The sequence below is a fragment of the Rhinopithecus roxellana genome, chromosome 15 (assembly GCF_007565055.1).
Source record: "Rhinopithecus roxellana isolate Shanxi Qingling chromosome 15, ASM756505v1, whole genome shotgun sequence".
NCBI classification, from domain to species: domain Eukaryota; kingdom Metazoa; phylum Chordata; class Mammalia; order Primates; family Cercopithecidae; genus Rhinopithecus; species Rhinopithecus roxellana.
Window position 1 is genome coordinate 759,597 of NC_044563.1, and position 65,250 is coordinate 824,846.

The 65,250-nt window shown below is 57.2% G+C and overlaps 1 protein-coding gene across 1 annotated transcript; it reads left to right on the forward strand.

The window, feature by feature from the left end:
* The first annotated feature begins 1,785 nt into the window (after positions 1–1,785).
* Positions 1,786–45,592, forward strand: MUC5AC (mucin 5AC, oligomeric mucus/gel-forming). Its single transcript, XM_030917734.1, is given in 64 exon segments — positions 1,786–1,858; positions 3,911–3,988; positions 4,843–4,902; positions 5,262–5,523; positions 5,898–6,012; positions 6,324–6,414; positions 7,248–7,357; positions 7,471–7,684; positions 7,771–7,896; positions 8,213–8,330; positions 8,531–8,669; positions 9,519–9,629; positions 10,127–10,196; positions 10,285–10,422; positions 10,505–10,669; positions 13,225–13,319; positions 17,447–17,573; positions 17,850–18,105; positions 18,185–18,237; positions 20,184–20,284; positions 20,537–20,608; positions 20,610–20,689; positions 20,952–21,090; positions 21,255–21,368; positions 21,478–21,657; positions 22,442–22,681; positions 23,065–23,221; positions 23,974–24,102; positions 24,309–24,471; positions 25,094–25,137; positions 25,226–25,414; positions 26,075–26,557; positions 26,724–28,013; positions 29,127–29,297; positions 29,734–29,810; positions 30,022–30,419; positions 30,676–30,760; positions 30,895–31,121; positions 31,255–31,363; positions 31,714–32,069; positions 32,278–32,362; positions 32,587–32,795; positions 32,892–33,059; positions 33,265–33,328; positions 33,625–33,860; positions 33,996–34,367; positions 36,601–36,701; positions 37,284–37,322; positions 37,585–37,784; positions 38,302–38,476; positions 38,919–39,169; positions 39,300–39,483; positions 39,846–40,083; positions 40,736–40,914; positions 41,252–41,339; positions 41,482–41,585; positions 42,742–42,843; positions 43,115–43,152; positions 43,706–43,828; positions 43,919–44,017; positions 44,213–44,332; positions 44,536–44,611; positions 44,694–44,823; positions 45,328–45,592. Coding segments are annotated over 64 exon segments (10,851 nt in total).
* The last annotated feature ends 19,658 nt before the right edge of the window (positions 45,593–65,250 follow it).

Genomic DNA, 65,250 nt, shown 5'->3' on the forward strand with positions numbered 1-65,250 from the left:
TCACTCACTCATTGACTCAATCACTCGTTCATTCACACATTCACTCACCCATATACTCACTCATTGACTCATTCACTCACTCATTCACTCACTCATTCACTCACGCATCCACTCATTCACTCATTCACTCACTCATTCCCTCATTCACTTACTCACTCATTTACTCATTCATTCACCCATTCACTCACTCATTCACTCACTCACTGACTCATTGACTCATTCACTCACTCATTCCCTCATTCACTTACTCACTCATTTACTCATTCATTCACCCATTCACTCACTCATTCACTCATTCATTCATTCACTCACTAACTTATTCATTCACTCACTCAATCATTTTCCCTTTCCTCACACTCCTGCCACATACGAAGTGCTCTTTTTCCAGGAACCTGGGCTAAGACAGGACCTGGGGAAGGAAAGGCACAGAAATGGAGATGTAGGTGATCATAAGGAGCTTGGGATGGGTCCTTGGAGAGCTGGAAGCGAGTGCTCAGAACAGCCTGGAGGCACCTCTTTGATCCTAATCCCTCTGCAGGAGGGCAGAGGGCCCAGCCCAGCCTCTCCCTTTCCTGCCATTCCTCCCATGGGAGACCTCCTGGTTGGACCCTCCATGTGGGCAGTGGAGCTACTGACCTTGGCTGGGGAGTGTGTGGCTGCCTGCAAGGGAGAGTCCAACCCCACTGTCCAACCACACACCTGTGATCTGGGCAAGTGTTCATCACATAACAGCACCTTTTCAGCCAGAGCCCTTCAGGCCAAAGACTCACTGGGACCTTTCTGTGCTGGGACTGCTGGGACCAGTCAACAGCTTCCTGTCCAGAGGGTACTGAGCATTTCTGGATCTGGGTGGCCCGAGACCATCATGTGAATGGAACTGGCCCTGCCCGCCTGGGACCAGGAGACTGAAGCACAGGTGGACTCCTGGGCAATGCTGGGAGGGGCTGCATGGTGAGGGAGGGGTTCTGTCACTTGCCTGGAGGCTGCTGCCAGGAGCCTCTCTCTAGGGAGGGTGAGGCTGGCTGGCACCACTTCAGTGGCAGCATGTGGCTGGCTTCAGGGACGCCTTGGCTCACTCACTCAATCACTCATTCACTCATTCATTCACTCACTCAATCATTTACCCTTTCCCCACACTCCTGTCGCATATGAAGTGCTCTCTCTCCAGGCACCTGGGCTAAGGCAGACATGGGGAGGAAAAGGCACAGAAATGGAGACGTAGGTGACCATAAAGAGCTTGGGACAGGGCTGGGGCTGGCCTTTCCCTCCCAGGCAGCCACACATTCCCCAGCCAAGGTCGGCAGCTCCACTGCCCACACAGAGGGTCCAACCAGGAGGTCTGCCATAGGAGGAATGGCAGGAAAGGGAAAAGCCTGGGCTGGGCCCCCCGTCCTGCTGCAGAGGGTTTTAGTGTCAAAGAGGTGCCTTAAGGCTGTTCTGAGCACTCACTTCTGGGCACCAGGATCTCACAGGTTACCGGGCATGGCACGGTGCCCAGAGAGAGTCTAGGGTGGGGTATGTGGGGAGAACCCCTGCAGGCCAGGGCTTGGGGGAGCCCTTGGAAACTGGCAGACACACCCATCTCTGCCTGCCACCGGCCACTGGCCAGCCCGCAGTGAGCATCCACTGTTTACTCAGGTGAGGGGGAACCACAGGCCCTGCCCCGCCCACCCACGTGAAGCACGGGGCTGGAGCTAGCTCTGGGGCTACAAAAGGCTCCTGCAACCTTGGCTCCCTCCTCAGAGGCTGCCGAGGGACAGGGAACTCTTCCCTGCCGTCTACACGATGGGTGTCGGCCAGAGGAAGCTGGCCCCACTCTGGACCCTGGCTCTTGCTCTGGCCTGCACCCAGCACACAGGTACGGCTCAGTCCCTGGCTGCTCTACTAGTCCTGGGTGGTGCGGTACTGAGTGGGCCTCGGGCAGCTCAGTCTTTGCCCTGGGTTCCGGGCATGTGCCATGAACGGCTCCCAGCAGCAGAGCCCCTGCCTGTGGCCCTGGCCACCAACGAGCAGTTTCCACCTCGTGGGGTTGGGAAGGGATCTCTGGGCTTCAGAGACCTCTGAGGCTGGGCCATTCCCTGAGGCAGGGAAGCAGGAGCTCAGGTATCAGTCTTCCCCTCCCCGCCTGGATCCCTGCACTTACCCCCGGCAGCCGACAGTGCCTGGCCCACAGTATCTCCAGCAGCTCATGGCCTCTGTTGGGCCTGGTCAGGGCATTAGCCCCAGGCACCTGCCCTTGCACACCCCACACGTGCCCAGTTTACCAGCTCATGTTCCCTGTCTGGGCCTCGATGGGGGTCTCCCGGGGGGGGGGGGTCTCAGCCTCTGAGCGAGGATGTAGTGGTGAGGTCCACAGGGGAACCGTTTTACCCCCGGCCTAAGGCTAAGAGGGTGATGGGGGAGGCTCCAGACCCTGTGATCTGAACGGCCCCTCGCTGGGCCAGTAAGTCCCTGCCTCTGCTTCTGGGGGACACCTAGGCCTGGGTCTGCTGGTGACCATGTGCCCCCATCAGGGGAATGCCTGGGGCTGGGTTGGGGGAGCGGATGCTCCTGGGCTCCTGGAACAGCAGGGCAGGGACCTCAGCACTGCTGAGACAGCCACATGGCCCACCCAGGTCCCTCGCCCAGCCCTGTCCCCAGCCTCTGGCCCTCTGCCAGGCAGTCCCAGAGCAAGAACCGTCTCCCGGTGTCTCCGTGCTGCCCTCGGCTGTGGCCCAGCCGGACTCTGCTTCCCATCCCTCATCTGTACCACTCTCATCTCAGAAGCAGGAATTCTCTCCCAGGGCTGCTCCCAGGAGAGGGGCGGGGCTGGGGCTGGGCCTGCGGGGCTCAGAAGGTGGGGGCAGGCCTGGGCCAGGACTGGGTAAGTGAGGCCCAGGCCACTGTCTCTGTCTCCCCAATGGGGCTTGCAGATGCTAAGGCCCCCTCCGCTCCCTGACTTATTTGATGCGCTGAGCCCCACTGGGGGCAGAGGGTGTGGGGGTGAGGGGGGTCTCCCAGCCTGGCCTGAGGACCCCTACATCAGGCACGGGAACTGGGAAGCTGGGGCTGGGATGCAGGCGAATCACAGCTTTTCCCAAGACCCCCTCTCTGCAGGGTCCTGGGCTGGGCCGGGCGCCCCTCCCACCATGCTGGCGCTGTGTGGGGCTGTGCGAGGCTGGGGTCTGGTCCCACCATGTTGGTTCTGTGCAGGGCTGTGCGGGCCTGGGGTCTGGTCACCAAGGTGGTTCTGTGCAGGGCTGTGCAGGGCTGTGTGGGGCTGGGGTCTGGTCCCACCAAGCTGGTTCTGTGCAGGGCTCTGTGGGGCTGGGGTCTGGTCACCAAGCTGGTTCTGTGCAGGGCTGTGCAGGGCTGTGTGGGGCTGGGGTCTGGTCACCATGCTGGCTCTGTGCAGGGCTGTGCGGCGCTGGGCCAGGCTGGGATCTGGTGACATTCTGCACAGTCTCCATGGACCCTGGAGATCAACCTCCTGCAAGGTCTGGTGCTTGTAGGGAGGCAAGGTCCTCCAGGCGGTCTTGGGGCCGACCCCTCCCATGCCTTTGACTGCTCCAGCCCCTCAGTGGGATCACTGTAGTGGGCGGGGGTCCCGAGTGTGGAGGCCAGGGCCTGGCATGCTCAGTGAGTGGGAATGAATAGATGGGGATGCCAGATTGGGGCAAAGGGTCCTGACACCACCTGCTCCATGGGGCCAGGTTGAGGGGATGCTCCTGGAGGGTCTGGGCTCAGACTTCCAACTCACGTGGACAGAGGCCCCCTAGGACCTCCAACCCGGCACAGAGAGATCCCTCGCCACAGGCCACCTGCACACACCATGGCCCCCTGATCCTCTGGTGTCTGCGCTGCATCTGTCGCAGCCTGAGCCCCCTCAACCACCCTGCATCTGGGCTCAGCCCCCCTCCTCTTTCTGCAGGCCATGCCCAGGATGGCTCTTCTGAATCCAGCTACGGGCACCACCCTGCCCTCTCTCCCATCGCCCGGGGGCCTAGTGGTGAGTCTGAGCGTCCAGCCCCCACCCTAAGCCTGTCAGATTCCACCCTCCACTGTGTGGCACGGCTCCCAGGGGCACTGGTTTTAGGGAGGCTCCCCAGCTGGCCACCGCTGAGGACCAAACCTGTGGGGCAGGAGGACACCCCACATCCATGACCCTGGTCGGTCACACTACCTGCCTGTCCTTGGGCCAGCCCCCTGCAGCGCTCAGGCTCTGAAGGAGTTGCAGGGTGAGACAGGCAGGCTGTGCCCATGTCCTGTGGGTGCCGGCCACCCTCCAAGGATCTGGAGCTGGGTACTGCCTCAGTGTCCCCCCGTTCACCTCCTGGCACTTCAGCAACACATGTATCTCCCTTGGCGCCGGCCGTCCCCGTGTGGATTGTGCTAGCGGGAGCCCGTGGGGGCCCAGCAGCCCTGGCAGAGGCAGGGCAGGCGAGGGCAGCCAGAGTGGGGGGCTTCTGGCAAACTCTCAGAATGCATTTCTCCAAATCGGGCCAGATGTGCCTAATCTCAGCACCCAAGAGACTGTCTTGAGCCACTGATGCAGACTCAGGTTCTGAGGCCCATGGATGTGAGAGAGCTGGCAACCCTGAGGGCTTCTTCCTGGTGACAGCCGGGAGGAAGTAGAAAGTCACACTGAACTCAGGGTGTGCGGCTCAGGGTGTGCGGCCGCAAACACACAAGATGCAGATGGTAGGTGGGGGTGGGGGGGGAGTGGGGGCAACAAGTGGCAGAATCCAGAGTTGGCTTCAGATCCAGGAGCCGGGACCCACTGACACTGGAACATCTCTGGCTGCAGAAGCCCCGCCCCACCTGGGGGCTGTGTGTGCATCCTACCAGTCCCTGTCTCCGCAGGGGTCCCGCTCCATGGGGTGACTCTCTTCCCGCCTCTGAGGACCATCCCCGTGGTACGAGGTGAGTGGAGCCCTGAGGCCTGGGTGGGGAAGGGGCATAGCTTTGTTGAGCTCCCCGCTCAGGCCTGGAGGTGCCGGGTGGAGAGGGGGCCCAGCTTTCCAGGTGGCCACTGGGTAGGTATTGGAGCCACTGGGTAGGTATTGGAACCAGAGGGCCTAGCACCTCCCTGCACATGTTTCTGGGACTTCTCAGACACAGGAAGGACCCCTGGGTGCCCCGTCCAGGGCAGCAGCACCTCCTGCAGGACGCTGGGGTGGGGCAGGAAGTGCAGGGCAGGGGCAGGGGGTGCAGGGCAGGGGCAGGGGTGCAGGGTGAGGGTGAGGGCGACGCTCCCAAACACCATGCTGCTTCCACCGTAGCCTCCAACCCGGCGCACAACGGGCGGGTGTGCAGCACCTGGGGCAACTTCCACTACAAGACCTTCGACGGCGACGTCTTCCGCTTCCCCGGCCTCTGCAACTACGTGTTCTCCGAGCACTGCGGCGCTGCCTACGAGGACTTCAATGTCCAGCTGCGCCGCAGCCAGGAGTCAGCAGCCCCCACGCTGAGCAGGGTCCTCATGAAGGTGGATGGCGTGGTCATCCAGCTGACCAAGGGCTCTGTCCTGGTCAACGGCCGCCCGTGAGTCTGGGCTCTCGGATGGTGGGGGCCACACGGTGTGTGGGGACGGTATTTCTGGAGGGGTCACAGGGGCATGGCAGTCCTGGGAAGGACGTGTACTTCTTCGCAAGCCCCCGAGAGCGGAGCTGGACATGGGTCTTCCCTGGTCCCCCGAGCTGGCCCACCGAGCTGGATCCCCTCCTGGGATCCCCAGCTCTTATTCTGCCCCTTCCTAGCTTCTTGTGACCCCAGAGCTCCAGAAGTCACTGTCCTCAGTCCCAGACGTGACTTCATGGTCACAATGACCGTGTCACATTTGCGACCACAGGCATCTGCCCTGCCTGGGATCTCTCCTCACCGTGCTCCCAGCCCCTCAGCCCTGCCTCCCTCCGCAGGGTCCTGTTGCCCTTCAGCCAGGCTGGGGTCTTCATTCAGCAGAGCAGCAGCTACACCAAGGTGGAGGCCAGACTGGGCCTTGTCCTCATGTGGAACCACGATGACAGCCTGCTGGTGAGGCTGGGGGGTGGGGGTGTCCCGGTGTGCACCTCCAGCCCTCGAGGGCTGGCCCACTCCCACAGCCTCTCCAGAGAGGGTAAAAGGTGCCCTGGGCCCAGTCAGGGTCAGACCCCACCCCACACAGCAGGCAAGAACAGGTGCCCAGACACCAGTGCTGTCCCAGGATCCGTGCCCCCAGGATGGAGACTGCTTTTGGGGGTGTCTCCTCCGTGGGCCTCGGCCCCTCCTTGGAAATCTCAGGCTTGAGCCTCACCTGTCCATCCGCCCTTGGTGGGGACGGGTGTCTGATGTCTCCTCCATTGCAGCTGGAGTTGGACGCCAAATATGCCAACAAGACCTGTGGGCTCTGTGGAGACTTCAACGGGATGCCCGTGGTCAGCGAGCTCCTCTCCCACAGTAAGCCCCATGGCGCCATCAGCCCCTTCCTCAGTGTCCCCGGGGGGCTCAGTGTTGTGTGCACACCCCCTCCGACACTCCGGGCACACACATGCACAGATGCATGGAGGCAGCTGCCCTCCCTCCCAGCACAGCACACACGTGTACACACGTGATCCCGAAATGCCGGCCTGTCTCAGGGGTGCAGGCTGGGAGCAAATCGCCCGTGGGGCCCCTTGCTCTGTGTGGCTGTTCTGGGTGGCGACCCGTGACTGCACGCCCTCTCCTGAAATGACAGACCCGCCTCCTTCTTGGTCTTTGAGTCTTTGCCGCCAGGCTGTGGCCTTGCAAATGTGACCTGCACCAGCCAAGGCCCCACCCCCCGCCTCCCCCTGCCAGGCCTGTGAAGCCCCATACAAGCCCTGGGCACACGGTGTCCCTCTGCAGGGAACTCAGTCTGCCTGGGTGTCCAGCAGCCCTTGGCAAGGCAGGCCCAGCGCTGGGTTGGCTGGGTTCTGTGGACTGGGAGGTGCTCAGGCTCCCACCAGCCTGGCAGGAGGAGACCAGGGTCCTGGGTCAGTTGAGGACTCAGCCGGCAGCCCCCTGTGACTTGGACACCAACCTCCTGGGCTGTTTCTCTCCATCATTCCAGACCCCCTGAGCGTCCCACAGCATGCGTGGGGTGGCCAAGCAGGTGCAGCCAGGACAACTCAGGCATCCAGAGGGGACAGGAGCCACCAATGGCCCTTCTAACCCCACCCCAGGGACCTGGCCCTGGGGGCTCTGCTGCTTGGGTGCTGGGCTGACAGGGTACTGGGACCTGCAGGCAGAGCCCACCTCTGTGCTTCCCGCAGACATCAAGCTGACTCCTATGGAGTTTGGGAACCTGCAGAAGATGGACGACCCCACGGAGCAGTGTGAGGACCCTGTCCCTGAACCCCCGAGGAACTGCTCCACTGGCTTTGTAAGCCTTGGAGGGAACAGGGGCCCGGCAGGGTGAGGAGGAGGGGTTGTGAGCCCGGGAACTGGGCCAGATTCCCCACTGAGGACTCAGACGGGCTGTGGCCTTTGTCCTAGGGCATCTGCGAGGAGCTCCTGAATGGTCAGCTGTTCTCCAGCTGTGTGGCCCTGGTGGACGTCAGCAGCTACCTGGAGGCCTGCAGGCAAGACCTCTGCTTCTGCGGAGGCACCGACCTGCTCAGCTGCGTCTGCCACACCCTCGCAGAGTACTCCCGGCAGTGCGCCCACGCCGGGGGGCTGCCCCAGGACTGGCGGGGCCCTGACCTCTGCCGTGAGTGTCCTGGCCCCTGTCCCCCAACCCCTCTGGCAGGAAGGGCAGGGGTGGGCAGACGTGAGCCGTCTCTCTGCCTCCCGCAGCCCAGACGTGCCCCAGCAACATGCAGTACCACGAATGCCGCTCCCCCTGCACAGACACCTGCTCCAACCAGGAGCACTCCCGGGCCTGCGAGGACCACTGTGTGGCCGGCTGCTTTTGCCCTGAGGGTGAGGCTCCCCCGCCCCTGGGAAACACAGATGCACCCTGGGAACTAGGGGGTTGTGCTCCCATGGCCAAGCCTCAAAAGAAGGATCCCAGTCCTAGTGTCCCGGGCCCCTGAGGCTGGCTGAGGCCCCTGTCCCGGGCCCCTGAGGCTGGCTGAGGCCCCTGTCCATGTCCCCTGAGGCTGGCTGAGGCCCCTATCCCGGACCCCTGAGGCTGGCTGAGGCCTTAGCTTGCTGTGGGGCAGCCATGTTGTTCCCCTGCAACACCCACCGCGTGGAGACAGCAGGAGCCCATCATAGGCCTGCCTGACCCATGCAGGGACGGTGCTCGATGACGTTGGCCAGACCGGCTGTGTCCCTGCGTCACAGTGTGCCTGCGTCTACAACGGGGCCGCCTATGCCTCGGGGGCCACCTACTCCACAGACTGCACCAACTGGTAGGTCCCAGCCCCCTCCAGGCCCCCAGGATGTGCTATGGGACGGACCCGCTGGGGGCTGTGACCCAGGCCGGCAGGCGTCCCTCATCTGGGCTGTGATGTAGGCAGGCCTGGGTGAGACCCGGTCAACCCCCCGACATGGAGGCTGGAGGCTGGTCTCCTGGGGCTGGGAACCACATGGCACCATCTCTTGCTCTCAGCACCTGCTCTGGAGGCCGGTGGAGCTGCCAGGAGGTTCCATGCCCTGGTACCTGCTCCGTGCTTGGAGGTGCCCACTTCTCGACGTTTGACGAGAGGCACTACACGGTGCACGGGGACTGCAGCTATGTGTTGACCAAGGTAGGCACTGGCTGCCTGGGGTGCTCGCTGGACAGAGGGGGCCCACGGCCAGCCTCCCACAGGCTCCTGCAGCTTGGCTGCATGTCACTGCTGCCCCTGGGGTGACCCTTGGGGGTCCCTGATGGTGAGACCTCAAGGAAGCACCCCAGCTCCCCAGCACTGGTCCCCACAGGGGCACGAAGGCTGCAGCCCAGAGCCTCCAGCCCCACCCAGCATTGGGCCCTCCGCACCTTGGGCTATTTATTTAAGACTTTACTGTTGAGAATGGTTTCAGGTCTACAAAGAAATTGAGCCCAAAGTACTCCCGTTCCAACACAAAGTTTCCCCAGGTGATACCCAGCACCCAGTACACAGTCTCCCCAAGATGAGACCCTGCCTTGGGGTAGAGCCTGCACTGGCACCCTCACCTCCCAGGTCACGGTTGACATCGGGGCCCCTCGTGGTGGTGAAATTCCACAGCTTCGGACAGACGTGCAGTGTCCTGTTCCTGCCAGGCAGTTTCACGCAGTCGGCTCCACTGCCCTCAAACCCCTTGGAGCTCGGCCTCCTCACCCCTCCCTCACCCAGCCCCTGCCATCCACTGGCATTTGTGCCTTCTGAGAGCTGTCCTTCCCGGAGGGTCCTGTAGTTGGCGTCGCAGAGTGTGGTCTCCCCAGGGCGCACACGGATTTCTCTGTGTGCCTCGGTGTCCACACCTGGCGGCCTCCTAGCACACCTCCCTCTCGGGGGCTGGGATGTTGGAGTGGGGGTTTCTAGTGAGGGAGAGGAGCACAGCCGGGGGGAGGGGCAGGGCCAGGCGGGCTGGGCGTTGGGTGGAGCGTGAGGACCCCGGTGTGTCCGGTTCTGCAGCCCTGTGACAGCAGTGCCTTCACTGTACTGGCTGAGCTGCGCAGGTGTGGGCTGACGGACAGCGAGACCTGCCTGAAGAGTGTGACACTGAGCCTGGACGGGGCGCAGACGGTGAGTGGAGCCTGGCAGGGCAAACCCTGGGAAGGGGGGAAGGGGCCTGTCTCTTCTACAAGTCACCTCTGCCCAAGCCCTTCATTCTCGGCGTGAACAGCGAGAGGCGGGGATCCTCCGGCAACACTGGCTGCATCCATTACTTACGGGTCCACGTGACTGTCCCTAAAGGGAGCAGCTCAGGGCTGGGCCACCCGGGCCGCCATACCCGACCCGAGAGGCCCCGGGAAGGAGGGACTGGGTACATCTGCGGCCAGCTTGCCTTCTCTGCTGAAGTCAATTTACGTTTAGTGAATAACTTTGGTTTTTACTGAAAAATAAAAAGCATGGTCCTCACAGAAAACTCAGAAAATCGGGGTGAGCACAAAACCACCTTGTAGGACCCACAGCCACAGGCAAAGGCCTCCCAGGCACCTGCAGGCACATTTCACAGCCTACGCGGGGCTGAGGTGCGGCGAGCCTGCCCCGCGCTCACACGTCTGTCTGGCCGCCCTCAGGTGGTGGTGATCAAGGCCAGCGGGGAAGTGTTCCTGAACCAGATCTACACCCAGCTGCCCATCTCTGCAGGTGAGGGCGGCGGCCTCCTCCCCACCCCGGGGCTGCCTGGGGGCCCGCCCCACACCCCCAGCAAAACCCTTGTCCTTTGTGTCCCCAGCCAACGTCACCATCTTCAGACCTTCGACCTTCTTCATCATCGCCCAGACCAGCCTGGGCCTGCAGCTGGACCTGCAGCTGGTGCCCACCATGCAGCTGTTCGTGCGGCTGGCGCCCAAGCTCCGCGGGCAGACCTGCGGTAAGAGGGCCGCCTTCGGGGCCTGGAGCCCACCCACTCTGGCCGAGGCACAAGGTCCTCAACCTGCCTAACCCGTCCCCAGGTCTCTGTGGGAACTTCAACAGCATCCAGGCCGATGACTTCCGGACCCTCAGTGGGGTGGTGGAGGCCACAGCCGCGGCCTTCTTCAACACCTTCAAGACCCAGGCCGCCTGTCCCAACATCAGGAACAGCTTCGAAGACCCCTGCTCCCTGAGCGTGGAGAATGGTACGTGTGTCCGTTCAGCTCGCCTTTGTGCTGGCCGCCTGGCCGTGGTTCACCCGCTTCCATTTGGCACTGCAGGCAGTGTGGAGGCCGGCCCTACGTGTGCCTGTGAGCCAGGTGGGGTGGCTCACGAACGGGCCCAAGGACAGGCTCATGGTGGGCGCCTCGCCCAGCTTATAGGGAGCTTCAGGAATGTGGGGCACCTGCTTCAGGGTCAAAGAAAGGGTGCAAGTCTCTGTTGGTCGACATCGGCCCCGACCGCCGACACGGGGTGGGGTGGTGGGGACGTGGGGAATGGATTCACCTACTCACCCACCCATTCACCCATTCACCCACTCACCCATTCGCCCACTCACTCACCCACTCACTCATTCACCCACTCACCCATTCACCCACTCACTCACCCACTCACTGCACCCACGCACCAACCACCAGGCATCACCCACCCAGGCACCCACGTCACCACCGAACCACCCAATTCACCCACGCACCATGGCCACCGACGCACGCACCCCGCACGCACGCACCACGCACCCACGCACGCAGACCCACGCACACGCACGCACCCACGCACGAGGCACACGCACCCACCACCCGCACCGACGCACGCACCCACGCACGGGGCATTCACACCCACACGCACCACGCACCCACTCACTCACCCACCCATTCACCCACTCACTCATTCACCCACTCACCTAGTCACTCACCCACTCACTCATTAACCCACTCACCCACTCACCCACTCACCTACTCACTCACCCACTCACTCACCCACTCACTCATTCACCCACTCACCCACTCACCCACTCACCTACTCACTCACTCACCCACCCATTCACCCACTCACCCATTCACCCACCCATTCACCCACTCACCCACTCACCTACTCACTCACTCACCCACTCATTCACCTACTCACTCATTCACCCACTCACCCACTCACCCACTCACCTACTTACTCACCCACTCACTCATTCACCCACTCACCCACTCACCCACTCACCTACTCACTCACCCACTCACTCACCCACTCACTCATTCACCCACTCACCCACGCACCCACTCACCTACTCACTCACTCACCCACTCATTCACCCACTCACTCATTCACCCACTCACCCACTCACCCACTCACCTACTCACTCACCCACTCACTCATTCACCCACTCACCCATTCACCCACCCATTCACCCACTCACCCACTCACCCACTCACCTACTCACTCACCCACTCACTCATTCACCCACTCACCCATTCATCCACTCACCCACTCACCTAGTCACTCACCCACTCACTCATTCACCCACTCACCCACTCACCCACTCACCTACTCACTCACCCACTCACTCACCCACTCACTCATTCACCCACTCAACCACTCACCCACTCACCTACTCACTCACTCACCCACTCATTCACCCACTCAATCATTCACCCACTCACCCACTCACCCACTCACCCACTCACTCACCCACTCACTCATTCACCCACTCACCCACTCACCTACTCACTCACTCACCCACTCATTCACCCACTCACTCATTCACCCACTCACCCACTCACCTACTCACTCACCCACTCACTCATTCACCCACTCACCCATTCACCCACTCACTCATTCACTCACCCATTCACCCAGTCACACACTCACTCACCCACTCACCCATTCACCCACTCAACCATTCACTCACTCACACATTCACCCACTCACCCACTCACCCAGTCACCCACTCACTCACCCACTCACTCATTCACCCACTCACACATTCACCCACTCACTCATTCACTCACCCATTCACCCATTCACCCAGTCACACACTCACTCACCCACTCACCCATTCACCCACTCAACCATTCACTCACTCACCCATTCACCCACTCACTCACCCACTCACTCATTCACCCACTCACCCACTCACCTACTCACTCACTCACCCACTCATTCATCTACTCACCCACCAACCATTCACTCATTCACTCACCCATTCACCCAGTCACCCACTCACTCACCCACTCACCCACTCAACCATTCACTCACTCACCCATTCACCCACTCACCTACTCACTCATCCACTCACTCACCCGCTCACTTACTGGCTCACTCACTCACTCAGTCATTCACTCCGCCTTCGGAGCTCGGGCGCCAGCCGTGGGGAGGTGACATCCTATCTCGCTGGTTCTGGCCTGCTTCCTGCAGCTTGGGAAGCCTGGGTCCAGTGAGCCCAGTGGAGGGGCCAGAGGGGCCTGTTTGTCCGTCCAGAGTGGTGGTCACTAGCATCCCTGGAAGGCGGCACTGTGAGAGGCTGTGAGGGGCTGGGTGGGACATGCAGGAAACGAGAGAAGCCTCGGCTCTGGGCGTTGTCCCCTGCACTTGGGGGAGCTTTCCCTCGGGGAGGGCGCCACACCACCTGGGTTGAGTGTGTAGCAGGATGAAGGGCCCAACGTCAGACTGCTCAGGGAAGCTGGCGCCCCAAACCCCACACCAGGGGCCAAGCTGGGTGGGATGAGTGTGCTGCCTGATCCTAATCCTAACCCTAACCCTCCTCTGTCCACAGAGAAGTATGCCCAGCACTGGTGCTCGCAGCTGACCGATGCCAACGGCCCCTTCAGCCGGTGCCACGCTGCCGTGAAGCCGGACACCTACTACTCGGTAGCATCTGTCACCTCTTGGTCCAGTGGGGCTCCGGCCACTGAGCCTCACAACTGCCTCCAGGAGGGCTGGGAGGGCACTGGGGGGGCTCCACAGTCAGGACCAACCTTTCTAGGCTGTGATGGGCACCGGGGGCTGGGACCCAGCCTGTCTGTCCAGCTCCATTCCCCACGTCCCCACTCCCCCATTCACTCATTCACACATTCACCACTCACCCACTCACCCACCCATTCACCCACTCACTCACCCGTTCACCCGTTCAGCCACCCACTCACTCACCCATTCATCCATTTACCCACTCACCCCTTCACTCACTAACCCACTCACCCATGCACTCACTCACCCACTCACCCATTCACTCACTCACCCACTCACCCATTCACTCACTCACCCACTCACCCATTCACTCACCCACTCACCCCTTCACTCACCCACTCGCCCCTTCACTCACTCACCCACTCACCCATTCACTCACTCACCCACTCACCCATTCACTCACCTACTCACCCACTCACTCACCCACTCACCCCTTCACTCACTCACCCACTCACCCATTCACTCACTCACCCACTCACCCATTCACTCACTCACCCACTCACCCATTCACTCACCCACTCACTCACCCACTCACTCATTCACTTACTCACTCTTTCACTCACTCACCCACTCACCCATTCACTCACTCACCCACTCACCCATTCACTCACTCATTCACTCACTCTTTCACTCACCCACTCACCCATTCACTCACTCACCCACTCACCCATTCACTCACTCACTCACTCACCCACTCACTCACTCACACCACTCACCCATTCACTCACTCACCCACTCACCCATTCACTCACTCATTCACTTACTCACTCTTTCACTCACTCACCCTCTCACCCATTCACTCACTCACCCACTCACCCATTCACTCACTCATTCACTCACTCTTTCACTCACCCACTCACCCATTCACTCACTCACCCACTCACCCATTCACTCACTCACCCACTCACCCATTCACTCATTCATCTACTCACCCATTCACTCACTCATTCACTTACTCACTCTTTCACTCACTCACCCACTCACCCATTCACTCACTCACCCACTCACCCATTCACTCACTCACCCACTCACCCATTCACTCACTCACCCACTCACCCATTTACTCACTCACCCACTCACCCATTCACTCACTCACTCACTCACCCATTCACTCACTCACCCACTCACCCATTCACTCACTCACTCACCCACTCACTCACCCACTCACCCATTCACTCATTCATCCACTCACCCATTCACTCACTTATTCACTTACTCACTCTTTCACTCACTCACCCACTCACCCATTCACTCACTCACCCACTCACCCATTCACTCACTCACCCACTCACCCATTCACTCACTCACCCACTCACCCATTCACTCACTCACTCACCCACTCACTCACCCACTCACCCCTTCACTCACCCACTCACCCTTCACTCACTCACCCACTCACCATTCACTCACTCACCCCCCTCACCCATTCACTCACTCACCCACTCACCCATTCACTCACTCACTTCACGTTCACTCTCACTCTTTCACTCACTCACCACTCACCCATTCACTCACTCACCCCCACCCATTCACTCACTCACCACTCACCCATTCACCTCACTCACCCACTCACCCATTCACTCACTCACCCACTCACCCATTCACTCATTCATCCACTCACCCATTCACTCACTCATTCACTCACCCACTCACCCATCCTCACTCACCCACTCACCCATTCACTCACTCACCCACTCACCCATTCACTCACTCACCCACTCACCCATTCACTCACTCACTCACTCACCCACTCACTCACCCACTCACCCATTCACTCACCCACTCACTCCATACTCACTCCACTCACTCACTCACCCCCTCACTCACCCACTCACCATTCACTCACCCACCTCGCCCATTCACTCACTCCCCACCGCCCATTCACTCACTCCACCCACATCGCCCATTCACTCACTCCTTCACTTACTCACTCTTTCACTCACTCACCCACTCACCCTTCACCCTCACACCACTCACCCATTCACTCACTCATTCACTTACTCACTCTTTCACTCACTCACCCCTCACCCATTCACTCACTACTCACCCACTCACCCATTCACTCACTCACCCACTCACCCATTCACTCACTCACCCACTCACCCATTCACTCATCCTTCATCCACTCACCCTTCACTCACTCATTCACTCACTCTTTCACTCACCCACTCACCCATTCACTCACTCACCCACTCACCCATTCACTCACTCACCCACTCACCCATTCACTCACTCACCCACTCACCCATTCACTCACTCACTCACTCACCCACTCACTCACCCACTCACCCATTCACTCACTCACCCACTCGCCCATTCACTCACTCACCCACTCACCCATTCACTCACTCACCCACTCACCCATTCACTCATTCATCCACTCACCCAGGCACTCACGCAGGCACGTACTCATCGGTCAACGCAGCACCACGCACCATCACTCACGCATCCCACTCTCCCATTTACTCACTCACCCACTCACCCTGCACTCACTCACGCACTCACCCAGTCACTCACGCAACCCACTCACCCAGTCCGCACTCACTCAGCACCCACTCCCGCACCCAAGCACCCATCACGCATGTCACTCACGCACTCACCCATCAACCACCCACTCACCATTCACTCATTCTCCACCTATTATTCACTCCTCAACTCTTTCACTCACTCACCCACGCACCCATCACTCACTCACCCACTCACCCATTCACTCACTCACCACTCACCCATTCACTCACTCACCCACGCCCCATACACTCACTACCCACTCACCCAGCCTCACTCACTCACCTCACCCACTCACCACCCACTCACCCATTCACTCACCCACTCACCCATTCACTCACTCACCCACTCACCCATTCACTCACTCACCCACTCACCCATTCACTCACTCACTCACTCACCCATTCACTCATTCATCCACTCACCCATTCACTCACTCATTCACTTACTCACTCTTTCACTCACTCATTCATTCGTTTCTTCACTGACTCATTCACTCATTTACCCACTCACTAATTCCTTCACCTACTCATCTACTTACTCATTCACTCAGCCGCTCACTCATTTACTCACTCATTCACGAATTTCTTCACTCACTCATTCACTCATTCATTCCTTCACTCACTCATTCACTCATTTACTCACTGATTCCTTCGCCTACTCATTCATTCATTTACTCATCCACTCACTCACTCATTCACTCACTCACTCACCCACTCATCTACTCAGTCATCCACTCACTCATACACTCATTCACTCATCCACTCACTCATCCGCTCACTCACTCATCCACTCACTCACTCATCTACTCACTCACTCATTCACTCACTCACCCACTCAGTCATTCTCTCACTCATCCACTCACTCACTCATCCACTCACTCACTCATCCATTCACTCATCCACTCACTCATTCACTCACTCACTCATCCACTCACTCATCCACTCACTCATTCATTCACTCACTCACTCATTCACTCACTCATCCACTCACTCATCCACTCACTCATCCACTCACTCCCTCATCCACTCACTCACTCATTCACTCACTTATTCACTCTCTCATCTACTCACTTACTTATTCCTTCATTCACCCCTTCACTCACTCATTCATTAACCACATTTATGGTGTTTTTCTTGCACCTCCAGCCCTACACTAGGCACAGGGGCTAAACTTCAGGGGTTTGTTGCCCCCCTGGCCCCAGGGGCCAAATGGAAATTAGGCCAAGGCTGAGCTGATGCACTATGTCTGAGGCAAATTGGGCATGGCTGGACCTGTTGGGTCACAAGAGATGAAGGACCTGGTCCTCCCAACAACCCCTGCTGTGCACAGTGGTTCTGCTGCATGACATGCCAAGCGGTTCTGCTGAGGGGGTGGGATGCCTGTGAGGACTCAGGGAGGGGTCCTGAGGCAGGAAGACCTGGGACGGGAGGACCCTGGCTGTTGGACGTGTGGCCTGCAGGGCGTGGGGGGCCACCAGATGTGGGCTGGGGTCTCTGATGCCCTGATGCCCCCCTTCCCCACAGAACTGCATGTTTGACACCTGCAACTGTGAGCGGAGTGAGGACTGCCTGTGCGCCGTGCTGTCCTCCTATGTGCATGTCTGTGCCGCCAAGGGTGTGCAGCTCAGTGGCTGGAGGAACGGCGTCTGCAGTGAGTGCCTGCCAAGCCCAGCCCCTTTCCCACATTGGGTGGCCACGGATATTGGGGTGCCCCCGGGTCTTGGGGTGCCCCCAGTGTGCATGGGTGCTCTAAGGGCCCCTGTCCTCTATGCTGGGCTCGAGGGCAAGGAGCGCCCAGGGCAGTGTGGCCTTGGACCCGGCCGAGGAGGGGAGGGGAGGGTAGCTGAGAGGGCTGGGGTCACTCGCTGCTGGCTGCCCACCACTGGGCTTTGTGTCCTGAGAATTCCCTCTTCCTGGCATCCTGCAGCGAAGCCCATGACCACTTGCCCCAAGTCGATGACCTACCACTACCATGTCAGCACCTGCCAGCCCACCTGCCGCTCTCTGAGTGAGGGGGACATCACCTGCAGTGTTGGCTTTATCCCCGTGGATGGCTGCATCTGTCCCGAGGGCACCTTCCTGGATGACACGGGCAAATGTGTGCAGGCCAGCAACTGTCCCTGCTATCACAGGGGCTCCGTGATCCCCAATGGGGAGTCGGTGCACGACAGTGGGGCTGTCTGGTAAGAGCTCCCGCTGTGGACTGGGGGTCCCTGGCACCTTCTGGCCCAGGGTGAGGCTCTGACCACCGTCTCCTCACAGCACCTGCATGCATGGGAAGCTGAGCTGCATCGGAGGCCAAGCCCCCACCCCAGGTGAGTGTCAGAAAGGAGGCACTGGGGACCCCAGCCTCATCATCTCCATAAGAAATCCTGAAAAATGGCTTCAGGCAGGGTTAGTCCCACCGCAAGTCAATGGGGCTGGTGGTTGTCGATCAGCTGCTCGGTGTCAGGCATGGTTTGTGCCCTCTGGGCAGCAAGTGGGAAGAACGGAGGGTGTGGGCGTACACATGACACAACCACTCACGCCCACTCATGCACATACTCACACATCCACTCAAGCACACGCACTCACACCAACTCATTCACACGCACTCACACCCACTCATGCACATTCATACCCATTCATGCACACACACACTCATGCACACACACACTCATGCACATGTTCACACACCCAATCATGCACACCCCCTCACACCCTCATGCACATGCACACCCACTTATGCAACACTCACACCCACTCACACACACACTCGCACCAACTCATGCACACACCCAATCATGCACACACACCCATTCATGCACACACACACTCATGCATATGTTCACACACCCAATCACGCACACCCCCTCACACCCTCATGCGCATGCACACCCACTTATGCAACACTCACACACTCACTCACACACTCGCATCCACTCATGCACACACCCACTCATGCACATGCACTCACACCCACTCATGCACACTCATACCCAGTCATGCACACACACACCCATTCATGCACACACACTCATGCACATGTTCACACACCCATGCATATGTTCACACACCCAATCATGCACACCCCCTCACACCCTCATGCACATGGACACACACTTATGCAACACTCACACCCACTCACACACACTCGCACCCACTCATGCACACACCGACTCATGCACATGCACTCACACCCACTTATGCACACACACCTTCATGCACACACATATGCACATGCTCACACACCCACTCATGCACACACACCCACTCATGCACACACACCCACTCATGCACATGCACTCACAGCCACTTATGCAATGCTCACACACCCACTCATGGACATGCTTACCCACTCATGCATATGCACTCACACCCACTCATGCACACTCACACCCACTCATACACATTCACTCACACCCACTCATGCATCCGCACCCACTCATGCACATGCACCCACTCATGAATACGCACTCACATCCACTCATGCACACTCACACTCACTCATGCACATGCACTCACACCCTATCATGCACGCACTCACTCATGCACACACCCACTCATGCACACACATTCATGCACACACACTCATACTCATGCACACGCTGTCACACCCACTCATGCACACACTCACACCCACTCATGCACACGCACCCACTCAATACGCAGTCACCCCCACTCATGCACACACACACCCTCTCATGCATCCACTCACACCCACTCATGCACACACCCATTTATGCACACACACTCATACTCATGCACATGCTCTCACACCCACTCATGCACACGCACTCATACCCACACATGCACACACATACCCACTTATGCAATGCTCACACACCCACTCATGGATACGCTGACACACCCACCCATGGACACGCTCACACACCCACTCTTGCATATGCACTCACACCCACTCATGCTCACACTCACACCCACTCATGCACAAGCACTTACACCCACTCATGAACACGCACCCACTCATGGACAAGCACACCCACTTATGCAATGCTCATACACCCACTCATGGACATGCTCACCCACTCATGTATACACACTCACATCCACTCATGCACACACACCCACTCATGCACATGCACTTAGTCCCACTCATGCACACGCACCCACTCACGGACAAGCACTCACACCCACTTACGCAACGCTAACACACCCACTCATGCACACGCACACGGCACAGACACGTCCTCCCTGAACACATAGTTGAGGCACTGCAACAGCCTGTGGCTGGGCCCCCTGACGGCCCTTCCCTCCCCAGTGTGTGCTTCACCCATGGTGTTCTTTGACTGCCGCAATGCCACGCCCGGGGACACAGGGGCCGGCTGTCAGAAGAGCTGCCACACCCTGGACATGACCTGTGTAAGCCCCTGAGGACTCCCCAATGACAGACCCTCCATCTGCCCCTGCCTGCTAAGGGTGCCTGCCCCCAGGGTGAGCCTCTGACACATAAGGCCATGGGCTGCCCCACATCCCAGAGGACCCTGACCCATGGGCTCCCGGACTCTCTGGTCCTGTGGCCCCTCCACTGTGGCACGGGTGAGCTGTCCCTGGGAGGACCTGGCAGGTCCCGTGCCCTGCCCCATCACTCAGCGGTGTCTGCTGGCCCTGCAGTACAGTCCCCAGTGTGTGCCTGGCTGCGTGTGCCCCGATGGGCTGGTGGCAGATGGCGAGGGAGGCTGCATCACAGGTGGAGGACTGCCCCTGCGTGCACAACGAGGCCAGTTACCGGGCCGGCCAGACCATCCGGGTGGGCTGCAACACCTGGTATGCGGGGGGCTCAAAGCCCATGGGGCATGTCAGGTTCAGAGTACCAGAGGCCCTCCTTAGAGACAAGCGAACCCCCAGCTCAGGGGTCCCGGGAAAACGCAGGGCACAGACTCAGGGCTGGATGTTCCCAGCAGCCCCAGCCAGGGAGGCCCAGTGGGCGCGTGTCTATGGTGCTAGGTTCCCCTGGGGGTAGGAAGGCTGCACCCAGCCAGGCAGGCACCCTGTGGGTGCCCTAGCCTGACCCCCAGATGTCCCCCAGCACTTGTGACAGCAGGATGTGGCGGTGCACAGATAACCCCTGCCTGGCCACCTGTGCTGTGTACGGGGATGGTCACTACCTCACCTTCGACGGGCAGAGCTACAGCTTCAATGGAGACTGCGAGTACATGCTGGTGCAGGTGAGCCGGCGCGTTTGGGGTCTTCACGGTGGTCCCCGAGACCCACAGCTGCTCACTGCCTGTCTGCGGTTGCCCCAGGGTGCACACAGGTTGTCCCTGCCCCATCCTCCTTGTGGAAAGGAGGGTAGGGCCAGCCTGGTCCTTGATGGCCTCTGCTTCCCCAGAACCACTGTGGTGGGAAAGGCAGCGCACAGGACTCCTTCCGTGTTGTCACTGAGAACATCCCCTGCGGCACCACGGGGACCACCTGCTCCAAGGCCATCAAGATCTTCCTGGGGGTGAGTGAGGCTGGGTGGTTGCATGCCCTCCGGGAGGCTCCCCTGGCAGCGTCTGGCCAGGTGGGCTGGGGTTCTCGCTGGGGGCCCTGAGCGACCCCTTGTCACGCAGGGCTCCGAGCTGAAGCTGAGCCACGGGAAGGTGGAGGTGATTGGGACGGACGAGAGCCAGGAGGTGCCATACACCATCCGGCAGATGGGCATCTACCTGGTGGTGGACACCGACATCGGCCTGGTTCTGCTGTGGGACAAGAAGACCAGCATCTTCATCAACCTCAGCCCCGAGTTCAAGGTGAGACTACCCCCCTCATCCAGGCCAGGGCCAGCTGGAAACCTGGAGGTGGAAACCTGGAGGTGGGGTGCATGGAACAGGTGGGCAGAGACGAGAGGCACAGAGACACAGAAACACAGAGATGGAAGGGGGGTGGGAAGTTGGGGGGACGGAGCCTTGGCAAGGGCAGCAGGTCAGGAGATTCCTTGGCTGGGTGTCTGTGTTCTAGGGCCAGAGCAAAGGCCCGCACCCTGGCGGATTTGCCTGCAGCCTGGACACTGGAAGCCCAGCAGGGCATCCACTGGGCTGAGTTTTTTCAGAAGGCTCTGGGGGGCTCCTTTTGGCCCCTTGCATCTGCTGGGGACCCCAGCACTCCTCGACTGTGGCCACACCTGCTCGGATCACCGCCCCTGTCTTCATGCAGCCTCCTTCCTGTGACTGGGTCTAAGTTTTCCGTTTATAAGGACACCAGGCATTGGATTCAGGACTCAGTCATTACTTCAACCTGCAAGATCCCATCTCCCAGTGAGGTGCCACGCACAGGCACTGGGATCAGGACTTAGGCAGGTCCTTCGAGGCCACATCAGCTCCTTTTTCTCCAGGAGGGGCTTGTGGCTGGCCCCGGCCCTCGGTGCTCAGCTGCACTGCCCGGGGCCTCCCCAGGTGTAGCTGGAGGTGGGAAAGAGGAAGCAGTGCCTGTGGTCGCTGTCAGCCGCCTGGGTGGGAGGTGGCAGCTGCAGGGCACGGGGGCCCTGGCCTTCTGGGTTTGCTGCACCCACCTCCACCTCTCCCGGTGCCTCTGCAGAGCAGGGTCTGTGGCCTGTGCGGGAACTTCGATGACATTGCTGTCAACGACTTTGCCACACGGAGCCAGTCTGTGGTGGGGGATGAGCTGGAGTTCGGGAACAGTTGGAAGCTCTCCCCGTCCTGCCCGGATGCCCTGGCAGCCAAGGACCCCTGCACGGCCAACCCCTTCCGCAAGTCCTGGGCCCAGAAGCAGTGCAGCATCCTCCACGGCCCCACCTTCGCCGCCTGCCACGCACACGTATGCTGGCTGGGGGGCGTTTCTCTGGGCCCAGGGGGGTCATGGAGACCCAAGGAGGCCCCAGAAGGGCGAAGGGAATGGGGGCTGGGGGACAGCTGCCAACCAAGGGTGTGGACTCGCCTAGAGGGGCTGGGCGTCCAGCTCTGACACCTGTCAGCTATGGTTTCGGGGCCCTGGGGGGTGTTAACACCGAGGGCTGCCAAGGAAGCCCTGGGCCCTATGGATATCCAGATGGGCCCAGCTGGCCACTTGGGGATGGACATTCGCCCTCCCTGAGCTCCACTGGAACTCGGTCCCAGTCAATATGCCAGTGTGGGCCCGGTCCCCAAGAGCCTGCGGGGTGGGTCCGGGGTCCCTGGAACCTGAAGCCCCGTCTCCCTCAGGTGGAGCCAGCCAGGTACTATGAGGCCTGTGTGAATGACGCATGTGCCTGCGACTCAGGGGGTGACTGCGAGTGTTTCTGCACGGCTGTGGCCGCCTACGCCCAGGCCTGCCATGAAGTGGGCCTGTGTGTGTCCTGGCGGACCCCGAGCATCTGCCGTGAGTGCGAGCGGGCGCCCGGGGCAGAACAGGAAGTGCCAGCAGGGTGTGCCCCACCACCCTCACCACTGATAGGTTGGGGGGCCGGGGAAGGTTTCCAAAGAAACAGAAACACCTGGGCCCAGAGAGGAGGGCGTGGCTGACGGAGGGATCGCTGGCGGGGTAGAACGTTCAGAGAGGAGGGTGTGGCTGACGGAGGGATCGCTGGCGGGGTAGAAAGTTCAGAGAGGAGGGCGTGGCTGACGGAGGGATCGCTGGCGGGGTAGAAAGTTCAGAGAGGAGGGCGTGGCTGACGGAGGGATCGCTGGCGGGGTAGAACGTTCAGAGAGGAGGGTGTGGCTGAAGGAGGGGCCGCTGGTGTGATTGAATGTTCAGAGGGACAGCGTGACTGACAGAGGGCTGGCGGACGTGGTAGAATGTTCCGAGAGGAGAGCGTGGCTGACGAGGGGTCGCTGGTGTGGTAGAACATTCTGGGCAGAGGGATCAGCAGAGCTGCCCAGCTCTAGCCCACACGGAGCCTTGCCAGGAACAGGCACTGCTGGAGCTGCTCCGGCTGGAGACCCCCACTCTGCTGGCAGCCTCCGTGGCACCCTGATAACTGGGGGGTGCCGATCTGGCCCACTCTCCCCGTCCCCATCTTGCGATAGCCGGGAGGCGCAAGGGAGGGAAGCGGCTTTAGAGCAGCCTCGGGATGCGGGGCCTCCCCGAGTGAGCGCCTGGGACCCCACCGAGCCCTTCCTTCCTCCCTACAGCTCTGTTCTGTGACTACTACAACCCGGAAGGCCAGTGCGAGTGGCACTACCAGCCCTGTGGGGCGCCCTGCCTGCGGACCTGCCGGAACCCGCGCGGAGACTGCCTGCAGGACATCCGGGGCCTGGAAGGTGGGCTGAGGCTGGCTGGGAGGGGCTGGCCTGCGCTCCGCCGCCTGTGGCCTTCTCCTGGTCCCTTGAGGAGCCTCTGTGGCCCCAGCTTCCAGCACATTCTGGTGCTCTCTGCGAGGCCCACTGCTTGGGAGCTGGGCAGAGCCCTCCAGGGCGAGGCGCAGGACGCTGGGTCTGGTTGTGACTCTGGCCTCTCTGGCCCACAGGCTGCTACCCCAAGTGCCCAACAGAGGCTCCCATCTTTGATGAGGACAAGATGCAGTGTGTGGCCACCTGCCCGACCCCACCTCTGCCACTACCGTGCCACGTCCATGGGAAGTCCTACCGGCCAGGCGCAGTGGTGCCCTCAGACAAGAACTGCCACTCCTGGTGAGTCCTTTGGCGGGAGGAATGTGGAGCCTGCAGCATGCAGGGGAATTTGGCCACGGCCTGGGCTTTGGGTGCAGCTGGGAGCAGCAGGGCTGGGGACTTTTCCGTTACTGGAGTTGAAGCTGTGGGTCCCATCCTGGCCCAGGCGACTGTGACATAAGCTTCTCAGGGGCCAGCACCCCCGTGTCCTGAGTCCCAGAGGCAGGGCTGGGTGTAGGGCTCCTTTGGCGGAAAACCAGCACAACCTCTGGGGAGCAGGCTCGAGGGGCTCAGGGGGCGGCAGCGGGAAGCTGGGCCGAGATGGAGCCCAGGGTCCCCACGGGAAGGACGCCCATTAAAATCACCCCTGAGGAGTAATGGCTCCACTCTAGCACCCACCTCCCCTGGCCCCTGACTGGAGGGGCCCCACGAGGGAGGGACCTTGGGCTGACCCTGGAGGGACAACTGCTGGGACGTGGGTGGGGTTGGCCTCCCTGTTTCCCAGTCCGGGGGTGCAATGCGGTGCCCAGGGACCTCCATCCCTGTCGGAGCTGCTCCCTGCCCACCCTTGGTAGCATGGGATGCCCGTGGAAGGCATACAGCCGCCCCCATGCACCAGCCTGCCCTTCTTCCTTGTCTCCAGCCTCTGCACCGAGCGCGGCGTGAAGTGCAGCTACGAAGCTGAGGGTGAGCAGCCTGCAGCCCCTGGGGCTGGGATCCGGGGGTCTCTGCCTGCGCCCAGCCTCTGACGGGCCCGGCCCCTCTGTTCCCACAGCCTGTGTCTGTACCTACGACGGACAGCGCTTCCACCCAGGGGACGTCATCTACCACACGACGGACGGCACGGGTGGCTGCATCTCTGCCCGCTGCGGGGCCAACGGCACCATTGAGAGGAGGGTCTACCCCTGCAGCCCCACCACCCCCGTCCCCGCAACCACCTTCTCCTTCTCCACGCCCCCGCTCGGTAAGGCAAATGCGGCCGAGGAGCCCCAGGGTGAGCCCCTCCCACAGCCCGGCACAGCTGCCCTTGCTGGACGCTGAGGTCACAGCAGCTCTGGGCATGGGTGGCAGGCCCTGAGGATCAGGAAGGGACCGAGGAGCAGGGCGTTGGGCTCGGGGATGACCTGCTGTTTTCCCGCCAGCCACCTGCAGTGGGGAGGGCTCAGCCTCCAAGTCACCCCGGCAGGCCTGGCGTCCAAGTCCTGCCCTCAGCAGCCCCCAGGCCTGGACTCATGGGGCTGTCCGGGGTCTGGCAGCCCAGCCTGGCCCTGGGGATGCACAGCTGTCAGTTGCCTCACACTGCTCAGGGTTCGGGCATCCCCGTGTCCTCGCCCTCTCCTGGGGGATGTCCCAGGGCCCCAAGGCATCATCTGAGCTTCTCTGAGAGTAGAAAGCTCTGGAACTCTGGCGTTCTGGGGCACAGATGTGTGGACGCTGCTCAGGGCATGGCCTGGGAGCCACTTCCCTAAAACTCAGTCAGTTTGCTTGGCTCTTCAGCAGCTGTGCCACTCATGTGGGTTCTGAGCAGGGACCGTGGGTGGGGACAGGCAGACAGGCCTGCTGGTGCAGCCTCAGACCTGCTGACAGGGCCGCAGGGAGGGGTGGGGGCAGCCCCCAGTGCCAGCCCCTCATGCTCAGCTGCCTTATCTTCTGCCCACAGTCGTGAGCTCCACGCACACCCCCAGCCCTGTCCCGAGCAGCGCGCACACAGGCCCTCCAAGCAGCGCCTGGCCCACCACAGCAGGCACTTCTCCCAGGACGAGGCCGCCCACAGCCTCTGCCTTGCTGCCACCGGTCTGTGGGGAAGAGTGCCTGTGGTCACCTTGGATGGACATTAGCCGCCCTGGACGGGGCATGGACAGCGGTGACTTTGACACACTGGAGAACCTCCGCACCCATGGGTACCTGGTGTGCGAATCACCCAGGTCGGTGGAGTGCCGAGCTGAGGACGCCCCCAGAGTGCCACTCCGAGCCCTGGGGCAGCATGTGCAGTGCAGCCTGGACATGGGGCTGACCTGTCGTAACAGGGAGCAGGCATCGGGGCTCTGCTACAACTACCAGATCAGGGTCATGTGTTGCACGCCCCTAGCCTGCTCCACCTCTAGCAGTTCAACCCAGACCACTCCTCCAACAACCTCCAAGACCACTGAAACCCGGGCCTCAGCCTCCTCAGTCCCCAGCAGCACACCTGGCCCCGTGTCTCTCTCTACATCCAGGACAACACCTGCCCCAGGTACCGCTACATCTGTCAAAAAAACTTTCTCAACTCCCAGCCCTCCAGTGCCGGCAACATCAACATCATCCACTGTCGACCACGGCCCCGGGGACCTCTGTGGTCTCCAGCAAGCCCACCCACACGGAGTCCACCACACCCTCCTGTGTACACGAGCTTTGCACCTGGACCGAGTGGATCGACGGCAGCTACCCTGATCCTGGAATAAACGGCGGAGATTTTGACACATTTCAAAATTTGAGAGACGAAGGATACAAATTCTGTGAAAATCCTCAAAGCGTGGAGTGCCGGGCACAGGGCTTCCCCAACACGCCACTGGCAGACCTGGGGCAGGACGTCATCTGTAGCCGCACGGAGGGGCTGATTTGCCTGAACAAGAATCAGCTCCCACCCATCTGCTACAACTACGAGATCCGCATCCAGTGTTGCAAGACGGTGAACAAGTGCAGAGACGGCACCAGAACGCTGAAGACCGTCACAACTACACGGCCGACTCCACACCCAGCTGGAGCTCAGACCCAGACCACCTTCACCACACATATGCCGTCAGCCTCCACGGAGCAACCCACAGCCACCTCCAGGGGTGAGTCCACAGCAACCAGCATCACACAGGGCACCCACAGCAGATCGGTCACCAGAGACTGTCATCCCCAGTGCACTTGGACCAAGTGGTTCGATGTGGACTTCCCGTCCCCTGGACCCCACGGCGGAGATGAGGAAACCTACAACAACATCATCAGGAGTGGGGAAAAAATCTGCCGCCAACCTGAGGAGATCACCGGGCTCCAGTGCCGAGCCAAGAGCCACCCGGAGGTGAGCATCAAACACTTGGGCCAGGTGGTGCAGTGCAGCCGCGAAGAGGGCCTGGTGTGCCGGAACCAGGACCAGCAGGGACCCTTCAAGATGTGCTTCAACTATGAGGTGCGCGTGCTTTGCTGTGAGACCCCCAAAGGCTGCCCTGTGACGTCCACACCTGTCACAGCTCCTAGCACCCCAAGTGGGAGAGCCACCAGTCCAACTCAGAGCACCTCCTCTTGGCAGAAACCCAGGACAACCACATTGGTGACAATTAGCACAACCTCCACTCCACAGACCAGTACAATCTCTACCCCTACAACCAGCATGACCTCTGCTCCTACACCCAGAACAACCTATGCTCCGACAACCAGCACAACCTCAGCTCCTACAACTAACACATCCTCGGCTCCTACAACCAGCACAACCTCTGCTCCGACAAAAAGCACAACCTGCACTCGAAAGACCAGCACAACCTCTGCCCCTACAACCAGCACGACCTCTGCTCCTACAACTAGCATGACCTCTGCTCCTACACCCAGAACAACCTCTGCTCCGACAAAAAGCACAACCTGTACTCGAAAGACCAGCACAACCTCTGCCCCTACAACCAGCACAACCTCTGCTCCTACAACCAGCACGACCTCTGCTCCTACACCCAGAACAACCTCTGCTCCTACAAAAAGCACAACCTGCACTCAAAAGACCAGCACAACCTCTACCCCTACAACCAGCAAGACCTCTGCCTCTATAACCAGCACGACCTCTGCTCCTACACCCAGAGCAACCTCTGCTCCTACAAAAAGCACAACCTGCACTCGAAAGACCAGCACAACCTCTATCCCTAAAACCAGCACGACCTCTGCTCCTACAACCAGCACGACCTCTGCTCCTACACCCAGAACATCTGCTCCTACAAAAAGCACAACGTGCACTCGAAAGACCAGCACAACCTCTACCCCTAAAACCAGCATGACCTCTGCTTCTACACCCAGAACATCTGCTCCCACAAAAAGCACAACCTGCACTCGAAAGACCAGCACAACCTCTACCCCTAAAACCAGCACGACCTCTGCTCCTACACCCAGAACATCTGCTCCTACGAAAAGCACAACGTGCACTCGAAAGACCAGCACAACCTCTACCCCTACAACCAGCACGACCTCTGCTCCTACACCCAGAACATCTGCTCCTACAAAAAGCACAACCTGCACTCGAAAGACCAGCACAACCTCTACCCCTAAAACCAGCACGACCTCTGCTCCTACAACCAGCACGACCTCTGCTCCTACACACAGAACATCTGCTCCTACAAAAAGCACAACGTGCACTCGAAAGACCAGCACAACCTCTGCCCCTATAACCAGCACGACTTCTGCTCCTACAACCAGCACGACCTCTGCTTCTCTACCCACAACAACCTCTGCTCCTACAAAAAGCACAACCTGCACTCGAAGGACTACAACAACCTCTGCTCCTACAACTAGCACAACCTCTGCCCCTACAACCAGCACAATCTCAGCTCCTACAACCAGCACAACTTCTGCCTCTACAACCAGCACAACCTCTGGTCCTACAACCAGCAAAACTTCTGCTTCTACAACCAGCACAACCTCTAGTCCTGAAACTACTCCCAGCCCAGTTCCTGCCACCAGCACAACCTCTGCTCCTACAACCAGCACCAACTCTGCTCCTACAACCAGCACCAGTTCTGCTCCTACAACCAGCACAACCTCTATTCCTGGAACTACTCCCAGCCCTGTTCCCACCACCAGTACAACTTCTGCTCCTACAACCAGCACAACCTCTGCCGCTACAAGTAGCACAACCTCTGCCGCTATAACCAGCACAACCTCAGGTCCTGAAACTACTCACAGCCCTGTTCCTACCACCAGCACAACCTCTGCTTCTACTACCAGCACAACCTCTGGTCCTGGAACTACTCCTAGCCCAGTTCCTACCACCAACACAACCTCTGCTCCTACAACCAGCACCACTTCTGCTACTACAACCAGCAAAACCTCTGCTTCTACAACCAGCACAACCTCTAGTCCTGGAACTACTCCCAGCCCTGTTCCCACCACCAGCACAACCTCTGCTTCTACAACCAGAACAACCTCTGCCCCTACAAGCAGCACAACCTCTGCTCCTACAACCAGGACAACTTCTAGTCCTGGAACTACTCCCAGCCCCATTCCCACCACCAGCACAACCTCTGCTCCTACAACCAGCAAAACCTCTGCTTCTACAACCAGCACAACCTTTGGTCCTGGAACTACTCCCAGTCCAGTTCCTACCACCAGCACAACCTCTGCTCCTACAACTAGCACCAGTTCTGCTCCTACAACCAGCACAACCTCTATTCCTGGAACTACTCCCAGCCCTGTTCCCACCATCAGCACAACCTCTGCTCCTACAATCAGAACAAACTCTGCCCCTACAAGCAGCACAACCTCTGCCGCTATAACCAGCACAACCTCTGCTTCTACAACCAGCACAACCTCTGGTCCTGAAACTACTCCCAGCCCTGTTCCCACCACCAGCACAACCGCTGCTTCTACAACCAGAACAACCTCTGGTCCTGGAACTACTCCCAGCCCAGTTCCTACCACCAGCACAACCTCTGCTCCTACAACCAGCACCAGCTCTGCTCCTACAACCAGCACCAGTTCTGCTCCTACAACCAGCACAACCTCTATTCCTGGAACTACTCCCAGCCCTGTTCCCACCATCAGCACAACCTCTGCTCCTACAAGCAGCACAACCTCTGCTGCTATAACCAGCACAACCTCTGCTTCTACAACCAGCACAACGTCTGGTCCGGGAACTACTCCCAGCCCTGTTCCTACCACCAGTATAACCTTTGCTCCTACAACCAGCACCACCAGCTCTGCTCCTACAACCAGTACCAGTTCTGCTCCTACAACCAGCACAACTTCTAGTCCTGGAACTACTCCCAGCACTGTTCCCACCACCAACACAACCTCTGCCCCTACAACCAGAACAACCCCTACCCCTACAAGCAGCACAACCTCTGCTGCTATAACCAGCACAACCTCTCGTCCTGAAACTACTCCCAGCCCTGTTCCTACCACCAACATAACCTCTGCTTCTACAACCAGCACAACCTCTGGTCCTGGAACTACTCACAGCCCTGTTCCTACCACCCACACCATCAGCTCTGTTCCTACAACCAGCACCACCAGCTCTGCTCCTACAACCAGCACCAGCTCTGCTCCTACAACCAGCAGAAGCTCTAGTCCTGGAACTACTCCCAGCCATGTTCCCACCACCAGCACAACCTCTGCTTCTACAACCAGTACAACCTCTGCCCCTACAAGCAGCACAACCTCTGCTCCTACAACCAGCACAACCTCTAGTCCTGGAACTACTCCCAGCCCTGTTCCTACCACCAGCACAACCTCTGCTCCTACAACCAGCACCAGCTCTGCTCCTACAATCAGCACCAGTTCTGCTCCTACAACCAGCACAACCTCTGGTCCTGGAACTACTCCCAGCCCAGTTCCTACCACCAACACAACCTCTGCTCCAACAACCAGAACAACCTCTGCCCCTACAAGCAGCACAACCTCTGCCGCTATAACCAGCACAACCTCTGCTTCTACAACCAGCACAACCTCTAGTCCTGGAACTACTCCCAGCCCTGTTCCCACCACCAGCACAACCTCTGCTCCTACAACCAGCAAAACCTCTGCTTCTACAACCAGCACAACCTCTGGTCCTGGAACGACTCCCAGCCCTGTTCCTACCACCAGTACAACCTTTACTCCTACAACCAGCACCACCAGCTCTGCTCCTACAACCAGTACCAGTTCTGCTCCTACAACCAGCACAACCTCTAGTCCTGGAACTACTCCCAGCCCTGTTCCTACCACCAACACAACCTCTGCTTCTACAACCAGCACAACCTCTGGTCCTGGAACTACTCCCAGCCCAGTTCCTACCACCAGCACAACCTCTGCTCCTACAACCAACACCAGCTCTGCTCCTACAACCAGCACCAGTTCTGCTCCTACAACCAGCACAACCTCTATTCCTGGAACTACTCCCAGCCCTGTTGCCACCATCAGCACAACCTCTGCTCCTACAACCAGAGCAACCTCTGCCCCTACAAGCAGCACAACCTCTGCTACTATAACCAGCACACCCTCTGCTTCTACAACCAGCACAACCTCTAGTCCTGGAACTACTCCCAGCCCTGTTCCCACCACCAGCACAACCTCTGCTTCTACAACCAGCACAACCTCTGGTCCTGGAACGACTCCCAGCCCTGTTCCTACCACCAGTACAACCTTTGCTCCTACAACCAGCACCATCAGCTCTGCTCCTACAACCAGTACCAGTTCTGCTCCTACAACCAGCACAACCTCTATTCCTGGAACTACTCCCAGCCCTGTTCCTACCACCAACACAACCTCTGCTTCTACAACCAGCACAACCTCTGGTCCTGGAACTACTCCCAGCCCCGTTCCTACCACCCACACCATCAGCTCTGTTCCTACAACCAGCACCACCAGCTCTGCTCCTACAACCAGTACCAGTTCTGCTCCTACAACCAGCACAACCTCTAGTCCTGGAACTACTCCCAGCCCTGTTCCCACCACCAGCACAACCTCTGCCCCTACAACCAGAACAACCTCTACCCCTACAAGCAGCACAACCTCTGGTCCTGAAACTACTCCCAGCCCTGTTCCTACCACCAGTACAACCTCTGCTTCTACAACCAGCACAACCTCTGCTCCTGGAACTACTCCCAGCCCTGTTCCTACCACCGGCAGCATCAGCTCTGCTCCTACAATCAGCACCACCAGCTCTGCTCCTACAACCAGCACAACCTCTAGTCCTGGAACTACTCCCAGCCCTGTTCCCACCACCAGCACAACCTCTGCTCCTACGACCAGAACAACCTCTGCCCCTACAAGTAGCACAACATCTGCCATTACAACCAGCACAACCTCTGGTCCTGAAACGACTCCCAGCCCTGTTCTTACCTCCAGCACAACCTCTGCTTCTACAACTAGCACAACCTCGGGTCCTGGGAATACTCCCAGCCCAGTTCCTACCACCAGAACAACTTCTGCTCCTAGAACCAGCACCAGCTCTCCTCCTACAACCAGCACCAGTTCTGCTCCTACAACCAGCACCAGTTCTGCTCCTACAACCAGCATAACCTCTATTCCTGGAAGTACTCCCAGCCCTGTTCCCACCACCAGCACAACCTCTGCTCCTACAACCAGAGCAACCTCTGCCCCTACAAGCATCACAACATCTGCCACTACAACCAGCACAACCTCTGGTCCTGAAACGACTCCCAGCCCTGTTCCTACCATCAGCAAAACCTCTGCTTCTACAACCAGCACAACCTCTGGTCCTGAAACTACTCCCAGCCCAGTTCCTACCACCAGCACAACCTCTGCTCCTACAACCAGCACCAGCTCTGCTCCTACGACCAGCACAACCTCCAGTCCTGGAACTTTTCCCAGCCCTGTTCCCACCACCAGCACAACCTCTGCTCCCACCACCAGCACAACCTCTGCTTCTACAACCAGCACAACCTCTGGTCCTGGAACTACCTCCAGCCCTGTTCCTACCACCACCAAAACCTCTGCTCCTCCAATCAGCAAAACCTCTGCTCCACCAACCAGCACAACCTCTGCTACTACAACCAGCACAATCTCTGTCCTTAGAGCCAGAACAACCTCACCTACTACAACCAGCACAACTTCCGGTCCTGGAACTACCCAAAGCCCTGTTCCCACCACCAGCACAGTCTCTGCCCCTACAACCAGAAAAACCTCTGCCCCTACAAGCAGCACAACCTCAGCCGCTGTAACCAGCACAACCTCTGGTCCTGAAACTACTCCCAGCCCTGTTCCTACCACCAGCACAACCTCTGCTCCTACAACCAGCACAACCTCTGCCTCTACTACAAGCACAACTTCTGGTCCTGGAACTACTCCCAGCCCTGTGCCTACCAGCAGCACAACCTCTGCTTCTACTACCAGCACAACCTCTGGTCCTGAAACTACTCCCAGCCCTCTTCCTACTACCAGCACAACTTCTGCTTCTACCAGCAGCACAACCTCTGGTCCTGGAACGACTCCTAGCCCTGTTCCCACCACCAGCACAAACTCTGCTCCTACAACCAGCACAACCTCTGCCTCTACAACCAGCACAACCTCTGGTCCTGGAATGACTCCCAGCCCTGTTCCCACCACCAGCACGACCTCTGCTCCTACTACCAGCACAACCTCTGCTATTACAACCAGCCCAACCTCTGCCCCTACAAGCAGTACAACCTCCACTCCACAGACCAGCATAACCTCTGTTCCTACAACCAGCACAACTTCTGGTCCTGGAAGTACCCAAAGCTCTGTTTTCACCATTAGCACAACCTCTGCCCCTACAACCAGAACAACCCCTGCCCCTACAAGCAGCAAAACCTCTGCTGCTACAACCAGCACAACCTCTGGTCCTGAAACTACTCCCAGCCCAGTTCCTACCACCAGCACAACCTCTGCTTCTACAACCAGCACCAGCTCTGCTCCTACGACCAGCACAACCTCCAGTCCTGGAACTATTCCCAGCCTTGTTCCCACCACCAGCACAACTTCTGCTCCTACAACCAGCAAAACCTCTGCTTCAACAACCAGCACAACCTCTGTTGCTGGAACTACTCCCAGCCCTGTTCCTACCACCAGCACAACCTCAGCTCCTACCACCAGCCCCAGCTCTGCTCCGACAAGCAGCACAACCTCTGGTCCTGGAACTACTCCCAGCCCTGTTCCCACTACCAGCATAACTTCTGCTCCTACAACCAGAACAACCTCTGCACCTACAAGCAGCACAACCTCTGCTTCTACTACCAGCACAACCTCTCGTCCTGGAACTACTCCCAGCCCTGTTCCTACCACCAGCACAACCTCTGCTCCTACAACCAGCACCAGCTCTGTTCCTACAACCAGCACAACCTCCAGTCCTGGAACTTTTCCCAGCCCTGCTCCCACCACCAGCACAACCTCTGCTTCTACAACCAGCACAACCTCTGGTCCTGGAACTACCTCCAGCCCTGTTCCTACCACCACCAAAACCTCTGCTCCTCCAACCAGCAATACCTCTGCTCCACCAACCAGCACAACCTCTGCTACTACAACCAGCACAATCTCTGTCCTTAGAGCCAGAACAACCTCACCTACTACAACCAGCACAACTTCCGGTCCTGGAACTACCCAAAGCCCTGTTCCCACCACCAGCACAGTCTCTGGCCCTACAACCAGAGAAACCTCTGCCCCTACAAGCAGCACAACCTCAGCCGCTGTAACCAGCACAACCTCTGGTCCTGAAACTACTCCCAGCCCTGTTCCTACCACCAGCACAACCTCTGCTCCTACAACCAGCACAACCTCTGCCTCTACTACAAGCACAACTTCTGGTCCTGGAACTACTCCCAGCCCTGTGCCTACCACCAGCACAACCTCTGCTTCTACTGCCAGCACAACCTCTGGTCCTGGAACGACTCCCAGCCCTGTTCCTACCACCAGCACGACCTCTGCTCCTACTACCAGCACAACCTCTGCTATTACAACCAGCCCAACCTCTGCCCCTATAAGCAGCACAACCTCCACTCCACAGACCAGCATAACCTCTGTTCCTACAACCAGCACAACTTCTGGTCCTGGAAGTACCCAAAGCTCTGTTCTCACCATTAGCACAACCTCTGGCCCTACAACCAGAACAACCCCTGCCCCTACAAGCAGCAAAACCTCTGCTGCTACAACCAGCACAACCTCTGGTCCTGAAACTACTCCCAGCCCTGTTCCTACTACCAGTACAACCTCTGCTTCTACAACCAGCACAACCTCTGGTCCTGGAACTACTCCCAGCCCTGTTCCTACCACCAGCACTATCTCTGCTCCTACAACCGGCACAACCTCAGCTCCTACAATGAGCACATCCTCAGCTCCTACAACCAGCGCAACTTCTTCCCCTACAACCAGCACAACCTCCACTCCACAGACCAGCACATCCTCTGCCACTGCAAGCATCACAACCTCTGCCGCTACAAGCAGCACAACATCTGCCCCTACAACCAGCACAACCTCTGCTCCTACAACCAGCACAACCTTTACCCCTACAACCAGCACAACCTCTGCTCCTACACACAGAACAACCTCTGCTTCTACAACCAGCACTACCTTGGCTCCTACAACCACCACATCCTCAGCTTCTACAACCAGCACTACCTCTACCCCTACAAGCAGCACAACCTCAGCTCCTACAACCAGCACAACCTCTGTTCCTGAAACTACTCCCAGCCCTGTTCCTACCACCAGCACCAGCTCTGCTCCTAGAATGAGCACAATCTCTGGTCCTGAAACTACTCCCAGCCCTGTTCCTACCACCAGCACCAGCTCTGCTCCTACAACTAGCACAACGTCTGGTCCTGGAACTACCCCAAGCCCTGTTCCCACCACCAGCACAACATCTGCCCCTACAACCAGAACAACTTCTGCCCCTACAAGCAGCAAAACCTCTGCCGCTACAACCAGCACAACCTCTGGTCCTGAAACTACTCTCAGCCCTGTTCCCACTACCAGCACATCCTCTGCCACTGCAAGCAGCACAACCTCTGCCCCTACAAGCAGCACAACCTCTGCCACTACCACCAGCACAACCTCTGGTCCTGAGAATACTCCCAGCCCTATTCCTACAACCAGCACAACCTCTGCTTCTACAACCAGTACAACCTCTGGTCCTGGAACTACTCGCAGCCCTGTTCCCACCACCAGCACAATCTCTTCTCCTACAACCAGCACAATCTCAGCTCCTACAATGAGCACATCCTCGGCTCCTACAACCAGCACAACCTCTGCTCCTACAACCAGCACAACCTCTGCTCCTACAACCAGCATGACCTCTGCTCCTACACACAGAACAACCTCTGTTCCTACAACCACCACTACCTCGGCTCCTACAACCACCACATCCTCGGGTCCTATGACCAGCACTACTTCTGCCCCTACCAGCAGCACAACCTCGGCTCCTACAACCAGCACAACCTCTGCTCCTACAACCAGCACAACCTCTGCCCCTACAAGCAGCACTACTTCTGCCCCTACAAGCAGCACAACCTCAGCTCCTACAACCAGCACAACCTCTGCTCCTACAACCAGCACAACCTCTGCTCCTACAACCAGCACACCCTCCAGTCCTGGAACTACTCCCAGCCCTGTTCCCACCACCAGCACAACCTCTGTTTCAAAGACCAGCACAAGCCATGTTTCTGTATCCAAGACAACCCACCCTCAACCAGTTACCAGTGACTGTCATCCCCAGTGCACCTGGACCAAGTGGTTCGACGTGGACTTCCCATCCCCTGGACCCCACGGCAGAGATGAGGAAACCTACAACAACATCATCAGGAGTGGGGAAAAAATCTGCCACCAACCTGAGGAGATCACCAGGCTCCAGTGCCGAGCCAAGAGCCACCCGGAGGTGAGCATCGAACACCTGGGCCAGGTGGTGCAGTGCAGCCGTGAAGAGGGCCTGGTGTGCCGGAACCAGGACCAGCAGGGACCCTTCAAGATGTGCCTCAACTATGAGGTGCGCGTGCTTTGCTGCGAGATCCCCAAAGGCTGCCTGGTGACTTCTGTGACCCCGTATGGGACTTCTACCAATGCCCTGTATCCTTCCCTGTCTACCTCTGTGGCATCCACCTCTGTGGCATCCACCTCTGTGGCATCCAGCTCTGTGGCCTCCAGCTCTGTGGCTTACTCCACCCGAACCTGCTTCTGCAACGTAACTGACCGGCTCTACCCCGCGGGTTCGTGAGTGTTTCTGGTGCAATTGGTTCTGAGCTCACCCTGGTCAGTTTTTCATCCAGGAATGCCAAGCTGTGATGCAGATAAGAGGAGTCTCTGCTCTTTGTGGCACAGGCTCATTGTCACAGAGTGGCTGCTGGCATTCTCTGAAGTTTGTTCCCATTACACAGGTGGTAGAAAGTGCCCCTCTGGCCCACTGAGGGGTTTGTGCCTCTTCTTTGAGCAGGGCTTCACTAAAGGCTATCATGTCCCTTCTTCCTGTAGGATCTACCATATACCACCACAGAGACCTCGCCGGCCACTGCTATTATGCCCTGTGCAGCCAGGACTGCCAAGTGGTCAGAGGGGTTGACAGTGACTGTCCATCCACCACGCTGCCTCCTGCCCCAGCCACGTCCCCTTGGACATCCACCTCTGAGCCCGTCACTGAGCTGGGATGCCCAAATGTGGTTCCCCCCAGAAAGGTAACCTCCTACTTCTCACCCTTCTGAAGGCTCAGGGGCCACTGCAGGGAACTTGAATGTCTTTGCAATTAGGCTTCAGCTGCAAGGTCTTGAGAAGGTCACTGGCCCTAGTGGAGGCAGCCTGGCCATCAGGAAAGGGCCGTGCTATAGCCCAGGGTCTCTGATCCCCCTGGACTTCCCAGACACGTGATTTCTAGGCACTGGGTGTGTGGGGCCCAGGCTGAGGCTGTGCTGAGGCCAGCCAGGGCCAGAGCAGTGGGATGAGGCTGTGGCCGTGGCTGCACAGCCAGGAAGTGTGGCAGAGCCAGAGAGGAGCAACTGTCACACCAGAGACCCCTACCCCGGGCCAGCTCGGTGTCTGGGGTGGGTGCTGAGGATGGGGTGGGAAGGAGACTGGGGCACAGCCACCCTCCCCTGTCCCCAACACGGGACTCTCGGGACTGTGACCCCAAGAACCAAGGGGTGCCCTGGAGACTGGGAGAGGCCGGACCCCGCAGCTCTCTCTGTACTTCTGCAGAAAGGTGAGACCTGGGCCATGCCCAACTGCTCCGAGGCCACCTGTGAGGGCAACAATATCATCTCCCTGCACCCGCGAACGTGCCCAAGGGTGGAGAAACCCACCTGTGCCAATGGCTACCCAGCCCTGAAGGTGGCCGACCAGGATGGCTGCTGCCATCACTACCAGTGCCAGTGTGAGTGGAGCACCGGGCGGGAACCAGGGCAGCCAGGGCAGCCACTCCATACCCAGGTGGAAAGGGGTGGGACAGAGGAGGGGGCTTGGCTGAAGCAGAAAGGAATCAGGTGGGACAGCAGGAAGGACTTCCCATCATCGAGGTGGGGATGCATGGGGTCGAGCCTCCCCACTTAGGGGTGCTGAGTGAATCCCTGTGAGCCTTGGAGCAGCCTGGCTGGAGAAGGTGGAGGGGTCTGTCCCTGCCTTGCTCCAGCCTTGTCAAGCGCCCGCTGGACGGAGCTCTGTGCAGGCGCTGGTCACGTATGTTCTGATGATGTGGAGAGTCTCGTGCGCCCTGTGAGGGGAGATGGTGGGGGATCAGGGACAGATGTGACCTGTTGGGAGAAAGCCCCAGGGCTGTGGTGCCACCATCCCATAAGGCTGTCCCCGGGGCCTGGCAGGTGTGTGCAGCGGCTGGGGTGATCCCCACTACATCACCTTTGATGGCACCTACTACACCTTCCTGGACAACTGCACGTACGTGCTGGTGCAGCAGATCGTGCCCGTGTACGGCCACTTCCGCGTGCTGGTGGACAACGACTTCTGCGGCGCGGAGGACGGGCTTTCCTGCCCGAGGTCCATCATCCTGGAGTACCAGCAGGACCGCGTGGTGCTGACCCGCAAGCCAGTCCACGGGGTGATGACCAATGAGGTGGGGGTGTGCCCGGTGTGCCAGGGAGGGGGTGGGGGATGCGGCTTTCCTGGCTAGAGCCTGAGCAGCGGCTGACCGCCTGTCCACCCGCCCGCCTTCTGTCTTCCTGTCGACTGTGCCCTGCGTCCAGATCATCTTCAATGACAAGGTAGTCAGCCCCGGCTTCCGGAAAAATGGCATCGTGGTCTCGCGCGTCGGCATCAAGATGTACGCGACCGTCCCGGCACTGGGCGTCCAGGTCATGTTCTCCGGCCTCATCTTCTCGGTGGAGGTTCCCTTCAGCAAGTTTGCCAACAACACCGAGGGCCAGTGTGGTGAGGCCACAGGGCTCCCAGGCATCGTCTGGCATTCACGGGGGCAGGGGGTACTGGGCAGGGGGCGAGGCCGCCACGTGCCGTGCGTGCTGGTGTCTCTGCTCGCTGGCTGCTCTGCCGAGCGCAGGCCACACACATGAGGCCTACACCTGCCCATACCTGCAGCTCCCCGGTACCTTGGGGACTGCCCCAGGGTTGTTTTTGGGGGACAGCGAGGCACAGGCAGGGTCCACTGCAGTCCACCAAGGTGTGACCCTGAGATGCCAGGGTCCTGTCCCCCAGCTGGGGGTGCTGAGCCCCATGTGGAGTGGGGCCGCCTGGCTCTGCTGTCCAGCAGCCTGACCCCCACTGCATCTGTCCAGGCACTTGCACCAACGACCTGGAGGATGAGTGCCGCACGCCTGAGGGCACGGTGGTCGCTTCCTGCTCTGAGATGTCTGGCCTCTGGAATGTCAGCATCCCCAATCAGCCAGCCTGCCACGGGCCTCGCCCGCTGCCCACCACGGTCGGGCCCACGACAGTTGGGTCCACCACGTTTGGGCCCACCACCCCGCCTGCTCTGTGCCCGCCATCATCCATCTGCCAGCTGATTCTGAGCAAGTGAGATTTGGGTGCAAGGGAGGGAGGGTCAGCGTGGCCACCCCCCCAACCTTTCCAAGGGCTGGCGGGGAAGAGGTACGTTTTCAGGGGGCTCCTGAGAGGAAACAAGAGCTGCTGGTGCCACAGGCCAAGGAGGGGCAGGTGCTGGGGAGGGGTGGGTGCTGGGGAGGGGGGGCAGGTACTGGGAGGGGTGGGTGCCAGGGAGGGGGGCAGGTACTGGGAGGGGCAGGTGCTGGGGAGGGGGCAGGTACTGGGAGGGGTGGGTGCCAGGGAGGGGTGGTCATGGCTGGAATGCTGCCAAGGGCTGGCCGGGCCAAGCGGTCTCTGAGGCTCCCTGCTGGCTTAGGCGTATGGACGGGGGCATCGGTCACCGCCCCCAGGCAGCTCCCAGGTTTGCAGGGCGGCCATGGGGGGCCCAGAAAGAACTTGCAGAAATAAGTGTATGATGCCATCTGGACCCCCAACCCCGGCCCCCAAGCCCACAGAATATGTGGAATGAGGCTTTCTGGGCACAGACAGGAGGGCGGCCGTACACCAGCGGCTGCTCAGGGACTCACCTCGCCTGGGGACTGCCCTGAAGCCTGGGAGCCTGACGTGGAGCAGCAGGTGGCCGGAGAGGCTGCACCCAGCACCTCGCCCATCCCTCCTACAGGGTCTTTGAGCCATGCCATGCCGTGATCCCCCCACTGCCATTCTATGAGGGCTGCACTTTCGACCAGTGCCACAAGACCGACCCGGACACGGTGTGCTCCAGCCTGGAGCTGTACGCGGCACTCTGCGCGTCCCAAGACATCTGCATCGACTGGAGAGGCCGGACCAACCACACGTGCCGTGAGTGACCCCCCTGTCCTCAGGGTCCCAAGTCGCTTGTGAGGGGCACAGGTACGCCAGGCAGACCCTCAGGGTGGGCTCGGGCAGTCAGGGTGGGACCTGGAGGAGGAGGGGTCAGCCCCAGGACAGAGTGCTCCCGGTTCCCTGGAGAGAAAGGAGGGTGTCCACATCGGGGAGCCCGTGGCGGGGCACCGGGGTGTGGCAGGCCGTGGCCAGGCCCAGGCCCACGGGTGGCTGCGAGCAGCTCTGGAGAAGATGTTGGTGCCCAGCGGCCCGCATTGTTCTGGGTGGGTGCCCTCCCTCCCTCCTTCTCAGGTGTGGCTTCCCCTCCCCACAGCATTCACCTGCCCAGCCGACAAGGTGTACCAGCCCTGCGGCCCGAGCAATGCTTCCTACTGCTATGGGAATGACAGTGCCAGCCTCGGGTAGGCGCCCTCCCTCCTGGCCTTGCTGTGGGCCGCTGCAGCCACCCGGACCCCAGCCTCCTGCTGCATCTCCCACTCCCAGGCTGGGGCCCTTCCCACCTGGAGGGGAAAAAGACACCCACCAGCCCTGTGCTCTCCACAGGGCCCTGCCGGAGGCCGGCCCCATCACCGAAGGCTGCTTCTGTCCGGAGGGCATGACTCTCTTCAGCACCAGTGCCCAAGTCTGCGTGCCCACGGGCTGCCCCAGTACGTGCCCCAGGCTGGGGCTGGTGGTGTGGCAGGACTGGGCCTGTGACTGTCGGCCAGGTCCTGGGGTCCGCCCGACCCCAACACGGGACCCTGCCCCTCGCCCCTGTCGTGGCGGCTGACCCCCCGTGACCTCAGATCTCTCTCCTTCCAGGGTGTCTGGGGCCCCACGGAGAGCCGGTGAAGGTGAGCAGGAGGTGTGGCCCGAGAGGGCACTGGAGTCTGAGAGCCTGAGGAGGGAGGCTCTGGAAACACTAGCCCCAGAAATGGTCAGAGGGGACTCAGGGGTCGGGGTGTCCTCTCTGTGCCAGAGGCCCAGAGAAAGGGCCGTGGGAGGAGCCAGGCTCCCAGAAAGACTCGGGATCTCCCTTCCCAGGTACCCACTCTGTCCACACTGGGGACCGTGCCAGGGCCTCTGTCCTGGTATTGCTGTGTGGGTGCCGGCCCCGAGGCCAGCCATACTCTTCCCTTCCTTGGGACCCCCTTCTGCCCAGCTGAGACTGAGGCAGTGTGAGGTGGGGGGCGCAGGCCAGTCACCCCACAGCCTGCCCACCTTGCAGAGCTTCCTGCCCATGCTTGGCCCACCCTGCACTTTAGAAGCTCTACTCCTGCGGGGTCCTCAGCTGCAGGCCGCACAGCCTCCACACTGCATGAGCCGGCCTGGCTGCTGCGCCCCTGGGTGGAGCCGCTATGGATGCTGGACCTCAGGCCTCTCCCTCGCAGGTGGGCCACACCATCGGCAGGGACTGCCAGGAGTGCACGTGTGAGGCGGCCACGTGGACGCTGACCTGCCGACCCAAGCTCTGCCCGCTGCCCCCTGTCTGCCCCCTGCCCGGCTTCGTGCCTGTGCCTGCAGCCCCACAGGCTGGCCAGTGCTGCCCCCAGTACAACTGCGGTAAGCCCTTCACTGGGTAGGGGGCACGGCGTGGCAGGCAGGTGACCCGGAGCCCACTTGGCCTGGCCTTTGCTGCTGCCTTGGGGCACGCACCTGAGGGCAGTGTCTATGAGGGTGCCCCCTCCTCCGCTCCTGCAACAGCCTCATCTGGAGACCCCCCAGCGGGCTGTCTGGGCAGTCCACAATCCTGGAGACCCTGGGGGTGGGCCTTTGGGCGGGGGCAGGGGACAGACTCCCAATTGCCTCCCTCCGCCCCCGCAGTCTGCAACACCAGCCGCTGCCCTGCACCCGTGGACTGTCCCGAGGGTGCCCGTGCGATCCCGACCTACGAGGAGGGGACCTGCTGCCCGGTCCAAAACTGCAGTGAGTGTCCTGGACCAGACCTTGTTGCGGGCCGTGGGCTGGGGTCTCCACCCAGAATTTTGGGGGGCCATAACCAGATAACCAGATGCCATTGCGGCTTGTCCACTGCCAGTCTGTGGCTCTGGACTGAGCCTTCCACAGGGACAAGGCTGGACAAACCCCAGTGGCGAGCCTGGGAATGAGGCGCCCGGGAGGCTGCAGGGGCGGGAATGCCGAGGGTGAGGGGAGGACGGGTGACAGGGGGTGCAGCTGCTTGTCTTCTCCTGGGCAGATTGGACAGAGTGCAGCATCAACGGGACCTTGTACCAGGTAAGAGCCGCAGAGCTCAGACCCCTGCAGCCATAGGGACGGAGCTTCCTGCTGACCCTAGGGCCCAGGTAGACTTCGGAGCACCTGCCAACGCCCGCTGGGGCCAGGGACTTTAGTCTCTGTGGACACAGCCCACTATTAAGTGTGGCTGAGGCCCAAGGTCGGTCCCAGGTCCCGGAAGTGTGGACATCTACACCCTGGCCTGCCTGGCTCCAGGGGGCTCCGGGGGGCTTTGCCTCTCCTGGCACCACAGCACAGCCAGGCTTGGATCCCACGGCTCTGTCCTGAGCCGGCTGAGCCTGTGGCCCCCATCCATGGGGGTGCAACGTGGGGCTCTGCCCTAGGGATGGGGACCCTGGGCTGTGGCCTCTGTACCAGGAGGTGCCGCCAAGAGTCACCCCAGGGGTGCAAGTCAGCCTGATAGGAAGCGGCCTGGAGGCAGATGTCTGGGAAGGTGGGGGCAGCAAACCAGTGGGGAGGCAGGGGGTGGGTCTCCTCAGGGCCCAAGCTCACGGGCCCTCAGCAGAGTGTCTGCTGCCCTGGCTCTTCCCAGCCCGGTGCCGTGGTCTCCTCGAGCCTGTGCGAAACCTGCAAGTGTGAGCTGCCTGGCGGCTCCCTGTTGGACACGTTTGTGGTCAGTTGTGAGACCCAGATCTGCAACACACACTGCCCTGTGGTGAGTGCCCCTGCGCTGCCCCTACCCCGTCCTGGCCCCTGGAGGGCAGTGGTCCTCTGGACTCCGGCCACATGTCCGTCCCTCCCACAGGGTTTTGAGTACCAGGAGCAGAGCGGGCAGTGCTGTGGCACCTGTGTGCAGGTCGCCTGTGTCGCCAACACCAGCGGGAGCTCCATCCACCTCTTCTACGTGAGTAGTGGCTGCCACAAAGAAGAAGGGCAGGGTCTGGGAGTACTGAGGCATTTGGAGATCTGTCGTTACCCCCCGGAGCCAGGCATGCATCTGGCAGAGGCTGGGGACCCTCTGGAAGCCCAAAGGCTGGGGTGCAGGCAGACAGACAGATGGAGGGAGGGTCACTCACCCTGGGGCCTGGCCTCCCTCCAGCCCGGCGAGACCTGGTCAGACCCCGGGAACCACTGTGTCACCCATGAGTGTGAGAAGCACTTGGACGGGCTGGTGGTGGTCACCACGAAGAAGGCGTGCCCCCCGCTCAGCTGTTCTCTGGTGAGGTCCAGGACCCCTGCCCCAGCCAACGGGGCTTCAGCCCCAGATGGGTTTGGGGGGCTGTGATCATCGCTGCAGCGCCAGCAGACACTCTCTCCTGCTTGGGGCTGTCCACTCCCGAGCCTGGCCCCATGACCCCGTCCCTCACTTCTGAGGGGGCCGCCGAGCACCTCGACACTGAGGGCACCCCTCTGTCGGCACAGGACGAAGCCCACAAGAGCGAGGACGGCTGCTGTCACTTCTGCCCGCCGCCCCCGCTCCCACCCCAGTACCAGAACCGTAAGTGCCAAGCCTGCTGGGACTCCACCCTCAGAAGTCCAGGAGCAGCTGGGCTGGTCCTAAACCCTGTGTTCCTCCCCAGAGTCGACCTGTGCTGTGTACCATAGGAGCCAGATCATCCAGCAGCAGGGCTGCAACTCCTCGGAGCCCGTGCGCCTGGCTTACTGCCGGGGAAACTGTGGGGACAGCTATTCCATGTACGTGCCTGGGCAGTGAGCAGGGAGACGCGATTGACTGTGGGGTGCAGTCGAGGCCCCCAGGGCTCTGGGTGCCAGACAGATGAGGGGCAGGACCATGAGGGGCCAGTGAAAGGGTTCTGAGGGTGAGGTGGGAAAAGGGTCCTGAGACGGCATGGTTGGGGCTGGGGCGACCACAGTCCCAGAGCCTGTGTCGGCATCACGCGCCTCTGTTTACTGAGCTCCGTCGGTAACTTGCTGCAGCTGCCCCGAGTCTCCCTCCCTCCCATCAGCACGGAGCTGGAGTTGGCCCTGGTGGGACTGTTGGCGCCTGGGGAACTGGTAAATGAGAGCTGGTTGCCAGACACTGGCAGCACGCCTCCAGGAGTAGGGAACACGATGAGGCCACCCGGAGCTCTGCACGGTGCCAGCTTGCAGCGGGAGGCTGGGATGGTCCCAGCACAGCAGCTGGTGGGACCGCCTGGAGCTCCGCACGGTGCCAGCTTGCAGCAGGAGGTGCTGAGCAGTCCCTGCCCACAGGTACTCGTTCGAGGGCAACATGGTGGAGCACAGGTGCCAGTGCTGCCAGGAGCTGCGGACTTCGCTGAGGAATGTGACCCTGCACTGTGCCGACGGCTCCAGCCGGGCCTTCAGCTTCACCGAGGTGGAACAGTGCGGCTGCATGGGCCGGCGGTGCCCCGCGCCGGGCGACACCCAGCACTCGGAGGAGATGGGACCCAAGCAGAACCAGGAGGCGGGGAGTGGGAGCTGGGAGAGAGGCACCCCAGTGTCCCCCGTCCACTGACCAGCACCGCTGCCCTCCTGACCCCCAAGGAGAACCTCCCATATGTCCTCCGAGTTCGGCTTCCAAGGCCAGTGGAACTTGTGCCCTCATCCAGGCGGCTGCAGCTTTGAACACACTGTCCATGCCTGCTTTCTTGTGGAGGGTGTGGGCTGTGGGTCACCCACTGCCTGGAGGTGGGGCCCTTACCCGCCCCGCCTGCAGCCACCTCTCAGGACCAGCCCAGGACTGGTGGGGCTCCTCTGGCCATGCGTCCAGTCTGCTGTTCTCAGGACTTGAGTATCACCTGAGGGTCTCAGGAATGATGCTTGGATGTGGTGATAGGCTGCCCGGTGGCTGCAGGAGGAAAAGCCTCACTCCTACCTCAGCCCTCAGCCTGCACTCCCCTCCTCAGGATATGGCCAATCTGTTGCATAAATACACTTGAGCATTTTGCAATTTGTGGACTGTATATTTTTTGAGCTTGTTCATAAAACCCAGGAACAGGGTGGGGACAGACCTGGGCTCCAGGGGGTGCACACCTCAGGCCAACCACCCATCACTGGGCAGCCCTGCTCCCTCTGTGGGCTGGGTGGGACAGTGTCCATCTGCTCAGAGAGGAGAGGCCAGAGCTCGGATCTGCCCCAGGAAGAGACCACCACTCTGCAGAGGTCATTGAGGGCTTGGCTGCAGTCTAGAGTCCAGGATGCATCTGTCAGAACACAGAGAGTGAGTGAATGAGAATGAGAGAATGAATGAGTGAATAAATGAGTGAGTGAATAAGTGAGTGAATGAATAAGTGAATGTGTGAGTGAATGAGTGAGTGCATGTGAGTGAATGTGAGTGAGTGAATGTCAATGAATATGTGACTGAATGAGTGACTGAGTGAATGAGTGAATGAATGAATTAGTGAATGAATGAGTAAGTGAATGAGTGAATGAGTGAGTGAATGCGTGAGCAAATGAGTAAGTGAATGAGTGAATGAGTGAGCAAATGAGTGAGTGAATGAGTGAATGAATAAGTGGATGAGTGAATGTGAGTGAATGTGAGTGAATGAATATGTGAATGAATGAGTGAGAGATTGAGTGAATAAGTGAATGAATGAATGAGTGAACGAGTGAGCAAATGAGTGAATGAGTGAGCAAATGAGTGAATGAGTAAGTGAATGAATGAGTGAATGAGTAAGTGAATGAGTGAATGTGAGTGAATGAATATGTGAGTGAATGAGTGAGACTGAATGAGTGAATGAGTAAGTGAATAAGTGACTGAGTAAATGAGTGAATGAGTGAATGAGCAAATGAGTGAGTGAGTGAATGAGTGAGCGAATGAGTGAATGACTGAGTGAATGAATGAATGAGTGAATGAGTGAGTGAATGAGTGACTGAATGAGTGAGCGAGCAAATGAGTGAATGAATGAGTGAATGAGTGAGTGAGCAAATGAGTGAATGATGAGTGAATGAGTGAGCAAATGAGTGAATGATGAGTGAATGAGTGAGCAAATGAGTGAATGAGTGAGCAAATGAGTGAATGATGAGTGAATGAGTGAGCAAATGAGTGAATAAGTGAATGAATGAGTGAATGAGTAAGTGAATGAGTGAATGTGAGTGAATGAATATGTGAGTGAATGAGTGAGACTGAATGAATGAGTGAATGAGTAAGTGAATAAGTGACTGAGTAAATGAGTGAATGAGTGAATGAGCAAATGAGTAAGTGAATGAGTGAATGAGCAAATGAGTGAGTGAGTGAGTGAATGAGTGAGCGAATGAGTGAATGACTGAGTGAATGAATGAATGAGTGAATGAGTGAATGAGTGACTGAATGAGTGAGCAAATGAGTGAATGATGAGTGAATGAGTGAGCAAATGAGTGAATGAGTGAGCGAATGAGTGAATGAGTAAATGAGTGAGTGCATGAGTGAGTGAATGAGCGAATGAGTAAGTGAATGAGCGAATGAGTGAGGGAGTGAATGAGGGAGTGAATGAGTGAATGAATGAGTGAATAAGTGAGTGAGTGAATGAGTGAGGGAAGGAATGAGTGAATGAGTGAGTGAGTGAATGAGTGAAGGAATGAGTGAGCGAATGAGGGAGTGAGTGAATTAGTGAATGAATAAGGGAATTAGCGAGTGAATGAGTGAATAAGTGAGTGAATAAGTGAATGAATGTGTGAATGAGTGAGTGAATGAGCGAGTGAGTGAATGAGGGAGTGAGTGAATGAGGGAGTGAGTGAATTAGTGAGTGAATAAGGGAATTAGTGAATAAATGAGTGAATGACTGAATGAGTGAGTGAATGAATGAGTGAGTAAATGAGTGAGTGAATGAATAAGTGAATGAATGAAGGAGTGAATGAAGGAGTGAATGAAGGAGTGAATGAATGAGTGAAAGGGAGTGAGTGAATTAGTGAGTGAATAAGGGAATTAGTGAGTTAATGAGTGAATGAGTGAGTTAATGAGTAAATCAGTGAGCGAATGAATGACTGAGTGAGTGAATGAGTGATGAATGAATGCGTAAGGGAGGGAGTCAGCAGGGAATGGGGCCAGCCCGGGCATCCAGGGCACCTCATGGCCCAGGCGAGGGCCTCTGACACGGGAAGGCTGCCCCTGCTGATGGAGGCATTCTGGGATGGGGGCTTCCATCTCTGCGCAGTTCCTAGACGTGCCATCACTGGGGCTGAGCTTGGGGTGTGCACACTCCTGAGTGTATCTGTAGGCGAGTGGGAGGTCAGCAACCCCACAGAGGGTGCCGGACGCTCTGCAGAAGGTGGGCTGGGCCCCGGAAGCTTATCTCTCTCAGTTCTTCCTGACCACCGCCACCCCTCCCCGGAGCCTCCATGTTCCTGATGCCCAGCAGTCTCTCCTTGGAGGGCTCCAGGGAGCCCACAGATCCCCCAGGACACTGACTGGGCCCTGCCTCGGCCACACAGCCGCGCCATGAGAGCGGGCAGCACTGGCTCCACATCCCAGGAGTGGGCAGAGGGGTCTGGAAGAGCCCAGGCTGAGCCTAGTGGGGCTGGGGAGCCCACTGCCTAGACAGTGCCAGCACAGGGCGGAGGAAAGATAGGGAGGGCTGTGGTCAGCCCTGGCTAGGCCTGTGGCCCACACAGGAAGGTCCAGGAACGTCTGGAGCCCTCCACGCCTGATGGTGGGACAGGTAGGTGGGAAGCTGCGCCCAGAACGGAGGCGGTGATGTGGCAGGCACCAGCACCCTGGTGACTTTCTGGGGCTCAGGGTCCTCCCTGGGCCTCCCACGGCTTCAGGTGGCCTCATTGTCCCTCTGGGCCAGAGAGGGCCTCAGGGACTTGTGCACCCTGGGCGTGGTGTAGAGTGGCTGAGGGGCTGGCAGGGGGGTTCACTATCAGCAAGGTGGACGTAGGGGCCCGGCTTCGCGTCTGTTCTGGGTAGGCGCTTTTCCCAACCCTCCTGGACTTCGGCCGCACCCATTGCTCCAACCTCTCCCTGCCTGGGTTTCAGGCTCCAGGCTCAGCGGCCGGATGGGGTCTGGGGAACCGACCTTCCATTCTCAGGAGTGCAGTCACGCTCCCTGCAGTCGCCACGAGGTGGCAGCACAGTTGGCCCCGGCACCTGCCCGCTCAGGCCCAGGCTCCAGGCACCACAGAGCCGAGGGTCCCGGGACTCGGCCCACATCCCTCAAGGCCGGCCCATGGCCCTGGGAGGCTGAGGACACCCCTCATGTCTTACAGGCACATGGTGGCCTGAAGGGCTTGGGCTGGGCCAGAGGGCCACGGCCCCTCCCACCACTTTGTGCCTGACCTGTGAGGAGGCCGGGTCGGTCCCAGAGTCCCTCCTGCCCGCGGGCCACGTCTACAGGTACTGGGAGGTCAGAGGGCAAGGCCAGCCCAGTCCCTGCACCAGGATTTTTGACCCAATGGCAGGCAGCGAGGCCTCCGTGGCTCCAGCCTTGGCTCACATCTGGGGGTTACTCTGAGAGGTCTCGGGGCTGGGGTGCCCAGGACCCCCCAGGTCCAGTTCCCCAGCTACCCATCTGCCCTGGCCCAGTGTGTGCTCCCAGACACCTGGGCAGTGGTGCTGCCTCCAAGCCTGACTCCTGGGGTGAGCAGGTGGGGTAGAGGGGCCTCCCCAGCCTTGACCCGTATCCCCTTGGCGGCCAGGCAGGAAGCACAGCCCGGGAGCTCCCGCCCCAAGAGCCATCGGATCCAGCCCTCAGCTTACCCCCTGACCTCACAGCTGCAGGGCACCCTAACCAGCACCACTGTGCCCAGGGTGGATCAGGTATCCTAGAAAGCTGCCAATTCCTCTCAGGGTGGGGTGGGCACTGCTGACTAATCCTCCACCCCCTGGGGTTAGCTTGGCCCCACGGCCTCCCACCCGGCCCTCCCTGCCTGGAACATGACAGAGTGGTCGGAGGTAACCAGATAGCAGGTCCCTGGGAGAGAGCAGTCACCTCCCTGCCGCACCCCCCACCCCGGTCGCCACAGCCCCTGGCCCCGGTTGTGCAAGTCACCATTCCGGAAAGAGCCACAGAGCTGGGCGTGGCCCCCAACACCTTGGCAGCTGGCAGCCTGCCCTTGCTCCCCACTCCTGGACATGAGCGGGAAGAGGCCAGGGCTGGCCTGGGTGGCCCCTGCCCTGCCCCCCATGCTCCCATGCCAGGAGGCCACCTGGAGTATGGCCTTAGCGGAGGCATCATGTCAAGGCTGGATGCTCATGACTCTGGGCCCCCCTCCAGGAGCCAAACCTTCCCCCAGGCTGATGGAGAAGTGGTGTTCCGCCATGTGTCCAGGGGTCCATATCCGGGCCCATACTGGGGCTGGCTTCTGCCCAGATGAGGTTGACCTGGGAGGCTCCTGGCCATGGGGAGCAAGATGGACAGAGAGGCAGGGCTCAGGGGCCCGTGACCACGGAGGGTGGGCCATGCTCTCAGCCCCTCCCGGCTCTCCCCAGCATGGCGGCACCCAGGGCTCCTAGGGAGCCGGATACCCGTGGTTGGCCATATCTTGGGGTGTGCACAGGCAGCAGCTCTGAGCTCCTGGACAGCAGGGTGGGTCCCTGTGGTTGGCCATGTCTTGGGGTGTGCACAGGCAGCAGCTCTGAGCTCCGGGCAGCAGGGTGACTTCTCGGAGCAACCAGAGATCCAGGGTACCTCCCTGGCCCAGGCACAGAGAGATGGACGCTGTAGTGGCAGGGATGCCAGCTGAAGCCCTGGGAACAGAGAGACCTGAGGATGATTTTAAGGAGGCTGGGGCCAGCATGGAGAAGCAGGGCAGCTGCCCCGGGGCTGGCCACTCACCTGGGCACAGCTCCGGCTGGACGCTGGACACGCATCCTGCCCCCAGGTGTGCCTGAGTTCAGGACGGGCACCGACTGTGTGCCTGAATGTCCCTAGGCAGGACCCGGAACGTGTCTGACCCAGGGACAGCCTTGTGGGGGACAAAAGACTGCAGAAGAGATAACCCCGTATGTAGAGAATCCAACTGAACCAACAGAGGAGCCACGGGCGCCGACGGGACAGCTCCGCAGAGCCCTGGCTGGAGCGGCCCGAAGTCAGCGCCGTTCTTCCACACGCTGGACCACCACCGGAAAACGATCATGTCTCCGGCTGGGTTGAAGCTGCATGGTGAATACCCACGTCTCCAGCAGTGGGCTGGAGGGATGCAGAGGAGGACTCAGAGAGGGAAGGGGCGTTGCACACATAGGCGTGGCTCCCCCAGGCTGACGGCAGCTGGTGAGAGCTTTAGAGGAAGTTGGCAAACTCATTGTAGAAGCTACCCGGAGTGAAAGAGGTCCTCAAATATCCAGGTGGATTTGGAAAGGGATGAGCAAAGAGTGCAGTGCCCTGCCACCCAGGAGGGTTTGCCAGCAATCATCGCAGGGAAAGCACCCTCCCCCCAGGTCACAGTGGCTTCCAGCAGCCGTGCTGTGTGGACCGGCCCACGCAGGCCAAGGAGACCCACTGAGGGGCCGGTGAGGTGTCCGTGTCCCTGAGGCCTCACCGTGTTGCAGGAGCATGTGCAGGGCTGTCGGTGCCTGAGCGCCTGCCGGGAGGCCTGCAGGGTGTGGGGGCTGAGAGCCCACAGCCCAGAGCCCAGGGATGGAGCCTGGCCCTCACAGTGAGCGGGGCAGACGAGATTACCTGGTGGAAGGCACCACACACTGGAGCCACAGGGCAACATAAAGCAGAAAAGGAGAATTCAAGATATTGGGGCTAGAACCGTGGGTGTGCTGACCAGAACCTGCGGGAGCCCGGGGTGCGTGCGGGGCCGGGGATGACAGGACAGACAGTCCCACTGGGCACAGGGCTGCGAGGGATCCCCTGGCCAGGGTGGCTGGACCAAGGTGGGCCAGCAGGGGCGGATGGAGAGGTGGCCAGGCCAGGCCGAGTGCGGTGGGCTTTGGAGGTCCCAGCAGAGGCACCTCGAAGTCTGCCTCAAATCCTGCTGCCTCTCACTCACCCTGGGGCTTTCTCAACGCTCATAAAACCCACCCGGAGGTCACACCCAGGCTGCTGTATTTTTACAGAATAGAATAAAAAATAAAATGTCAGAGGGTGACCATGAGAGAGTGTGGGCGTCCTGGGCCTGGAGAGACATTTGGATGACTGAGGTTCTGCAAGGCATAGACACGGCAGCCCAGAGGACGTGGAGAGCAGCAAGTCCTGGTCAGAGAGAAGGCGCCTGCAGGCCGGACTGCCTGGCTGGGAGGCTGCGGTGTGTCCGGTGGCCCCCACACGGGCCCGGTGGGAAGGATGCGCTGGTGCTGCACTCTCTGCTCTCATCCGCCATCGTCGTCCGGACCGACTGTTTACCCGAAGGTGACACGCAGCCCTCAAGGCACTCTCACCCCACTCCCTGCCTCGCACAACCATCCCCGCCCGGCCCGCCCACTTCTCCAAACGTGGGGCTCCTCAGCCCTCGGAGCCCACCCCTGGGATCCTCCAGCCTTGGGGCCTTAGTGGGGCCTGTGGGGTGGGGGCTCCTGTGCTGGCCCTGCCCTCGCCAGATGAAGGTAGACAATGAAGACTGGGCCACCTGAGCTGTGGGGCCTGGGGGACTCAGAGGCCCCTGGCTGGGCCCCTGCCAGTGGTGGGGGCGGCTTTGTCACCTCCGGGAGCTCGCCCTGCTCACGACCCACCACATGCCACCCTAGTCCCAGACCCTGCAGGGGCCCCGAGGGCAGTGCTTACCAAACCAGAGGCAGAGGTCCTGCACCCCAAACCGTCCAGACCCGTCCCAGGCCAGCGCCCACTGGCTCCTCCCTGGCTGGGCGGAGCCAGAGGCTCATTCCCACCCGGGCAGGGTTGGGGGCTGCTCCTCTGACCGTCCTGCCCAGAAGGGGACTCAGCCCTGACGCACCACCCCTGCAGGCCCCGGGGCTCAGGACCCTGCCTCGCCCAGCACCCACCTCAGAGGCCAAGCAGAGCCTGCCTGGGCAGGGGCCAGCAGGCGGGTGCCAGGGAAGGGCCCCTGAGCCGACGTCGCAAGCCAATGGTTCTCAAGCTTCTACCCTCCCACAAAAGGATGGTTCAGAATTTAGTGAAAACCGAGAATTCACGTCCTGCCGGGAAGGGCCCTGGCAGGCCGGCTCCACTCACAGGGTCCAGGAAGAAGCCCCGGGGCGCAAGGAGGTCACCAGGCCACACTCTCCTGGCAGGATGTACCTTAGGTCCCCAGAGCCAAGAGGCATGATGGCCTTGCTCCCGGCACCCCACTCCCCTGCTGTGGACCTGTGCACCTGTGCCCAGCTCAGGAAGCCACTGGTAGCTCCATTGAGACCAGCCTCCTCGCCCGGAGTGTCTCAGCTGTCCCCAGGGCCATGTCCCTCGCCCCACACTTGGGTCTCCACAGCAGCACCGGCCGGGCTGGTTTGCAGACTCTGCTTCTGGAGAATCGTGCGGTGGCTCCTGTTTGCCTACGTGATGCTGCATGGACAGAGCTGCAAGACCCTGGGCAGACATGCGGACATACGGACGTGGACACACAGAGGCTTGGAAATGCCTCCTTCATCCCTGCTAAGAGCTGGGCCTGGGGCTTTGCCCCTACCCTGGAAGCAGAGGGTGGGTCTGCTCAGCTGGGTAGAAGCCTGTCCATCCAGAGGCTCAGTAACTTCAGGGCAGGGCCCCTGCCAACTCCAGGCCAGTCCCACCATCCTCCTGGTGACAAAGGGTCGGTGCTGAGTGACCCTAAGTTCTGAGAAAGGGGCCTGGCAGCAGCTCTCACTCAAGCTCTGCCAAGGCCTCAGGCCGGCCATGAGCGAGTCTGCCCCTCGTGTCCCCACAGCTGGGCAGAGCTGGACACGAGGCCTTGGTCGGACCGCCAACCTCCCCGCCACAAACAAGTCCTCATTGTGCCCCTTGAGGCTTTCTGACCACCCTGACCTCTGAATGGGGTCGTAGGTCAGAGTTCAGAGTTCACTAACCACTGTCCTTGGAGCAGCTCAGACTCTGTACCCCACAGGGGTGTGGGCGCATTCGCCGCCATCTGCTCAGACCACACAGGCTTTTGGAACATCGCTGCATCCCAGATGTGGGGCAGGCAGGGCCCTGGTGAGGCCGAGTGCACAGACAGGGTGGCAGGGCCGGAAGGTGCAAGAGGCAGGGATCACGCCTGGGCCTGTGTCCCATGAAGGTTGAGCCCTGCAGGTAGGCTGCCCCTCTGCTGCTTGGCCTGCCCCATCCCGGCGCCAGAGCCAGGACCGCGGTGAGTCCCTTGGGCTGGGCCTGGATCTCCCTCTCCCAGTTCCTGCAGGGGCCCTGGGGCCAGGTGGGGCAGGAGCCAGCGGTAGCAGGAGCCTGTAGGACTTGGGTGTGGGTGCTGGCCTTGGTATCAGGTGCCTCACCCAGCACCGGGCCACTGGGGAAGGTGGCCTTGGCCACACGGGGCCATGCTGGCCCCTCTGCCAACCCCATAGGCGCTAAGTCAACATCGGGGTTCCTGGAGGGAAGGGAGGGCCTGTTTGCCGCGGACACTTGGCAGGGAACCAGGACAACGTGCACCCCACTCCTGTTTGCTCTGACTCGAGTTGTCTTAATCCTGAGCAAACGCGGCCAAGGGGCCTGCCTCTGCCTTGTCCTCTGTCCACACCTGCCCGCATCCTCGCCTGCCTGCCACACTGAGGCCACGCCTGCCTGCCACTGCGAGCCACCTCAAGACTCTGGCCCTGCATGGGGATGCCGCTTCCCCAGGAGACTCTCAGGGCTGGGGAGCCGCTAAGCACCCACGGTGCAGGGGCCAGGACCCCCTCGACACTGGCCTTAGTGTCTGGCCACGGCGCGCCTGCCCCTTGCATCCCTGTTGCCTGCTCAGGCTGGCTCTGCCGTGTCCCCCTCCTCCTCCTCCTCCTGCACGTGTGTCCTCTACTTCTCCTTTTTCCCTTTTGTCCCCCTTCACTACTGCACCCCTGCATCCAGGCCCCACTGGGCTACTGCAGAGGACCCGCTCTGGCAGCATCATGCCTCTGGGGAAAGTCCTTCTTTGCTGTGGTTCTGAACTCACAGGTAAGTTGAATGAGTAGAGCAGAGACCTCCTCTACGCCCTTCCCCAGGCTCTGGGGCTTGCATTTTGTTCCAGGGACTTTGCTATTTGCTCTTTGTAGCTACATATTTTTCTGAACCTCTTGAGTTTGAGAAGCATGTCCCTTCACCCTTATATACGCAGACATGTCTCCCAGAAACAGCAGGGGTCGCACCCTGATGGGTCGGTGACGTGACATCACAGCCCAGAGGCAGACCCCTCCACTGTCCTGCCCACGTCCATCACAGCTCTCAACTTTCCCACCCCAGGATTTGGCGCAGGACCACCTGTCCCACCACTGCCTGCTTTTCAGTCTCCTTGTATCTGGAACCTGTCCTCAGCTTTTCTGTTTCTTGGCTGTGGTCTTTTGAGGAGCACAGGCTGGTTATGTTGCGTGGCACCCCTAAGTCTGTCTGAGGTTTGCTCGTGCTCTGGCTGGGCTGTACCCTGGCAGGGTCACCACAGGGAAGCTGTGTGCGTCTCCAGAGGATGTGATGTCGGCTGGACCCAGCACTGGGACGCCAGCCTTCATCACTTGGTTCAGGGGTGTCTGCCAGTTTTCTCCACTAGAAAGTTGTTGGGAACAGGGCCCCCCCATATCTGGCCATAAACCGGCCCCAAAACTGGCCAAAAACAAAATCTCTGCAGCACTGTGACATGTTCGCGATGGCCACGACGCCCACGCTGGAAGGTCGTGGGTTTACCGGAATGAGGGCAAGGAACATCTGGCCCACCCAGGGTGGAAAACCGCTTAAAGCCATTCTGAAACCACAAACAACAGCATGAGTGATCTGTGCCTTAAGGACATGCTCCTGCCGCAGATAACTAGTCCAACCCATCCCTCTATTTCGGCCCATCCCTTCGTTTCCCATAGGGATACTTTTGGTTAATCTAATATCTATAGAAACAATGCTAATGACCGGCTTGCTGTTAATAAATATGTGGGTAAATCTCTGTTTGAGGTTCTCAGCTCTGAAGGCTGTGAGACCCCCGATTTCCCACTCCACACCTCTCTATTTCTGTGTGTGTGTCTTTAACTCCTTTAGCGCCGCTGGGTTAGGGTCTCCCCGACTGAGTTGGTCTCAGCAGAAAGTTGCCATCTCCTCCCTTGGAGCTAAGGAGTGTCTTGTGGGAGACGCTTCAGGACCACGTAGTTATTCTATTCCTCCCTGGCTGCTGTGCCCTAATTAGTGTCAATATCCATCAATGACTCTAATTCCTCCCACTTTTCTTAGTCTTTCTCTCTAAAAACTGGGAGAGCTCAGGGCAGTCAAGGAAACCTCTGTCAAAACCTCAGCTGAACGCGAGCTAAAGGAACAGAGACTTCATGATCACACATGACAAGAAACAGTCTTTTCCAGCCGGGCATGGTGGCTCATGCCTGAAGTCCCAGAACTATGGGAGGCTGAGGCAGGTGGATCACCTGAAGTTTGCAGCTCAAGACCAGCCCGACCAACATAGCAAAACCCACCTCTACTAAAAATACAAAAAAGTAGTCAGGCGTGGTGGTGGGTGCCTATAATCCCAGATACTTGGGAGGCTGTGAAGCAGGAGAATTGCTTGAACTCAGGAGGCAGAGGTTGCAGTGAGCGTGCCATTGCACTCCAGCCTGGACAACACAGCAAGACTCTGTCAAAAAAAAAAAAAAAAAAAAACTCCAAGAAATAGCCTTTGCAAAATTCACTTAAAAGCATCTCAAATGGATCACTACAGGTTTCAGTAATAAAAAAAGAAGAAACAAAAACCCAGCCGACACTAGAAAAAGGGGGAGGTCTGATTTCCAGAGTTACCACATTATAATAGTTAAATCCCCAATTTTCAACAACAACAACAACAAAATCACAAGACTTACAAAGAAACAACACAGCCCATTCAAAGGAACAAAATAAACTGGGAGAAATTATCCCTGGGTAAATTCAGACATCAGTCTTACTAGCCAATGATTTTAAAGCAACTGTCTTAAGTTCCTCAAAGAGCTAAAGCAGCAGGTGGACAAAGCACCAAAGGAGGTCAGTAAAACAACGCCTGTGCCTGAAGATAATACCACAGAGAGACAGAAATCATTTTTAAAAAGAACCGAACAGATATTCTGTACTTGGAAATTACAATAACTGAAACGAATAAAAACCACTAGAGGGGTTCAACAACAGATTTGAGCAGTCATAAGAAAGGCTCAGCCAAACCTGAAGACAGGGCAGTTGAAATGGTCAAGTCTGAGGAGCAGAAAGGAAAAAAGATTGAAGAAAAGTAAATAGAGTCTAAGGTACTTGTTGACAACCAAGTAGGTCTTATAGGAGGAGAGAAAGGGGGAAATTATTCAAAGAAACTCAAAAAAATTCAAAGGAACAAAAATGGCCAAAAACTTCCTAAAATTGATGAAAAACATGAATCTACAAATCCAAGGAGTTCAAGAAACTCCAAGTAGGACAAACTCAAAGAGATCCACACTGAGACACAATCCAACAGTTGAAAGACAAAAGCAAAGAAGGAATCTCAAAAGCAACAAGAGACGTGACTTGTCACATTCAAGGGATCTTCAGTAAGACTGGCCGCATATTTACCATCAGAAACCTTAAAGGCCAACAAGGTAGTGGATGATAATATTTAAAGTGCTGAAATTAAAAAAAAACAACAACACTGTCAACCAAGAATTCTATATCTGGCAAAACTGTCTTTCAAAAACTTAGGGTGAGATTAGGACATTACTAGATAAACAAAAGGCGAGGGATTTGTTGCCACTAGCCAAGCCCTGCAAGAAATGCTGAAATAAATAAATGGAATGCAAGAAATGCAAGAAATAAATAAAAGGACACTAGACAGTAACTCAAAGCTGTAAAAAGAAATAGATCTTCAGTGAAACTACATACATGGACAGATATAAAAATCCAGTATTACTGCAAATTTGATTTTACTCCACTTCTTCTTTTCTACAGGATATAAAAGGCAAATGCATAAAAATAACTATAAATCTATGTTATTGAATACACAGGTATAAAGATGTAATTTGTGACATCAATGACATAAAGGGAGGGGGTGGAGCTGTGTAGAAGGAGGGTTTTGTGTGCAATTAAAGTTATGTTGGTATCAATTCAAACTAGACCATTATAACTTTAGAATGTTATATGTCATCCCCAGGGTAACCACAACAAAAATGCTATAGAATATACACAAAAGGAAATGAGAAGGGAATAAAAATTTGTCACCCCAAAAAATCAACTGAACACAAAAGAAGGCAGTGATGGAGACAATGAGAAACAAAAAAATTAGAAGACATACAAAAAAATAGTAAAATGGCAGTGGTAAGTGCATCCTTATCAGCAATTACTTTAAATGCAAATAGACATAGACTCTCCCTTTAAAATGCAGAGACTGGTTAAAATCAATTTTTAAAAAACCATGATCTGCTGGGCATGGTGGCTCACACCTGTAATCCCAGCACTTTGGGAGGCCGAGGTAGGTGGATCACGAGGTCAGGAGATCGAGACCATCCTGGCTAACATGGTGAAACCCTGTCTCTACTAAAAATACAAAAAAAATTAGCCAGGCATGGTGGCGGGTGCCTGTAGTCCCAGCTACTTGGGAGGCTGAGGCAGGAGAATGGTGTAAACCCGGGAGGTGGAGCTTGCAGTGAGCCGAGATCGCCACTGCACTCCTGCCTGGGTGACAGAGTAAGACTCTGCTGTCTCAAACAAAACAAAACAAAAAAGTCATGATCTAGCCATATGCTGTCCACAACAGAGTCACTTTAGAACTAAAGATACAAATATGTTGAAAGTGAAAGGATGGAAAAAGATATTTAATGCAAATAATAATCAGAAGAGAGCTGGGGTGGCTATACTGTAAGACAAAACTATTTATATTTTAGAAAGTTTACAAGACTGGGCACAGGGGCTCATGCCTGTAATAATCCCAGCACTGTGGGGGACCGAGGCAGGTGCATCACCCAAGGTCAGGAGTTTGAGACCGGCCTGGCCAACATGGTGAAACTCTGTCTCTACTAAAAATACAAAAATTAGCCAGGTATGATGTCAGGCACCTGTAATCCCAGTTACTTGTGAGGCTGAAGCAGGGAGAATTGCTTGAACTCAGGAGATGGAGGTTGCAGTGAGCCGAGATCACACCACTGCACTCCAGCCTGGGCAACAGGAGTGAAACTCCATGTTAAAAAAAAAAAAAAAGTTTACAAGAGACAAAGAAAGACATTATATATTGATAAAAAAGGCAATTTTGGCACTTTGGGAGGTTGAGGTGGGCAGATCATCTGAGGTTGGGAGTTCAAGACCAGCCTGGCCAACGTGGCAAAACCCCATCTCTAATAAAAATACAAACATTAGTCAGGTATGGTGGTGCACACCTGTAATCCCAGCTACTCAGGAGGTTGAGGCATAAGAATTGCATGAACCTAGGAGGCAGAGGTTGTAGTGAACCAAGATCATGCCACTGCACTCCAGCCTGGGCAACAGAGTGAGACTCTCTCAAAAAAAAAAAAAAAAAAAAAAAAAAAAAAAAAAAAAAGTCAATTCAACAAGAAGATATAACAACTATAAATATATATGAACCAAACCATAGAGCCTCGAGATAGACAAAGCAAACATTGACAGAATGAAGCGAGAAATAAACCGTTCTACAACAATAGCTGAAGACTTAAGTACCACACTTTCAATAATCAATACAACAACCAGACAGATCAATAAGGAAACAGAGGACTTGAACAACACTAGAGACCAATTAGACACAATGTACATGCACAGAACACTCCACCTACCAACGGCAGAAGACACATTTTCTTCCAAGTGCACATGAAACATTCTTCAGGATAAACTATATGAGAGGATCCAAAACAAGTCTTAATAAATTTTAAAAGATTGAAATCACACAAAGTATTATACAAAGGAATGAAGCTAAAAATCAAAAATAAAAGAAAAACTAAAATGTACAAATATAAGGAAATTGAATATCACACCCTTAAATAACAAACAGGCCAAAGAAGAAATCACCAAAGATACTAGGGCATTCCTAAAGCTTGAATGAAAACAAAACCACGACGTATCCAAACATATAAGACACACAAAGCCAGCAATGAGAGGGAAATGTATAGCTAGAAATAACTAAATCAAAGAAGAAGAAATATCTTAAATCAACAACCTAATTGTATACCTTAAGGAACTAGAAAAAGAAGAGAAAACTAAACCCAAAGCTACCAAAAGGGAGGACATAATAAAGGTTACAGTAGACATAAATAAAATAAGGAATTTTAAATAATAATGGGAAAAAAAAAAAGCCTTCAATGAAACCAAAAGTTGGTTCTTTAAAAAGATCAACGAAATTGACAAACTTTTGGCTAGATTGGCTAAGAAAAAAGGGAAGATTCAAACTGCTAAAATCGGAAATGAAAAGGATATTACCATGAATTTTACAGGAACAAAAATGATTGTAAGAGAATGCTATGAACGATTATCTGCCAACAAATTTGATAACTTAGAAGGAATAGGCAAATTCCTCAAAAGCACTCTATCCTAGCAAAGCTGCCTCATGAAGAAACAGGCAAACTGAGTAGATGTAGAAAAGGAGGTTAAGTCAGTAATCAAATCCCTCCTAACACAGAAAATCACAGGAGCTGATGGCTTTGCTGGTTAATTCTAACAGACATTTAAAGAAGAATTAACACCGATATGTATCAAATTCTTCCATAAAACTGGGGAAGAAAAGGGCAACACTTTTGTATTAGTCCATTTTCACACTGCTAAAAAAATACCCACGACTGAACAATGTATAAAGAAAAAGAGGTTTAATGGACTCAGTTCCACACGACTGGGGAGGCCTCACAATCATGGTAGAAGGCAAAGAAGGAGTAAAAGCACTTCTCATATGGCAGCTGGGGAGACAGTGTGTGCAGGGGAACTGCCCTTTATAAAACCACCAGATCCCCTGAGATTTATCCACTGTCCTGAGAACAGCACCCACATCAACTTCCTAAGTCATTCTATGAAGTTAGCACTACACTGATACCAAAGCAGACAAAGACAAAACAAAGAAAACTAAAGACCAATATCCCTTAAAAACACTGATGAAAAAAATCCTCAACAAAATACCAGCAAACTCAATTCAGGAACTTTTGAAGAGGATTCTACACCATGATCAAACGGGTTTTGTTCCTGGGCTGCAAGGATGGTTCAAGATACGAAAATCAACCATTGAAATACACCACGTTAATAGAATGAAGGGGAAAAAAACCCATGATCATTTCAATTGATGCAGAAAAAGCATTTGCCAAAATTCAACACCATTTCATGGTTAAAAATAAACCAAACCAAGACAAAACAACCAAGTAGAAATAGGAGGAAACTACTCCAACATAATAAAGGCCATATGTAAAAAGCCCACAGCCAACCCCATATTCAATGATGAAAGATTGAAAACTTTTCCTCTAAGATTGGGAAAAAGACCAGAAGGCTTGTGTTCACCATTTGTATTCAACATAGTGTTATTCAACTTTGTTCTAGCCAAGCAATAAGGCAAAAAAGAGAAATAACAGAAACTAAAATTGGTAAGGATGATGCAACATTACTATGTTCACACATGACATGATATTATATATAGAAATCCCCCAAAATTCCACCCCAAAACTATTCAAGCTGATTAAAGCATTCAGCAATTGCTATACACTAGCCATGGACATTGGGAAAAGGATATTAAGAAAAACAGTTCCATTTACATAGCATCAAAAAGAATAAAATGCTTAGGAAATAAACATAACCAAAGAGGCAAAACATCTGTACACTGAAAACTACAGAACATTGTTGAAAAAAATATTTAAAGACATAAAGTGGAAAGACATCCTGTGTTCATGAATTTGAAGACAATATTGATAAGGTAACAGCACTACCCAAAGGTAGTACAGTTTCCATGCAATCCTTATCAAAATTCTCATGGTACTTTTGTAGAAATAAAAAAATCCATGCTAAACTTTGTATAGAATCTCAAGGGACCCTGAATAGCCAAAATAGTCTTTCAAAAGAACAAAATTGGAGGACTCATACTTCTTATGTTTAAAATGCATAACAACGCCACAGTAGTCTCTGCACTGGCATAAGGACAGATATATGGACCAATGGACTGGAACAGAGAGCCAGGAATAATCCTTGGCATATATGATCAATTGACTTTCTTTTCTTTTCTTTTTCTTTTTTTTCTTTTTGAGACAGAGTTTCACTCGGCTGCCCAGGCTGGAGTGCAGTGGCACAATCTTGGTTTGCTGCAACCTGGACTCAAGTGATTCTCCTGCCTCGGCCTCCCAAGTAATTGGGACTCCAGGCACCCACCACCACGCCTGGCTAATTTTTTGTATTTTAGTAGGAACGGGGTTTCACCGTGTTGCCCAGGGTGGTCTCGAACTCCTGAGCTCAGGTGATCCACCGGCCTCAGCCTCCCAAAGTGCTGGGATGACAGGCGTGAGCCGCTGTGCCCATCCTGGTCATTTGATTTTCCACATGTGTGCCAAGACCACTTAATGAAGAAAGGGAAATCTTTTTGACAAATGGCTCTGGGAAAACTGTATATCCACATGCAAAAGAATGCAATTGAACCCTTACCTTATGGCCGTTTTTAAAAAATCCTTGAAATAGATCAAACTCCTAAACATAGGAGCTAAAATTATAAAACCCTGAGAAGAAAACATAGGAGAAAATCTTTTTGACACTGAATTTGGCAATGATTTCTGGAACTTGCAGCAAAAGCACAGGCCACAAAATAGATAAATAAGACTTCATCAAAATTAAAACCTCTTGTGCATCAAAGGAGAGTGAAAACACAAGCCCAGGAGAAAATACTGACCAATGATATTAATATCTGATACAGAATCAATAGCTCATAAAGAATCAATAACTCATAAAGAATCAATAACTCATAAAGAATCAATACCTGGAGCATATAAAGAACTCCTAAAACATAACAACAACGACAAAACCCAATCGACCCAACTAAAAAATTGGCAAAGGACATGAATGGACATTTTTCTTTCTTTCTTTCTTTTTTTTTTTTTTGAGACAGAGTCTTTTTCTGTCACCCAGGCTGAAGTGCAGTGGTGCGATCTCAGCTCACTGCAACCTCTGCCTCCCGGGTTCAAGCAATTCTCCCGCCTCAGCCTCCCGAGCTGAGATTACAGGCGCTCATCACTATGCCTGGCTAATTTTTATATTTTTAGTAAAGATGGGGTTTCACCATGTTGGCCAGGCTGGTCTTGAACTCCTGACCTCAAATGATCCACCCGCTTTGGCCTCACAAAGTGCTGGGATTACAGGCGTGAGACACTGTGCCCGGCCTGAACGGACATTTTCCAGAGGAAATGTACGAATGACCCATAGGCACATAAAAGACACTCGACATCACTAACTATTAGGGAAATGCAAGTCCAGACCACATGGAAATATCAGGTGGTGATTTTTTTTTTTTTTTTTTAAAGATAACACGTGTTGGTGAAGATATAGAGAAATTGGAACCGCTGTGCACAGCTGGTGGGAGTATAAAACGGCACAGCCGCTGTGGGGCAGTCCAGCAGCTGCTCAGAAAGCCAAACATAGACTTACCGTGTGACCCAGCCATTCCGCTCCCAGCCAGAGGGACTCCTACCTGAGGAACTGGAAACAGGGACTCGGATTCCTGGGCACATTGCAATGTCCGTTGCAGCTTTATTCACAAAGCCAAAGGCAGAAGCAACCCCAGGGTCCATCAACGGGTGAATCGATGAACCCAGCAGGGCCCATTCATGCAGTGGAAAATGACTCTGCCTTCAACAAGGAAGGAGACCTGGACACAGGCAACGACACGGACGAGACTTGAGGACATCGTGCTCCGTGAAACAAGCCAGTCACGCCAGAACGGGTATTGTATGAGTCCATTTATACGAGGTCCTCTAGAGGACCAAACTTACAGAGAGAGGTGAGGCTGGTGGATGCGTGGGGCTCGGGGGCGGGGAGTGGGAGCTGGTGTTTCATGGGGACTGAGTTTCAGTGCAGGACGACGGGAAAGCTCTGAGGGTGTGCGGTGGGGATGGTTGGATGACAATGTAAGTGGACTTAATGCTCCTATATTCACTTAAAAATGGCAAAATGGGTGTCGCGGTGGCTTACTCCTGTCATCCCAGCACTTTGGGAGGCTGAGGCAGGCAGATCACGAGGTCAAGAGATTGACACCATCCTGGCCAACATGGTGAAACCCCGTCTCTACTAAAAATACAAAAATTAGCCAGGCGTGGTGGTATGCACCTGTAGTCCCAGCTACTTGGGAGGCTGAGGCAGGAAACTCACTTGAACCCAGGAGGCGGAGGTTGCAGTGAGCTGAGATCAAGCCACTGCACTCCAGCCCGGGCAACAGAACAAGACTCCATCTCAAAAAAAAAAAAAAAAAAAAAAAAAAAATTTGCAAATTGGGTTGTGTGGTGGCTGACTCCTGTCATCCCAGCACTTTGGAAGGCTGAGGTGGGAGGATCACTTGAGGCTGGGAGTTCATGACAGCCTGGGCAACAGAGTGAGACCTCGTCTCTACAATCAATCAATCAATCAATCAATCAACAAACAAGGCTAAAATGATCAGTATTAAGTCACATACATTTCACCACTGTTTTAGAAAAATGCCCTATAGTTTTCCCGCTTTAAATGATCCATTCAATTTGCCCCACTCCCCCAGGCTCCTCCCCACATCTCCTGCCCTCACCTCTGGCTCCTCTCAGCCCCCTGTGCCCCAGCCACACCAGGTGCATTTGGACCCTCCAGGGGGCCGAGTCCATCCCTGCCCCGGGGTCTCTGCACCTGCTGTTCCCTGGTTTGCAGCTCAGCTGCCATCCCCCCCACCCCACCCAGAGGACCATCCTCTCTCGTTCTTTGGATGCTGGTGCTGCTGCTGCAAAGGCCACGCTACTGGAAGCCTTGAAGTGGGGGGGACTCTGTTCTGGTCCTTGTCAAATCCCACTGCCCAGGGCAGCACCAGGACCCAGCTGGGGCTCCTCGGAACTGGCAGGAAGGAAGCGGGTGGGGAGACAGGCAGAGAAGGGGGTCTGTGCAAAGACCAGGAGAAACCAGAGACAGGTGGTGGGGAAGCCGAGGCCTTCACACAGGGCAGGGGCCATCCTGGGGGGGGTCTCTGTGTCTTGCAGCCCCTGTGCAGGGCATCCTTAGAGCAGGGGCAGCTCAGGGCACTGGGATG